At 47.4% G+C, this 63924-nt stretch overlaps 1 protein-coding gene and 1 long non-coding RNA gene across 3 annotated transcripts; one reads left to right on the top strand and one right to left on the bottom strand.

Annotated features, from left to right (window-relative positions):
• Positions 1–4946: 4946 nt before the first annotated feature.
• Positions 4947–34351, bottom strand: LOC134988306 (FYVE, RhoGEF and PH domain-containing protein 1-like). 2 transcript variants are annotated; one of them, XM_063950534.1, is made up of 14 exons: positions 34269–34351; positions 32985–33133; positions 32028–32184; positions 27648–27786; positions 25301–25359; positions 24895–25041; positions 23279–23371; positions 23112–23191; positions 12332–12362; positions 11011–11112; positions 10724–10849; positions 9800–9958; positions 9432–9575; positions 4947–9310 (listed from the first exon to the last, which is right to left on the bottom strand). In XM_063950534.1, exons 2-14 carry the CDS (start codon positions 33113–33115, stop codon positions 9044–9046), a joined length of 1635 nt encoding a protein of 544 aa, XP_063806604.1. In that variant the 5' UTR covers positions 33116–33133; positions 34269–34351; the 3' UTR covers positions 4947–9043. The 2 variants fall into 2 exon arrangements, with proteins under 2 accessions (XP_063806604.1, XP_063806605.1); XM_063950535.1 differs by lacking the exons at positions 32028–32184; positions 32985–33133; positions 34269–34351 and adding an exon at positions 31879–31974.
• LOC134988307 (uncharacterized) lies at positions 32175–34378 on the top strand. The gene is made up of 3 exons (XR_010193798.1): positions 32175–32336; positions 33008–33146; positions 34259–34378. It is a non-coding gene; the product is annotated as an uncharacterized LOC134988307 (long non-coding RNA).
• Positions 34379–63924: the final 29546 nt, after the last annotated feature.

Raw genomic sequence — 63924 nt, 5'->3', positions numbered from 1 at the left:
TGCTGCACAGGGATCACCCAACCTCTAATCATATGGCTAAATTCAATCAGGGTAGATGTTCTCACCCGCGAGTAAGTGCAAGTATATACCGCAGTTACCATACCGTTGAATTTGCAGATATTTTCTTGCAATACACCATATACATAGAATTTTACAGTAGATAAGAACCACATGGCACATCGAGTCTGCCCTTTAGGGTCAGGGCCAGCAAAAGAAATATTGGGGCCCGGTATACTGATATCTCTAGGGCTTCCTTAAATCCCCATACCTTGGCAGAGGGTGTGTATACTGTGTGAAAAGGAGCTCACCGCAGCCAGGGTGACTCAGACTGTCAGTGAGCCCAGCAGGCAGTTTTCCTGCTGGGCTGCCTGGTTTTGCGGTGGCAGTGACATGCGTAATGACAGCAATACAGCATGGACCACAGGGACTGGACAGAGTGATGGGGTAAAAGGAGGGGGAGGGGTTTGGGAACCTGTTAATTGTTTTCTTACTTAAACTGAGCAGTTGTAGCTTACACTTTAAAAAGCAATATGGGCATTGAGGCGCCATTTTTTGTGTCCCAGATCTTTGGGGCCCCCATGAACCTCAGGCCCTGTTTAGGTGTCTCCTTTGTCTCCCCCTGTCGCAGGGCCTGCTCCCATCATAAGCCTCACCTCTACAGAAGAGACAAACTGTGAAAGACAGCTGCAGCACACAATCCAAAAACAAGAATTGGCCTGCAAGACATACACTGAACCAAAGCACTACCCTACAATCTAATACTGAAGATGGTAAGTATAGAGAGAGGGACAGCTCTAGAGTCCTCTAAGCCAGTTTGTGCTGGCAGTATACCCTGTGTAAGGAAGCTTTAAAAAAAAAAAAAAAAAAGTTTTGTGTTTTATTGGAAGTAACCTCCTCCAGGGCAAATTAATCAAACCTGGAGAAGACAAGTGGAAGTGTTGTCCATAGCAACCAGATGAAGCTATCACTTAACTCATAGGTTCTTAACCCTCCGTCTGGCGCACCTCTGGGACTCCCAGGTTCAGGCACAGTGCGCCTGACAGGCACCTGTTAGAAAATCGTCATTAGCACCTAATTAACTCAATTCTAACGCTCTTAAGGTGATCAGTGACCTTCGTCAGGACATACAAAGAAAGAAATCGTAGGTTTTATGGGCCATTTCAGCAGAAAATCTGCAGCAAAAAAGAGAAAACACGAACATGAGTACAAGTTTGGGCCCAGTGTGCCTGAGAGGCCACCCTGGACAAACCTACATATTTCCGCAAAATATCCACAACCTTTGTAATTTTCATTCATAAAATGGGCAAAATAAACAATAGATGAAATAAAAGGAAAAATTAACCTTCAAAAGTTGGAGGAGTTTGGGCGCAGTGTGCCTGAGAGGCCAGGAGGGTCACTACTGCACTACACGCAGGCGGCGGGAAAACTGACTAGGGGGTTTCAAACAGCACCTAGAAATAGGAAGGCACTAGGAGGGACAGGCCCCTGCGCCCCCTTGGGGCGGAGAGGGGAGCGAGAACAGCTTTGCGGTACCTGTCAGGCCAGCTGCGCCTGACTGAGGGTTAAACTCAGTCTTCAGGATCCCAAACAGGTCATGTGTTCCAAGTCTCCTCCCAGAATAACAAGTGAAATAATTAGCTCCACCTGTGGATCTTTGAAAACGTGTCAGTGAGTAATGACTACACCTGTGCTCCTGCTGACTGACCTGGACAACCTGAGCTGTTTGGAGTCCTGGGGACCACTTTTCAGAACCACTGATTTTTTTTTAGTACATTCTAGAAAATAATTGTTAGACTCTTATTTGTTTCTATGGGCTGCACCTCCACTTGTTCTCAATAGAAGGTTTGCTACATCTCCCCAGAAATAATTGCCTACGGAAACATTCACCAGTGCATTGTTGGGAGATGTGCACCTTCTGAACTGGAGATGTTACAGAACCACTTAACAGTAGGGTATGAGAAAAACCTTGGTCCCCTCCCTCTTCTGGCATGTGATCCAATGATGCAGCACCCAAAGGTGTAAAGCAGAGCAGGGGTCTCAGTCACTACCAGAAGTGATCGGTTTCCCCCTGGAGTCCTCACTTGGTCTACTGACTAGTCCCACCACTGATCCCACATGTAATCCTAGAAGCCTGCCTATTCTGGTGGGATTTCCTGATCCAGGAAGCCTGTTAAGAAGGATGTACTGTTGGAGCCAAGCAATGTCAGCCCCCTGTGGTGGCACAGCACAAAAGATACAAATGTCAACAAAGGCAGATTCCCACCAGTCACCAATGCTTAGCAGGGTCTGTACCTGAAGTTCCCAGCCAGTAGGGGACATAGGGGGACATTTACCAAGCAGTGATAAAAGCGGAGAAGTGAGCCAATGGAGAAGTTGCCCATGGCAACCAATCAGCACTGAAGTAACATCTATAATTTGCATACTGTAAAATGATACAGAGCTGCTGATTGGTTGATGGGGCAATTTCTCCACCGGCTCACTTCTCCGCTCTTATCACTGCTTAGTAAATGTTCCCCATAGAGTAGGAGTTAAACATCTTGGACATTCATGCCAAAATCCTGGTCTGAGCCACGGTGTACAGCTTGAGTTATCCGGCATGACTGAGCCGTTCCAAGAAGTGTAGCATACATATTTTCTTTCTTAAAATATGGAGTCTGATTTGCCTCACAGACGCAGCGAGACATCACTCACAGTGTGCCAGAGACACCGGCTTGCGACTTTAACCGCACAAGAATCTGTTGTAAACACGTACAAAAGTGCAGATGAAGCACAACGGAACCTGGCAAGAAAAAGCTGCGGCCGCTGCATTGCAGCACTTCATATACAGATCCAGGCTCAGTCACGCACAGATGTACAAATGTCGCACATAACATTGATCAGTAGCGTCATCTAGCAAAGTAGTTGTATCGCTTTTATTTATGCAAATAAGATGCACATTTTGAGTAAGAAAGTTGCTCGCGTGGCCACATCTCCCAGGACCTGGCAAGGTGAATGATGACACATCTGTACATACATTTCTATAGGCTAAGCTTTTCATTACCCATCCGCCAAATCAGCACTAGGTCCATCCTGTACCTGACTGTAAGCTCAGCGTTGTCTGCAGTCCCGTGGCGAGGTCGGCTCCTTGGAAACTCCTCTCCGCATTCTGTGTGTAATTCATCACAGAGGAGAGCTAACTCTGTCTGACAGAAGGTCTCTGCTGTGTTCAGCAAGAGGATAAAAGCAGCTCAATCTTATGGCACCACGGATGCTGATACAGCACATTGTGTACCTACCAAGCCTACTGTTTACACTGTCAGTACAGTGTGTTTAAGCTTGTACAACAGATAGTCTATGACTGAATGGTGATGCCTTCTCCGCTGGGAACCAGCCTGACCAGACGATCATCAATAATGGATTTACCCGTTGTCTGGACTGTGCGCCATGTAACGTCAGTGGTTCCATTTAAAGACACAGCGCATATTATTAGCAGAACACTAGTATAACGCAGTGACGGCAGCAGACATGGTTGGTGGGGATATGCTGCTTGCAATGTAAGCCAATCTTGTGCACTAAAAAATGATACATACATCCAAAGTTGAGCCCCACCTAAAATGTATACAATCCATGTCCTAAATGTCATTTTCTGCCAATCCTTTCAGGAAAAAGTCATGCATCCTTCCTTCAGATTACTCATAGGCATGTAAACCTCAATCTGCTTACCAAGTTTCTGTGTTGCATCCATATCCGCCTTATCCATTAATGGAGCTTTCACCTAACACTTTACAAATTGAGTCATGCCCGACCGATGACATCCAGTGTGTTTCCCCTGCCTATAACCTAGATATCCGGACTATGGAGGATGCCAATACAAGGGCCCTGCTTTCCTGGCTAGCATAAACACAAGCCGTGCCTCTTGCTGTCAGACCATCTTACCACCTCATCTGTACATATTTAAAAAATAAAACTATGAGTTATTTTTACAGTGATGCCTCATTTTCCTATTCACTGTCTGAAGATTAGGCTTCGGTGGGTAAATTTTTGCTCAGTTTTCTCTGTGCAGTACTTTTTGGCATTCCAAAATGTTGAATGAAGAAGGCCATCCAATACTGAAAATACTGCCAGTTGGAAGCAGTCGAGGGGGTCAGAGGTGGCTTTCCAAAGCCTTTTGTGGCCTTACCTGATGTCTCAAATGGTCTGAAATTCTAGATACAGTAAGTGCTGGCCTTCTTCAGACAGGCTGAAGTGTTGTCAATGGCCCTTCCCCTTTAAACTTGACATTCACAGAGGAGGGGCATAAACCAGCTGCCAGACTGAATAATGAAGTCATTGGTAGACTGCGTGCATAGCCTAGCCATCCCCGCCACCTATGTGGACTGAGAAGGGAGAATCCAACATACATTTTTCTCTAGGCTTTTAATAGCCTATAATAAATCAATGCATCAGCCACGTTGCACATATAGGGCCCGATTCATATTTGTATGCGAACCCAATAGTTTGCGTACAAATACGATGTTTGGGGGTCTTGCGATGTCGCTCGCAGTCCCGTCAGCTGCAGCATTTGGGGGGACGACGGGACACCTGGCACCCATCTTCAAAATGGGGTAGTGTCGCCCTCGTTTTGAAGGTGTGACATGGCCAGGGTCTCCGACGTTGGACGCAGACTTCCTGGACACCGGTGGATGGATACTACGACCAGCCTGAGTAAGCTTCTGATGCCTATAACCATCACGACCATCCGAGGCTGCGTCATCAGACTATCTCCTAAAGTCACCTCCTGCTGCATTAGAATTTTAATTAGAATTGTAGAGTCGTTTCCTTGCGGCTGTACAATTCCGTACAAACATGAATCGGGCCCTCACTACACAATTCTGCTTATCAGTTGCCTGTCTACCCATCCTATGCTGCTAATCCATCAGTAACTAGGTGATGTGGCGGCGTACATACAAAGCACTCAAGTAGACTGGTTGCAATAAACAGACTGTATTGAACAAACAGAACATACCTCTAGCACCTAGTGGGGTGAGGCGTTTAATACGTTTAAAACATCCCTAGTGGCCTGCCACCAATGCTATTCCTCCACCCAACAAGTCACAGAGATTGGAAGCAGAGAAGTGTGCAGGGCTGTTGATACTGGCAGCACATCTGTGCCCAAAACACAGTACAAAGGGTATAATCACAGGACAGCAAAGGCATATAAAATACATACAGACTTACTGTATAGTAAAGACATACTGGAGAGAACATGCTAACTCAGTGGCTTTCATCTCCTCCAAGCCTCACCTACCCCCAACGGGTCATGTTTTAAGGATTTCTGTCTATAGAAACAGTTGGCACAACAGCAAAATAGATGAACTCGTCCGTGCATAATTAAAGAACTCTAGAAAACATGACCTGTTGAGGAAACGAGTCGAGAACCACTGCCCTAAATTTGCTGCACAATATTCACCTGTGGATTATGCGGATACGCTTGACGTCTTATATCCGGCAATTATTACAAAAGTATTAATAGAATGTATTCTTCCAAAATTATTTAATTATTAAAACTTGTAGGATTTGGTACAATTTACAAGTGAAAATGTTGTTACTTGGCACTAGTCACTCTGCAAATCTAGGTCTACTAGCACAATCGTCATTGAGTTTAGGCGTTTACGGGTCAGTATTCCAAATTCGGGAATGAGCTTTGATAAATACAGAAATGTTGGTTCCATCTTGCGATTTAGGTTGATTGTGGCATCTACTTCTCCAGACTTACACATTTATCATTGGAAGGAACACTGAACCTAAAACATGTCACACACTAGTAACAGTCACATGCAGATTGAGGCTATGTATACTATATTCCAACTCTTTCTATAGTATTCCTTGTAACAGAATTTTTTGTGAATTTTTTATTTTTTTTAATGGTGGTTGTCAAAATGGGCAGTATAGCCCCATTTGGGGTAGGTGAGTTCTACGGTTCCGGTATGAATGGTCGACCATGTTATGGTCGACAGTCATTAGGTCGACCACTATTGGTCGACATTGACACATGGTCGACACATGAAAGGTCGACACATGAAAAGGTCGACATGAGTTTTTTTTCTCCTTTTTTTGGTGTCGTTTTTTGCGTAAAGTAACTGGGAACCCCAATTAGTGCACCGTGTCCCCTCGCATGGCTCGCTTCGCTCGCCATGCTTCGGGCATGGTGCCTTCGCTCCGCTACCGCTTCACTCGGCACAGATTACCGTTCCAATCGTAGTCCACTTGGATCGTAAAGTATGGAAAAGTTCCCCAAAAGAAAAAAAAGTTAAAAAACTCATGTCGACCTTTTCATGTGTCGACCTTTCATTTGTCGACCATTTTCACGTGTCGACCATGTGTCCATGTCGACCATGTCAATGTCGACCAATAGTGGTCGACCTAATGACTGTCGACCATAACATGGTCGACCATGTAAACGGATACAGAGTTCTACCAGGGGTCAGATTGGATTTAAATAATGTTTAAAATGTAAATACAGTTTTGTATTATTATCTTCCTCAATAGGTCGGGGGGGGGGGGGGGGGGGGGGGAATGAGTTTATGGAACCATGGGGGTAGCGGCCCAAAAAGTGCAGCAACCCCTCTGCCCTAATGGCTTGAGCTACAGCTATACATACTATATTACTTTAATAGTCTTTGGGGTCAAGCCAATTATCTGCGATGGGTGCAAAGTGCCGCTGCCATGGCATTTAAATGCCGGCAACAGTACCCAATCTTGCACCCTTCACATCCTGGATTCTGCCTGAATTCGCACAAAATTGCTCGCTACCCTAAGGGGCAGCGAGCACTTTTGGGCAAGTTTGGGCTGCCGCAAAGTGCGGCCGCTGCCGAGATGATTCGCTCCCGCGATATCATCGCGGCTAATTGGATTGACCCCTTAGTGATATTTCAAGTTAATTGCGTACTTTGTCATCTGACTTTTTTTTTTTTTAATTCCTTCAGATTTTTTCATTGTAAATACTAAGTGATGACTATTTTCAAATATTCCTGTTCTAGAATGACCTGGTTTCTATGGCGCTGCTGTGGTCTTCCATTAAATATTTGTTCCCCTGACTGCAGTTCCTTTATATGCTCCAGAAGCCGGCGCGGCTGGCTGACAATGGAAATAAAACCTAGTAAGGGGCGAATAATCACTGAACGCATGACAAAGCGGACAAGGACTCAGCAGACACATAGGGCGATATTCAATTCTTTTCACCCCCTTCCACACCTTTTCTGTTTCTGCCCTCGGGGGCGTCGTATCATCATTTCAGCTCACTACCCCCCGGGGTAACTAGGCACCCAACCCTTTACACAGCTAAACCTGATTACTATGGGCGCAATATGCGAGATAACGGGGATCATTTTAGAAAGGAGATTGGGCATGATATATCATTTGAATACCACCCATAATGTCCTTGTAACCTGTACGGGGTGATACAATAAAGCTATGTAAGTATATTTATAGCCCGGTGCATAACATAACCAAGCAAATCATTATTTGGAGTTACAGTCCCCCTAGCGTGACCAGTGCGAATCCTATTGGCTCAGGTCATTTGAACTGCCCCATTCAACTAATTTACTAGTTTAAAGGCCACATTCTCCGGAGTGACGAAAGATTAAAGCAGACATTGTCCACTTGAGCCTGTTACAGTTACATATAGTCAGAGCTTAGGAAACAGGTGGAAAAAAGTTTTTTGGCCACGTCTGCTATTGTTGTTATGCGGAATACTATGAAACAGGGGAAAGTGATCATTGAGGAAACATCTGCACCCAACACACTAACAGCTGGAATATATAGTCATTGCCAACGGAAAGGAATACAGGACAATACTTTTTCTCCGTCTTATTGGCTCGCTGAGAGCAGTGTCAAATCTTCTATACACTCAATATTGAAACCTTGGCGTGTCATTGACATCCCTTTGGATTCTGTTTTAGGTTTAAGTGTCCCTTCACATTGCGAAGGTTGATCTCTGCTTCATCCTACCTGATCTGCTTTTACAGAATAGTAATACTACTGGTGTGTGTGTGTGTATTGTATACTTTATCGGTCCAGTGCACTTATTCACTGATTTTGGGAAAAAAATGCTCTAAGCCCTATAAACCTCTAGATTAGGGGTATTGAACATATGTCCCCCAGCTGCTGTTGAACTACACATCCCAGCATGCCCTGCCACAGTTTTAGCATGCACCAATAGCAAAACTGTGGCAAGGCATCCTGCAATTTGTAGTTCCACAGCAGCTGGAAGGCCGACCGCATGTTGAATACTCCTGTCATAGATTCATTAGGTGCCACGGATGACTGATTTGTCATTGTCAATTTGGCCCTGCATTAAGGTGTGTGTATAAAGTAACCTGGGATAGTGACAGGCGGTGCAGAGCTAGTTGCTGTTATTTCCCTGGTTCTGTACATGTCTTCCTATGGTTTATGGTCCTTTACTTCCCGTCCAGTAACTGGATTACTTCACTCTGCTCCTGGTTCTCTCACGTCCCTGTTACAAAGGACCTCACGTACGAACAGGCTACTTTGGGACGCATGAGCATTGAATTTTGGAATGATGGTAAAAACTTTAAAAGGGAACACAGGGTTCCGCAACAAGCAAAATAACAACTTAAAAAAGTGTTGCTAAATATTATTAAAATAATTATAATACATAACATATAAAAAAAAAAAAAAAGAGAAAGTGCCGGTGATGGGTTTGAGTGAAGAATGAGAGCATGGAAGCATATGTTGACCAGGGAAGGAAGTGTTAATGGGTCAATCCAGCCATCCGACTTCTTCCTGTATGAGTGATGATGGGTCAGTCCAGCCCCATCCCATTCAGCTTTCCCAGAAGCGATTCAATTCTACACAAGTCCTCTGGGTTTGAAGTTCAGCTCAATTCTTTCAGGTCTTTCGTAGATCATGGAAGTACTATGGGTGAGTCCAGCCCTCCCCATGTGGTGCTGCAACAAGTCCAGCTCCACACCAACAATAGTCCCCTGTTTGAAGATGAAATGAATTAGTTCAAGCTCTACCCCTTTTTAGGTATCTCCAAGAGGGTAGTGTAGCGTACGAGTCCTCAAGTGTCCCCTAGGGTTTCCCCAGTCCCCTCAGTCTCTTCCTCAGTCTCCGGGATTAAGTGTTTGGAGTTGTAGTCTTCCCCCCGGCCAGCTCGGGACAGTGCTTTCACCCAGCGGCGTTGCAGTTCCTCTGTTTCGGGGCTGAAGTAAAAGCTGAGCTGGCTCTGGCTGATTTTGAAGACATGCTTGCGATCCGAACGCTCACACTGTTCTGTTGGGGTCACCTCAAAACCAATCAGGGGGATGCTCCGCTGAGCTTTCACATCCTGGGACAGAAAAGGGAGAGAGAGCAGTTATGTACGCCCTAAACCAGATCCTCCACCCACTCTAAAGCTTCGCTTCCTGCCCCTTTCCACTAATACTCTGTAACGCCCATGATGAACATACCTGAGGAGCTCCATATATGTACAGAACCAGGGGCTCATTCTGAGGGATGACAAACCAGCCTTTGTGCCAGCTCTTGGCTCCTTTCTCCATATAATGCATGTAACTGCACAATACGCTGTGCTCAGCCACCACCGAAGCCTGTTTCTGTAGGAGAAGGAAGATAATAAGTGAGGGATGGGACATTCCCTTTAAAATAAGAAGTTAACAAGAAATGCAAATACCAAGCTACTCAAATGAATGCCAATCATGAAAGATACACTAGAAAAATAATGATCTCACATAAATAACGAACTATAATGTCAGAAATGCAGTGCAAAGATCAGATCACCTGGTGTCAACATGAGACAGACTGTATAGAGGGACAATACCTCTAGGATAGATTTCCTACGCTGAGGTGTGTGGGAATTGTAACCTGGGCTGGACACAGAACCATGCAGAGCACCGTAGCAGTCCACACACACCCGATTTGTTCGGTTATTGTCATAAACAAGCCTGGCACGAAACTCTGAGCATTTTCCACAAACCACCTGTAGTAATGAGAAACGCAGCTGGTAAGTGATACAGGTTGAGAAAGTAGTACTGGAAAATTAGGAAATCTGGAAAATGTACACAGAGGCAAAGATAAAGCACTGGAATAATAGGATAGAAGCAATCCACAAAATAATGAAGACAATTAAAAATGATGAAAGTAATAGATAAACTTTAACTAGACAAAGAGCATCACAACAACATAACATCAGTATGAGTCAATCAGGCGCAAATGCCATAGAAAAGAGGCGAGTGACAGTTGGAGTGGAAAGGAGAAGCAGGTGAAGAAGCAAGTTGAAAAGAAAAATTTAGAAGAGCAAGCAATTGGAAAAGAGGAGTGGCAGAGATAGTAAGCGATAGAGGGAAGCATGGTGTGAGACAGTGGAAAGAAGGGAAGACAAAACTATTGAGCAACTGGAAAAGTAGTGTGGCAAAGGCAATAACTGTAGAGGGAAAGAGCGAGCAGATAGGAGTGGTAGAGGGAACAGAAAGGAAGACTGGTGAAAGGAATATATGACAAGAAAATAAGAATTGCTCAGGGAATAAGGTGTGCATGCAGAGGAGGAATAGCAGCAATGGAAGTAAGCAGGAAAGAGAAAGTGTTGAATGGAGAGTAGTGTCAGAGGGAACTAGTGAGTGGAATGAGAAGGAGAAAAGGGGATATAATATTAGGGTAACAATGCATAAGTAAATGCTTAGAGAAATTAACAAAATAATTAATATTAATGTACAGAAAGGAAAACAATAATAAATAGGAAACTCACATGTCCACAAGCCTTGCAGTGGTGCCTCCGTTTGGTTATAGAGTTAAAAGCTTCTTGGCATTTCATGCACATGGTCACCTCCTTCTCCCTTATTGGGGTTGGTGCTCGCTTGCCCAGGTCTGTGTTCTGTGTAACAAGTTGTGCCATTAGAAAAGGAATACTGTTTAACAACCTAATTGCACGTTTAACAAACACTCTTTTCTTTCCCCTATAACCTTACTCTTCAAGACCAAGATGGTCACTATTTTTTAATATTGTTTTCCTCAAACCCCTCCCTCATTAATTACCGGTGAGTTTGGGGGAGTCTCTTCATCTTCCCGATGGGAGGAATTAAGCAGCTTGCAGGTCTCCACTGTCTGCTCATGTCGGATCATCATAGCTTCAATCGCCTGAAGGTGACAGACAATATAGAATGATCAATCACTGCTCACACCAATAACATTTTTGCTTCCAACATATCAGTGTTTTTGTTATTTCCTTAAATAAAGGTGGATGATGAGGAATGTCTCGAGAGGGTTGTTCAGTCAGTTGATAAAGTGATTGGCTTACACTTGCCTAGTATTCAGGAGGTATATGAAAAAAGGCTTTGTAATAAAGTACAAAGTATAGTAGGAGACTTGTCCCATCTGCTATGTTGCCATCAAATAAACGACACAGATCTGAATATGTTAAATTGTACTTGGAGGTTTTTAGGTGTTGATGTTCTTATGAATTTCATGACTCTGTTGAGTGCAATGTAATGTTTTCATTGACTGCTTATGTATGTGAATTGTTGATGACAATAAAGTTGGATTGGAGACGTTGGGACAACAGTAGAACACTCTACCTATTAACGTCCCTGTTCCATCATCCACCTAGTGAAGAGGACCTGTGCAATGCACTGGCATCTCTTCATACTAAGGTCCAGATTTATCAAGCCTTGGAGAGTGATAAGGTACAAACTAATCAGCTCCTGTCATTTTTCAAACACAGCCTGCAACATGGCAGTTGGGAGCCGATTGTTTGTTACTTTATCACCATGCTATTTATCACTCTCCAAGGCTTGATAAATCTGGGCCCTAATGGATAATCTTAGCTTCTGTCTCTCCTACATTCACATATCAAATAGGGAGCGGAGGAGAGACAGATTGGAATGACAACTGCACAAAAGCCCTAAAGGTCCCTGAGAAACACCATAACACTAGTGTAAATGATCTGATAGCATTAAGCCGGTCCCCTCCCCACACCTACTTTTCTTATTCATAGACTCATCTTTGAGACTGACACAACGTTGGAGCATTAAGCGATATATCTCTATGGTTAAACTGTACTCCAAAGGGCATATATAATAGGGTCCGAGTTTGCCGGCCAATCTCTGACCATTTTTTTTAAAGCGGCCATCATTTTCAGGGCATGGTTTTGCCTTGTAAATCATTGGCCCTTTAAAAAAAACAAAAAAAGTCCAAGATCAGCCGACATCCCGGACCACCGTCAAACTCGTACCCTATTACATATGTCCCCAAATCTTTCATTAAGTCATTCTATCAAAGAGAATGTATACAAAGCTATTAACTAAGGAGGATTACAAATACTCTACTGGGAACCCACTACAGTTGCAGATATAGTCACCTGAATCCAGTCTTTTTTGTCTTCTTCAGTTCTATATAAAACAAAAAAAAAAATCAGTTTATAGTAATCTCTCATATATCAGAAGACGAATACCTACAAATGCAGTAGTGCAGCAGCTGAGTCTGACCAGAATATGACACATGCTGCAGATGACAGGCAGGAATATAATTAACAAAAATATATATTTTGTGTGCTCACAGGTACCAGGGGAAACACCAGAGTTTTTCTGATGTTCCCACGTGTACCAGTGAGTGAACAAAAATCCAGGCGCAACAGTTAGTGGTTAGATCACCAATTCATCAATAAATGGCTAAGAATTATACTAATCACCAGGCAATTATACAAGCTGCTCCCACTTAATAGCCTAGGGTTAAACTATAGTCAATATACAAACATAAGGTACTTAATAGAGAGCGCTTAAATTCCAATCACATTTATTAGATATATTAAAAAGTAAATATAGATAAAAATAATCACATTTATATACATAAATTATGCATGTATGGCACTTTAAAAAAGCTGAAAGACACCTCGATTGATACTGATAAACTGTATGGCTCCAAATTATTCTTAAAGTTCATAAATGTATACGCAGTCCATAGCCATATATTATGTATCTTAATAGGCTAGTTTGGCCAGAATTACTTGATATCCAGTTATTTTTATATCCTAGGAATTCTTTGTGTATAAGGATATATACACTGACTATAGCAAATTTGCTATAATTGAGAGTCCAGATGTTTAAATGGATACAAAAGCTGCAGTCATTAGATACAAAATATCCTGATGTGTGCACTCACCAGGACCCGGTATTAACCATTTGCCGCTCTAGTTCACTTTTATACTGCTGGCGTGGTATGGGGTTTATACAAATTACAGTGACCGGTAAGGTCAGTGCAATGTTTTCACCTCACCTCACCGCAGGCTGGAACGTGATGCTTCTTATTGAATGGAGCGGCCGACGACTGTGGCTATACACCGCAAGCTGTATCTTTAGCCGGAACAAAGCTGGATATGTGGTCTCAGTCTGCTCGAGCCAGAACAAACCAAATGAGGTAGGACAGCCCCCGGCTGAGATCACCTGTCATACGGCTGTGATGCGCCTGTGTGTAGCTGGATATCTGAAGCAAGTGGAGGCCAACAGTCCAAAACAATCAGTTTACTCTCAGCACCAGTGCCAATTTCCTTAACATGTTTCTCCGTTATAGCATTAGAACGGTTTCATCAGAAGGTATTTGTATCCATTTAAACATCTGGACTCTCAATTATAGCAAACTTAGGAATATAATTAGTCTAGGTCATAGGTCAGCCCTGCCCATCCCTCCTTTCACTCTGGGAATATCGATAAAGTGTCGGAGCTCTGGATTATCCCAGTATCCAAACTATACAGGCCCCACGGCCCTGAAACTGCCGCTCAACCCAAATCATGGGCTCAGTCCGCAAATTTGGCCAAACCGGACATTATCTAATGCATCGATCGGTTCACAGGCCAAACAGCTGGATCTTTTCCGGTTGCATTAAGAGCTGTTCGTGTGGCTGGAAAGTGATGCAAACACACGCTGATGGTCACTGTATTCTGTTCGTTATAGCCACACGAACTGTGCTGTTGGGCTAACTGCCCATATTGCAGTGTGTGGACAAGTTGGGAAATGCAGCTATAGGTGTACTACTGTACTGATAATGGGGTTACTTCTAAAGAGACGGCAGGATAGCGGTAACAGCACATTGACTGCACGGCCGCGGTAGCACCCGACCATGTGGCAACTACACCGCCACTGGCCTGACAGATCATGACATTAACTCAAATCATGAAACAACTCGTGACAGGAATCAGTTTGTCAAGGTGCACTCTATCCATTCACATATATTATGTGTGTCTTAAAGAATTTGATTTTATTATATTTATTTATTACTTAGTACATGTTTCAAAATTGAAATACCAATACCCACGTGGAATATATTCTTTTATCCGTAATCCCACATGTGATATTATTATGAACCAAATATGAGGTCATACAAAGCAAAATGTTAAAAACAATAAAGAAATAGAAAATAAGAATTTACTTACCGATAATTCTATTTCTCGGAGTCCGTAGTGGATGCTGGGGTTCCTGAAAGGACCATGGGGAATAGCGGCTCCGCAGGAGACAGGGCACAAAAGTAAAGCTTTCCGATCAGGTGGTGTGCACTGGCTCCTCCCCCTATGACCCTCCTCCAAGCCAGTTAGGTACTGTGCCCGGACGAGCGTACACAATAAGGGAGGAATTTTGAATCCCGGGTAAGACTCATACCAGCCACACCAATCACACCGTACAACTTGTGATCTAAACCCAGTTAACAGTATGATAACAGCGGAGCCTCTGAAAAGATGGCTCACAACAATAATAACCCGATTTTTGTAACTATGTACAAGTAATGCAGATAATCCGCACTTGGGATGGGCGCCCAGCATCCACTACGGACTCCGAGAAATAGAATTATCGGTAAGTAAATTCTTATTTTCTCTATCGTCCTAGTGGATGCTGGGGTTCCTGAAAGGACCATGGGGATTATACCAAAGCTCCCAAACGGGCGGGAGAGTGCGGATGACTCTGCAGCACCGAATGAGAGAACTCCAGGTCCTCCTTAGCCAGGGTATCAAATTTGTAGAATTTAGCAAACGTGTTTGCCCCTGACCAAGTAGCTGCTCGGCAAAGTTGTAAAGCCGAGACCCCTCGGGCAGCCGCCCAAGATGAGCCCACCTTCCTTGTGGAATGGGCATTTACATATTTTGGCTGTGGCAGGCCTGCCACAGAATGTGCAAGCTGAATTGTATTACACATCCAACTAGCAATAGTCTGCTTAGAAGCAAGAGCACCCAGTTTGTTGGGTGCATACAGGATAACAGCAAGTCAGTTTTCCTGACTCCAGCCGTCCTGGAACATATTTTCAGGGCCCTGACAACATCTAGCAACTTGGAGTCCTCCAAGTCCCTAGTAGGTGCAAGGCACCACAATAAGCTGGTTCAGGTGAAACACTGACACCACCTTAGGGAGAGAACTGGGGACGAGTCCGCAGCTCTGCCCTGTCCGAATGGACAAACAGATATGGGCTTTTTTGAGAAAAAACCACCAATTTGACACTTGCCTGGTCCAGGCCAGGGCCAAGAGCATGGTCACTTTTCATGTGAGATGCTTCAAATCCACAGATTTGACTGGTTTTAAACCAATGTGATTTGAGGAATCCCAGAACTACGTTGAGATCCCACAGTGCCACTGGAGGCACAAAAGGGGGTTGTATATGCAATACTCCCTTGACAAACTTCTGGACTTCAGGAACTGAAGCCAATTCTTTCTGGAAGGAAATCGACAGGGCCGAAATTTGAACCTTAATGGACCCCAATTTGAGGCCCATAGACACTCCTGTTTGCAGGAAATGCAGGAAACGACCGAGTTGAAATTTCTTTGTGGGGCCTTCCTGGCCTCACACCACGCAACATATTTTCGCCACATGTGGTGATAATGTTGTGCGGTCACCTCCTTTCTGGCTTTGACCAGGGTAGGAATGACCTCTTCCGGAATGCCTTTTTCCCTTAGGATCCGGCTTTCCACCGCCATGCCGACAAACGCAGCTGCGGTAAGTCTTGGAACAGACATGGTACTTGCTGAAGCAAGTCCCTTCTTAGCGGCAGAGGCCATAAGACCTCTGTAAGCATCTCTTGAAGTTCCGGGTACCAAGTCCTTCTTGGCCAATCCGGAGCCATGAGTATAGTTCTTACTCCTCTACGTCTTATAATTCTCAGCACCTTAGGTATGAGAAGCAGAGGAGGGAACACATACACCGACTGGTACACCCACGGTGTTACCAGAACGTCCACAGCTATTGCCTGAGGGTCTCTTGACCTGGCGCAATACCTGTCCCGTTTTTTGTTCAGACGGGACGCCATCATGTCCACCTTTGGTATTTCCCAACGGTTTACAATCATGTGGAAAAAACTTCCCGATGAAGTTTCCACTCTCCCGGGTGGAGGTCGTGCCTGCTGAGGAAGTCTGCTTCCCAGTTTCCATTCCCGGGATGAAACACTGCTGACAGTGCTATCACATGATTTTCCACCCAGCGAAAAAGTCCTTGCAGTTTTTGCCATTGCCCTCCTGCTTCTTGTGTCGCCCTGTCTGTTTACGTGAGCGACTGCCGTGATGTTTTTCCCACTGGATCAATACCGGCTGACCTTGAAGCAGAGGTCTTGCTAAGCTTAGAGCATTATAAATTTACCCTTAGCTCCAGTATATTTATGTGGAGAAAAGTCTCCAGACTTGATCACACTCCCTGGAAATTTTTTCCTTGTGTGACTGCTCCCCAGCCTCTCGGGCTGGGCTCCGTGGTCACCAGCATCCAATCCTGAATGCCGAATCTGCGGCCCTCTAGAAGATGAGCACTCTATAACCACCACAGGAGAGACACCCTTGTCCTTGGATATAGGGTTATCCGCTGATGCATCTGAAGATGCGATCCGGACCATTTGTCCAGCAGATCCCACTGAAAAGTTCTTGCGTGAAATCTGCCGAATGGAATTGCTTCGTAGAAAGCCACCATTTTTACCAGGACCCTTGTGCAATGATGCACTGTTTTTAGGAGGTTCCTGACTAGCTCGGATAACTCCCTGGCTTTCTCTTCCGGGAGAAACACCTTTTTCTGGACTGTGTCCAGAATCATCCCTAGGCACAGCAGACGTGTCGTCGGGATCAGCTGCGATTTTGGAATATTTAGAATCCACCCGTGCTGTTGTAGCAGTATCCGAGATAGTGCTACTCCGACCTCCAACTGTTCCCTGGACTATGCCCTTATCAGGAGATCGTCCAAGTAAGGGATAATTAAGACGCCTTTTCTTCGAAGAAGAATCATCATTTCGGCCATTACCTTGGTAAAGACCCGGGGTGCCGTGGACAATCCAAACGGCAGCGTCTGAAACTGATAGTGACAGTTCTGCACCACGAACCTGAGGTACCCTTAGTGAGAAGGGCAAATTTGGGACATAGAGGTAAGCATCCCTGATGTCCCGGGACACTATATAGTCCCCTTCTTCCTGGTTCGTTATCACTGCTCTGAGTGACTCCATCTTGATTTGAACCTTTGTAAGTGTTCAAAAAATTTTTTAGAATAAGTCTCACCTAGCCTTCTGGCTTCAGTACCACAATATAGTGTGGAATAATACCCCTTTTCTTGTAGTAGGAGGGGTAATTTAATTATCACCTGCTGGGAATACAGCTTGTGAATTTTTTCCCATACTGCCTCCTTGTCGGAGGGAGACCTTGGTAAAGCAGACTTCAGGAGCCTGCGAAGGGGAAACGTCTCGACATTCCAATCTGTACCCCTGGGATACTACTTGTAGGATCCAGGGGTCCTGTACGGTCTCAGCGCCATGCTGAGAACTTGTCAGAAGCGGTGGAACGCTTCTGTTCCTGGGAATGGGCTGCCTGCTGCAGTCTTCTTCCCTTTCCTCTATCCCTGGGCAGATATGATCTTATAGGGACGAAAGGACTGAGGCTGAAAAGACGGTGTCTTTTTCTGCAGAGATGTGACTTAGGGTAAAAACGGTGGATTTTCCAGCAGTTGCCGTGGCCACCAGGTCCGATGGACCGACCCCAAATAACTCCTCTTCCTTTATACGGCAATACACCTTTGTGCCGTTTGGAATCTGCATCACCTGACCACTGTCGTGTCCATAACATCTTCTGGCAGTTATGGACATCGCATTTACTCTTGATGCCAGAGTGCAAATATCCCTCTGTGCATCTCGCATATATAGAAATGCATCCTTTAAATGCTCTATAGTCAATAAAATACTGTCCCTGTCAAGGGTATCAATATTTTTAGTCAGGGAATCCGACCAAGCCACCCCAGCTCTGCACATCCAGGCTGAGGCGATCGCTGGTCGCAGTATAACACCAGTATGTGTGTATATACTTTTTATGATATTTTCCAGCCTCCTGTCAGCTGGTCCTTGAGGACGGCCCTATCTATAGACGGTACCGCCACTTGTTTTGATAAGCGTGTGAGCGCCTTATCCACCCTAAGGGGTGTTTCCCAACGCGCCCTAACTTCTGGCGGGAAAGGGTATACCGCCCATAATTTTCTATCGGGGGGAACCCACGCATCATCACACACTTTATTTAATTTATCTGATTCAGGAAAAACTATGGTAGTTTTTTCACATCCCACATAATACCCTCTTTTGTGGTACTTGTAGTATCAGAAATATGTAACACCTCCTTCATTGCCTTTAACGTGTGGCCCTAATAAGGAATACGTTTGTTTATTCACCGTCGACACTGGATTCAGTGTCCCTGTCTGTGTCGACCGACTAAAGTAAACGGGCGTTTTAAAACCCCTGACGGTGTTTTTGAGACGTCTGGACCGGTACTAATTGTTTGTCGGCCGTCTCATGTCGTCAACCGACCTTGCAGCGTGTTGACATTATCACGTAATTCCCTAAATAAGCCATCCATTCCGGTGTCGACTCCCTAGAGAGTGACATCACCATTACAGGCAATTGCTCCGCCTCCTCACCAACATCGTCCTCCTACATGTCGACACACACGTACCGACACACAGCACACACACAGGGAATGCTCTGATAGAGGACAGGACCCACTAGCCCTTTGGAGAGACAGAGGGAGAGTTTGCCAGCACACACCAAAAACGCTATAATTATATAGGGACAACCTTATATAAGTGTTTTCCCTTATAGCATCTTTTTTATATATTTCTAACGCCAAATTAGTGCCCCCCCTCTCTGTTTTAACCCTGTTTCTGTAGTGCAGTGCAGGGGAGAGCCTGGGAGCCTTCCCTCCAGCCTTTCTGTGAGGGAAAATGGCGCTGTGTGCTGAGGAGATAGGCCCCGCCCCTTTTTCGGCGGCCTCGTCTCCCGCTCTTAACGGATTCTGGCAGGGGTTAAATATCTCCATATAGCCTCCGGAGGCTATATGTGAGGTATTTTTAGCCAAAATAGGTATTCATTTGCCTCCCAGGGCGCCCCCCTCCCAGCGCCCTGCACCCTCAGTGACTGCCGTGTGAAGTGTGCTGAGAGGAAAATGGCGCACAGCTGCAGTGCTGTGCGCTACCTTTAGAAGACTGAGGAGTCTTCTGCCGCCGATTCTGGACCTCTTCTTACTTCAGCATCTGCAAGGGGGCCGGCGGCAAGGCTCCGGTGACCATCCAGGCTGTACCTGTGATCGTCCCTCTGGAGCTGATGTCCAGTAGCCAAGAAGCCAATCCATCCTGCACGCAGGTGAGTTCACTTCTTCTCCCCTAAGTCCCTCGTTGCAGTGATCCTGTTGCCAGCAGGACTCACTGTAAAATAAAAAACCTAAGCTAAACTTTTTCTAAGCAGCTCTTTAGGAGAGCCACCTAGATTGCACCCTTCTCGGCCGGGCACAAAAATCTAACTGAGGCTTGGAGGAGGGTCATAGGGGGAGGAGCCAGTGCACACCACCTGATCGGAAAGCTTTACTTTTGTGCCCTGTCTCCTGCGGAGCCGCTATTCCCCATGGTCCTTTCAGGAACCCCAGCATCCACTAGGACGATAGAGAAAAACGTGATGAAAAAAGTTTTTTAGACCAATTTTTGAAAAAATAATACATTTAAAACCAAATCGTGCGCCGTCTCTTTTTCTTATATATGAATATAATACTCCTTTGTTGAGTTCTAGCGTTCTTATGCTCCAATGTTTGTGTATATTTTCAGAAGTGCCAGCATTATGTTCTATTACTTAATTCTCCTCACTTATGAAGTATCTTTTGCATGCCAATAAATATATATGAGTACTAATGATGATGACTGTGCACGTGCTAGAGTGTTTTATTCTCTAGACTTGTCAATGCACTATGTTGCCCTTTGAATGGAAACATTAGCTAGTTATTTCTAGCCATGTATCCATTTATCAATCAAACACATATGTATCCTACTCTCCCAGTCAGACACTAACACAAAACAGTTTAGAAATTATCTATCTATATTTGGTTATAAGTGTATCTATTGTTATGACACACTATAAATAGGAAGGTGTCCTTGTAAATTATATTGTGTTCCTGTGAACAGGGTACAGGTTGAGTATCCCATATCCAAATATTCCGAAATACGAAATTTTTTGAGTGAGAGTGAGATAGTGAAACCTTTGTTTTTTGAAGACTCAATGTACACAAACTTTGTTTAATACACAAAGTTATTAAAAATATTGTATTAAATGACCTTCAGGCTGTGAGTATAAGGTTTATATGAAACATAAATGAATTGTGTGAATGTATTCACACTTTGTTTAATGTACAAAGTTATAAAAAATATTGGCTAAAATGACCTTCAGGCTGTGTGTATAAGGTGTATATGAAACATAAATTCTGTGCTTAGCTCTAGGTCCAATCACCATGATATCTCATTATGGTATGCAATTATTCCAAAATACGGAAAAATCCGATATCCAAAATACTTCTAGTCTCAAGCATTTTGGATAAGGGATACTCAACCTGCATAGACACGCTTCAAAACATTTAATTAAATCAGTGCTGTGCAGGGTGGTAATCAGATATATTTCTGTACATTTGCACGCATATTTAATCAGTGTGTTCCTCGGGGGAAGCTCTAATATAGAGCGAAATGCGTATTGGTGTAGCTGTGTGCCGCCAACACTACTGTACCATGTTCAATAGCTCCTAAAGTGTTTACCAATGTACTGTATATTATGTAAGTCACACATGCATTTGTAAATGCATAACAATATAGTGGGCTGCTGGTGGATCAGTGTTAGATGCAGGGTGGTCCCGCTGTTGCTTATTAGACACGGGGTAGCAGCGGGCCACTAACTATCAAATATGTACCAGCAAATTACATCAGCAGTCAGTAATCATTACGACTGCACTATATATAGTACATGCTGCACAGATTAATATTAATGTGGAATTAACATAATGGATGGCTAGTAGATTGTTGTTACAAGCAGGGTGGTCCTGCCATCACCTATCAGATAGGGAGTGACAGAAAAATATATAGTAATTAATGCACTCTGGCTTGATATACTGGTGGTCAATAGCCGAGTTTCACATATAATTGATTTTCTTATCAGTCTCTTGATATAATGTGATAGAGCAATCACTGAATGTAAACCAGCATTTCATGGCTTATAGCTTGACTGAATAGCCCAAAGGGAAATAACATATGCTGGAGAGAAATATACCGGTACTGTTTGTTTCAAGGCATCTGACAATGTGCATATGCCAATAATTTATATTAGCCATGAAATAATTTTGACAGTACAGACATGGAACACACTGATTAAATATGTGTGCAAATGTACAGAAATATATCTGGATTACCACCCTGCACAGCACTGATTTAATTAAATGTTTTGAAGCGTGTCTATACCCTGTTCACGGGAACACAATATCATTTAAAAGAACACCTTCCTATTTCTAGTGTGTCATAACAATAGATACACTTATAACCAAATATAGATAGATCATTTCTAAACTGTTCTGTGTTACAGGCCTTACACATTGGCCGATCCGCCGCCGAGCTGCCCGACGGGGGGGGGGGGGGGCAGTGACGGGGGGAGTGAAGTTTCTTCACTCCCCCCGTCACCCGGCTCCATAGACGTGCAGGCAAATATGGACAATCTCGTCCATATTGGCCTGCATGCACAGCCGACCTGTCACCAGCGATGAACGAGCGCGGGGCCGCGCATCGTTTATCGCTGGTGACTCCACACTGCACGATATGAACGTTATCTCGTTCGTTAATGAACGAGATCGTTCATATCGTGCAGTGAAGTCGGCCAGTGTGTAGGGCCCATTAGTGTCTGACTGGGAGAATAAGATACATATGTGTTTGATTGATAAATGGATACATGGCTAGAAATAACTAGCTAATGTTTCCATTCAAAGGGCAACATAGTGCATTGACAAGTCTAGAGAATAAAACACTCTAGCACATGCACAGTCATCATCATCATTTGTACTCATATATTTATTGGCATGCAAAATATACTTCATAAGTGAGGAGAATTAAGTAATAGAACATAATGCTGGCACTTCTGAAAATATACAAAAACATTGGAGCATAAGAACGCTAGAACTCAACAAAGGAGTATTATATTCATATATAAAAATAAGAGACGGCGCACGATTTGGTTTTAAATTTATTCTTTTTTCACACAGACAAAAATTTGTCTAAAAAACTTTTCTCATCACGTTTTTCTATTTCTTTATTGTTTTTAATATTTCGCTTTGTATGACCTCATATTTGCGTCATAATAATATCATATGTGGGATTACGAATAAAAGAATATATTCCATGTGGGTATTGGTATTTCAGTTTTGAAATAAATACAATAAAATCAAATTCTTTAAGACACACATAATATATGTGAATGGATAGAGTGCACCTTGACAAACTGATTCCTGTCACGAGTTGTTTCATGTCTATTTTTTGAATCAGTGGGTAGCACCAATGTTCTAATATATGTGGAATTATGCACAATAGAAATCAAAACATATAATCCCTTGTATTTCATTAATTATAATTAGTTCTGGTGTGGGATATTCTTCTCCAAATTAACTCCGATCACCCATGTCTGGATAATATAATCTAAGAGTTATTGATCTGTAGCAAGGGTTGCTCCAGTGTCCAGTTCCTGTCCGAGTGCAATCACACAGACCATGAGTATTCTACTGTATACAGTAATTAGGCTTCACCATTAACACAATACATTCTGGTTGGCATTACGGTCTCCATCTTGGTGGTCTGCTAGTACCTGGCTTGGAGCTCCAGGGATCGCTGTTTCCCAGACACTAGGAATGTCCTGATCAGATTGGGGCTGCTGCTGTGCTTCAGCTAAGGAAAGGAGAAAGAGGACAGTTGAGCAGAACTGCGTATAATAACGTGTCCCGCATCCAGAGGAAGGTTACTGTGTACTCTCACCTCCATCCCCTCCACATCAATCCTGGCTCTCACGCTGTATTTCTGACCAATCAGACGCAGCTTCGGGACGCAGTACAGTAAGCGGTCATTGAACTGTGAACAGAGGAACATCATTACTACAGGACACGTAGACTGGGTATCTGTTACATCGCAACTACTATTCTGTACTGACGGAGGAGACGCTAATCTAAAATGTATTTTATTTCTGGCATAAAGATGAATAAAAAGCTGATGTAACACTAAGGGGGATATTCAATTACCCGCAGCGACTGCGGATGTAAAAGTATCGCTGAGAGGGCTATCTAATTTTCCCCGATAAACCGGCACGTTATCGATCCCCGATAGCAGCCCCATTTTCACCCGAAACCGGGGCTGTTTCTACCGAAAACACACAGGTTTTGCTGAACCTGTGTGTTTTCGGGTGAAAAAGATGTTTTTTCCAGGTGAAAAAAACAATGATGAAGCATCAAGAAATATCACCCGAAGCTTCATCGGCGGGAATTGAATATCCCCCAGGTATAAAAGGTACAACAATCCTTCTTAGGTGAATATAAGAGTACAGATATGCAGCACAGGACATCTGGCGACGGTCTTGGTCTGCCAAAGGCTTCCATATTTGCCTTGAAGAAGCTATGGCAATATTGTAGACTCAATTAAGGAGTTAATTGGCCTGATTCAGAGATGTACACAGTCGTATTTGTGGCAGTACACCAATGCCGCTACGAAACCCTTACCCTGTGTAACAGCGTGCAAGGACTGAGACACTATGCATGTTGCATTGTTGCCAGTGGGGGAGCTTCCGTCCTATGTGAGGCGGCTGAGAGTCTCTACGCTTTCCGTGACATGTCCCATGGCACTCCCATGTAACGCCTGTGAGATGGGCCACTATTGCAGGCATTATTAGCCACCTCCCAGAAATGCCGCATACATGCCCTAAACAGTTCTTAGTGTCTGTGCCTGATTCGGTATTGGGTATTTGGAGGCACACCATCGCGATGCATACGCATTGCACAATGTAGAGGTTTTCATGTCTGCGCAGTTACCGGCATTGCCTGTGGCTCTGAATCATACCAAACGTCATATAAACAGTTTAGCTGCCCAGTTGTGTTATCCTGATTTCCAAGCAGTCAGTGATATTTCTCTCCTAGTTAATCACTAGTCCCATTGCAGTCTCTCACCAGGAATCTCTCACCCATTTTACTGGTCTTGTCAGTGCACCCGCCATACAAGCGCCCACATCTACTCTAGGATAGGGGTCACTCTATAGGTTAAGAAACTCATTCACTCCTTCAAGTTCTGATAATCTAATTTCAGGTATTCCCTTAACTTCACAGATTCCCTCTTGTACATTGTATTGTCAAGGTCATACCATGGACCTCATCATGCCTTACTGGTTCATCACTGTAGGCCATGCTATCATTAATCATTCATTAGAATAGGCAGGGCCCACACTCAATGAGCTATTTTCCATAAAACTATTTGGATTTCAGCTTTGACTTAAATGTGACAAAAACGAGAGAGAGAGAGAGAGAGAGATGTGACATATCCCAGACAAAAGTTTCAAGGTCCATGGTGTTCCTTCAGTGATTATGCAGTGGTGGTGGTGGGCTGCTCACCAGTATGAGGTATCTGTCCTGGGTGGTCCCATTCTTTGCCGACAGTTTCAGAATGTGTCCCTCTTTTATCAGCTCGTTAGTAGGGCTCACGATATCTTCCTCACCGCCTAAGAGTTCATACACTTTCAGAAGCTTGTGCATCCGCTCCTGGGGAATGGGAAGAGGAGATGTGAGAGCTGGAGCTTCAGGGCAGATGAGAGAAAGGGAACAAGTGCACAATAAGTAACAGAGATTTACCAAATCTTTGTAAGTGGACAAGTGGAGATGTTGCCTCAGCTTCTAGCGATCATTTATCGTACATTCTACGCTAGAATCTGATTGGTTGCTGTAGGCAACACCTCCACTACTTCTAAAGAAGGGTTGATAAACCTGCCCCTAGCAGAGGAAGAGCCTAGGGAGCACTCACCATTTTCCTTATAGCTGCATTAGAGTGCTCAGCCGCTGTCGCAATCAAATCCAAAGACTCTGCAAGCAGAAAGATTGTTTAGGGTCCTATAAAACGTGTTCTGGGTTCCTGACAGCCCTGACAATAAGTTACGCACATCCAAATGTGATATATCCCACAGTCAGCATGGCCTATGTTTGATGTGTTGCTTTTACAGAAGCTTCACGGTATGGTCGGTGTATATATATATATCTCTGATTTATGGAAATTTCCTGCCCCCTGCGATACGCGGCACCATAAGTGCCATAAGCCGCCTGATGATGTGCAAGTGATCCGATGCTGGATCCTAGGACGCAGGTCGGACCACTACTGCAGCAGGAGGCATCTGCATGTAATAGATCCCTCCTGCTGCATCACCATACAGCTTCCAAGGAAGTGACAGCAACTCCACCCACATCTGAATCAGGCCCATTACAGAAGTATTGGGCAGATTTGGCAATCATTGGGTGATTGGGCAGTTCTTTGGGTGGTGTGTAAGCATGATCATTTTGGCCAAATGCCAATGAAACAGTCCAGAAGCGCTCGGTTTCCACTATCGAATCGGCCAGACTTGGCAGAAGATATTGGCAAAAGGTCCTGAGTGTCCATTCTCAATAATCTGCCATATCTCCTACGATTTATCCTGATTACCTCATCCTACTTGTTGGTGCTAATTCAGTGTGATGTGGCAAAACCACCGTAGCTTAAAAAAAAAATCCCTTAGTATGTGCTGCCGATATTAGGACCCTCCGCTGACATAAGAATTGCGCCATTTGTTAGTTTGATAAATCGCTTAGTGTGTAGCTGCCCATCGTCATACCAGAGACAATCATGGCTGTCAGGCATTTCCAAGATCCAGTATTGAATCCTGGACCTCCTGAGGGCAGGACATATAAGGCCTTTTCATTAAGCAATATTGTGTTGTGAATTCAGATAAACATATACTGCGTTCTAAATGTATACAGCTGAGAAATCACAGATCTGTAAAATGGTAAATCTGTGTTTTTTTCTGGACACTAAAGTCATTATGACTTTTCCTACAACTTGGAATATCAAACTTTCAATCCTTAAGGGGGGTACACAGACTAGATTGCTTAGATTTTAAGCACGGATCTCTCGTGTGTATGCCCCCCAGAGATAGCGATGCGCAGCCCCGCACATCGCTATCGCCGGTGCTAGATTGAGCCTGCATGCAGGCTCAATCTAGCGGGTCGCTCACTTGAGTGCTGTGTGAAGTGAGTGGCCCCCCGTCATCCCTCCCCCACCCACCCACCACCACCTCGCACAGCACATCGCGCCGTGCTGAGCGGGGGGAAGAGATGTGTGCTGAGCGGTCTGTACTGGCCTTAAGTTTTCACTAAGAATGGATATTAGGCTTTTGATGGTACAGATCAATCTGGGGTAACTGCTCTGCAGCCACCAGGGGGCAGTGTGGTTATACATAAATGAATATAAAACCAGATTGCAAACGAGTCTGGGACTCAGGGTCGACACCAATTAGGTTGACACCACTTATGTCGACACCGCTTAGGTCGACAAGGAAAATAGGTCGACATGAGTTTTTTATGTTTTTTTGGTGTTGTTTTCTCCGTAATGTGACCGGGAACCCCAATTAGTGCACCGTGTCCCCTCACATGGTGAGCGAACTTCAGGCAAGGTGCCTCGCTGTGCTCAGCACAGGTTACCGTTCCCAATTGTAGTCCACGTGGATCGCAAAGTATGAAAAAGTTCAAACAAATGAAGTAAAAAAAGTGAAAACTCATATTGACCTTTTTCCATGTCGACATTGTCCATGTCGATCTAATGTCTGTGTCGACCTATTTCAGGTGTCGACCAATTGGTGTCGACCTGGAGTCCGGAGACGGAGTTGCGAACACATGCCTGGTATGCAGAGGAGCATTATACTGACTACAATCATCCTATAGATCTTTCTTGAGGTAAACTTCCAAAATAACTCAGGCCTACACAAAGCCATAAGCTTTCAGTGTCTGACAAAAGATTGTACATAATATTTAGATAGAGGACACTTCCCGCTTAACTGAAGTAAATCATGGATAGGATTTAATTGGCGAATCAGTTCCTGTGCCAACAGCCATAAAGTAAACGAGAACTCAGATGAAGAGTAGGAGGAAGTGACAAAGGTCTTTATGCCATTAGCCTTTATCAGAGGCAGGTAAATTGTGCTAGTTTTTCAACGGTGGAATTCTATGTCCTAGCATGACCTGCCTCCATTGACAAGCAAAGCATGCTGGGATAGGAGTACCATATGAAGTGATATTCAGTAAAGTGATGCACACCGCTTATTTCCCCCCCCAATAGTGTAACTTACTCTCTGCATCCCTTCGGTCTCCCGACTCCTCGGATAATTTCAGCAGATAGTCTTTCAGGAGCAACTCATAACGTGGGATCCTCTGGACAGGCTCCAGCATGTGATGTTGCAATGTCAGGTTACCGCACGCCTCCTCCCTCTGGTACACAAAGGAAAACAATGTATGAACACCTGCACTATATAATCTGTACGTACTGCTTCATCTAGGTGTATAGACAAACCTAAAAAGCAAGTTGCTTTATAGGAATATAAGCTACTGTAGCAATATTGTTTGCATAGAACACATGCAAAAACTGGCACATTGCCATTGTGCATGCATAAAACGGGGTATTTAGACAAGGGATGAGAGTGTAATCCTGCCACTGTATAAATCATTGGTACGGCCACACCTTGAATATTGTGTACAGTTCTGGGCACCACACTATAATAAATATATCTTGGAACTGGAAAGGGTTCAGAGGCGAGCCACAACATTGATTAAGGGGTTAGAGGCACTGGACTGTGAGGAAAGGGTTACTAGGTTAGATATGTTTACACTAGAAAAGAGGCATCTAATGGGCCCTGCACACCCAGCGATGTGCCGCCGAGGTGCCCAACAGCCAATACGGCCGGCAGGCAACCCGGCGGAGGGGGAAGGGGGGGGAAGGTTGACGGGGGCCGTGTAGTTTCTTCACTCACCCTGTCACCTGGCTCCATAGCAGTGCATGCTAATCCTTATGGACAAGATTGTCCATATTGGCCTGCATGTATAAGCGACCCGGGACCAACGATATGAACGAGAACGTTCATATCATTCAGTTAGATCTTTAAGTGTGTAGGGCCTATAAGTGGAGGCAATATTAATATTTACAAATATATAAAAGGGACAATACATGGCGCTATAAGGCGAATTGTTTACTGTAAAATCTCTACACCGGACACGCGGACATCCACTGAGGTTAGAGGAGAGATTATTTCATGCCCAACGTAGGAAAGGTTTCTTCACAGTAAGGGCAGTAAGGATTTGGAACTCTCTGCCAGTGAAGGTAGTAATGGTGGTCTCAGTCAGTAAGTGTAAAAATGGATTAGATAAATTTCTAAGCAAAAAAGATATCCAATGATACAGCATCTAAGATACATTTAGAATTTTAGATACAGCGCGACTTATAGTTGATAGACTTAAAAAAAAAAAAATATATATATATATATATATATATATATATAAAATAATAACTTCATCTGGGTCATTATAGTTAAACTATAGTTACATGCAGAATTGTGTAATTATAATACAGATTGAACTTGATGGACAATTTGTCTTTTTCAACCTCATTACTATGTATGCCATAGGTCTGCAAACTCGGTCCTCATTATCCCACACAGTGCATGTTTTGCAGGTTTCCTCACAGAATAACAAGTGAAATAATGAACTCCACCTGCGGAGCTTTTAAAATGTGTCTGTGAGTAATTAATACACCTGTGCACCTGCTGGGTTACCTGCAAAACATGCACTGTGTAGGGTAATGAGGACCGAGTTTGCAGACCTATGATGTATGCCAGTCATTCCCAACCACGGTCCTCAAGGCACACTAACAGTGCAGGTTTTAGTGATATCCAGGCTGCAGCACAGATGGTTAAATCAAAATAACTGAGGTGCTAATTAAGTCACCTGTGCTCAAGCCTGGATAGCACTAAAACCTGCACTGTTAAGGGCCCTACTCACTGGCCGACCCGCCGCCGAGCTGCCCGACGGCGGATACGGCCGACGAGCGACCCAGCGGCGGGGGGGCAGTGACGGGGGGAGTGAAGTTTCTTCACTCCCCCCGTCACCCGGCTGCATTGAAGTGCAGGCAAATATGGACGAGATCGTCCATATTGGCCTGCATGCACAGCCGACGGGAGATCAGCGATGAACGAGCGTGGGGCCGCACATCGTTCATCGCTGGAGTCTCCACACTGAAAGATATGAACGAGTTCTCGTTCATTTATGAACGAGATCGTTCATATCTTTCAGAATATCGGCATGTGTGTAGGGCCTATAAGTGTGCCTTGAGGACTGTGGTTGGGAATGCCTGATGTATGCAAATTATGATTTTTCGGGATAAGACTGTAACTGAAATGACAGTTTTTTTCCACAATAAAAATCAGACTTTCTGGGGGATATTCAATTGTTTAAAAAGTCAGTTGAGTGTCTGTTTTTTCTAATAGACAGGAAAAAAAAGACACCCAACCGACTTTTCAAACATTTGAATTCCCCCCTCTGTGTGCAAAGTAACAATAGCACACTGTAAGGCAGGGGTCAGCAACCACTACTACCAACATTGTTGTGTCGACCAATTTACCTATAAGCTAGGACTGTATAGGTATTACCGACTTTCATGCTCTCACTATTTCCCCCACTTTATAGTTGCATTGTTTGAATTGTATTTCATATTTTTCTGTACATTAAAATTTGCAGTTTATTTTGTCCCATTATTCATTCATTAATCATCTAAGTTATATATTGACTTAATATAGATTAGCATAGTAAAATGAATTTGATTTTAGCCGGCACGCCGATTGCAAATGATTGCTGACCCTTGTTGCAGTGAGACACTTGTGAACCAAACGGTCTATTGCAGTGGTTCTCAACCGCGGTCCTCAAGTACCCCCAACAGTTCATGTTTTCCAGGTCTCCTTACAGGATTGCAAGTTAAAAAATTTGCTCCACCTGTGGGTCTTTTAAAATGTGTCAGTGAGTAATGAATACACCTGTGCACCAGCTAGGTGACCTGGAAAACATGAACTGTTGGGGGTACTTGAGGACCGTGGTTGAGAACCACTGGTTCTATTGCATAAAGCAGATGTTCCCAAACGCAGTCCTCAAGGCAACCCAAGGCTCCAGGTTTGAAGATTAGCCATGCTTGGCCACAGGTGACTTAATTAGCACCTCAGTCAATTTGATTCAACCATCTGTGGTGAGCCATGGATCATACTTGCCTACCTGACCCTCTCCATGAGGGAGAAAATGCTCTGTTCCTGGACTCTCCTGGTAATGTATGATTGCCATCACCTGTGGTGAGCTAGTTAATTGATAAGAAAGGGGTTTCACCACAGGTGATGGCAATCATACATTACCAGGAGAGTCCAGGAACAGAGCATTTTCTCCCTCATGGAGAGGGTCAGGTAGGCAAGTATGCCATGGACATACCTAAAACCTGGACCGCTGGGGTGCCTGGTTATGACTTGAAGACTAGATATATCTTTTTTATAGATAAGAGAAAATGTCGGTGAGACCAACGCAGGTGAAAGCCAGGAACACACCCTCCATGACAATGACAGAACAGTAAATAAATGTTGGTCCCGAGGAATTCCACCCCACCCACCTCTACAAAACAAGTCACTCTGAGAATTGTTCCTGAGTTTCTTCATTAAGCTAATTACAGGTGACATTTAATTCATTAGCATCTAAAATGTCAATAGGGATTTGCACAGTGTGAGGCTGATTGATTGAGGAGCCTGTCCTGCGGCTGTGCGGTTATATGGGTTAAAAGGAAGCTCGGAAAACTCTAAATTGCTTTACTGCAGAGCCAAACATTCCTTCTCCCCGCTCCAATCTCAGCATCTGCTAATTACTGGGTGCAAAATGAAATAGGAAAATAAAAAGAGAAATCTCGGTATAAGCCAGCTTGATTAGTACAGTGCTTCTCATTGCTGGCTATGATGCACAGTATATCACCATGATGGCATTATAATGATAATAAAAGTCACGTCTGTCTGTCTACCGCTAACTGCTTGTTTCAGTATTTATAAATACTTCGGCACGCATGGACATCTGGGAACTGTTTGATACGGTCCCATGAAGCCGACTCATCAGTAGATGGGAACTATTATTAAGAATACTGATATTTGTGTGGTGATGCCCTGCATCTTCCTTTCCTTTTACTGCCCTTCGTTCTTCAGTTTGTTTTCTGAACTAGATGGTAAAATGAAACCGGCCACCCTTAATGTGCACACACATAATGGAATATATCTCCTGCATTACTGCATATAGGGGCAGATTGGGAACTGAAAGTGGCGTTGGAAAAAAATCGTGTAGAAGTGGCCTAACATGGGCTGCACCAGAGGTATACAGTGTAACCATGGCGGCGGTACCACCCCTCATATGTCAACAAACAAAACTTGCCCCCAAATGCACTTCAGCCCAGCAGGTATTTTCCCTGTGGGCCCTTTGGCCAATCCACCCCTGACTGCATATACCGTACAGCATTACCTTAAGCTGCAATGGTGATTAATGATCACAGAGAACCAAACAGACTAGATACACACAATGGATAGCCATGGATCTTGTGGAGTGGGCTTTGCTGCATTGCTACCTGCACAGACAGAAAAGGATTCTGGGAAATAATTTTGAGCCCTCACCTGCACTTCCTGGATGATGATCTTGAACTGGGATGAGCGCTCGGTCCATGTGTTCAGCAGCTCCATGGCTCGGTCAAAGTTCTTAACATACTCCCCGTACATTTTAAGGAATGGAGCCAACTTCTGGAGGATGTCCCCGATCCGAGGGTTACTGTCCCTAAATGTAAAACATGCAAGCTTTTACACACCGTGGAGAAAAGCACGAAAATATTTTCAAACGGCAAAAAAATTATGAATTTCTTGTTATCGGAACGGGTTGTTTTTATTCTGGGGAAAAAAGAACCTTGCTGCACGCTGCCATATTTGTGTGTAAGTCCATCCCAGTTTAATTATTTTATATGTTTTCTAGATCAACTTTCTACAAAGCAGGGAAACAAAGGCTAGATACATTCTAATAGGTATACGAATAAGTCTCAGCGCTGCAGTCATGGGTTCAATTCCCATAAGACCACTGTATGTGTGGAGTTTGTATGTTCTCTCTGTGTTCGTGTGGCGTCCTCTAGTTTCCTGATGATTTTATAATGCTCTGTAAAGAGCTGGCCCGCCGGTAACCCATACCCAACCCCTGTGGACACTGCAGAATTATCCATAAGCTGCATTAAAAGGAGAGGACTAGAATGCAGTCTTCAATAACGAATTCCCAGGACTCTGTGGCCAAAATAAGAAAAACACATGAACTGATAACAGCCACATGTGTTCGGCCACATCGGATGAGATCCAGGTATTTAACCCTACTCAGAGCAGACGAATCCCGTTAGGTTGCATTGTACCCTGCTAGTGCTGTTGGAAGAGAGCTGCACACAGTGGTGAATGCAGTTATCGGTGGTCTTCTAGATGTTGAGGGTGGGATCAGTGAGGGTTGTGGTCACTACTATGCATTCATGCTACAATATCAGGCACATTGCCTGAAGGATCCATAAAGAAGCCTATACACAATCGACAATGCTGGCAACTCACCACTCTTGCATTCGTTTCTCCAGCTCAGGCAGCAGGAACTGCTGATGGAAGCAATATATGGAGCAGATGTTGGAGAAAATTCCCATAACTACTTCAATAGGAAACGAGCCCTTGGTGCCAGCTTCCTCCATGAGCCGAGCACAGAACACCTGTGATTGAAAGGTCAGTGGATGAGACAATGCCCCTTCGTTCACATACAGGTACGTTTAATGCCTCAATGTTCCCAGAATCTCAAATCAGTTGGACAGTAGCCTGACGTCACTACTTGGAGCTCCACTTATCACTTAGGGGCAGATGTACTAAGCCTTGGAGAGAGATAAGGTACCAGCCAATCAGCTCCTGACTATTTTTTTTTAACAAAAATGCCCTTATTTATCAATGAGTGATAAATTTCACTGTGAGTGATACATTTCACCAGCCAATCACCTCCTGTCATTTTTCAAACACAGCCTGTGACATGGAAGTTAGGAGCCGATTGGCTGGTGCAATATATCACTCATCGTGAAATTTATCACTCATTGATAAATAAGGGCAACAGTCTGTAACATGACAATTAGGTGCGGATTGGCGGGTACTTTATCTCTCTTCAAGGGGTAGTACATCTCCCCCACAGTCACAGCCATGGACAGTGTGCTGCTTCCCACAAGACCGATAAACGTCTCCGGACATATTCTGTGCTCCTGTGATCATTCAAATGATCTGATTGGCTACAGGACGTTCTACTCCTTTCCTGACCACTTTAAAAGAGATTACATATGGAAGAACAGGAAGCACTATATATTATTTATTATCAGTTATTTATATAGCGCACACATATTCCGCAGCGCTTTACAGAGAATACTTGCCCATTCATATCAGTCCCTGCCCCAGTGGAGCTTACAATCTATATTCCCTATCACATGTACACAAAGACACATTCACTAGGGTTAATTTTGTTGGGAGCCAATTCACCTACGAGTATATTTTTGGATTGCGGGAGGAAACCGGAGAACCCGGAGAAAACCCACGCAAGTACGGGGAGAATATACAAACTCCACACAGTTAGGGCCATGGTGGGGATGGAACCCATGACCTCAGTGCTGTGAGGCAGTAATGCTAACCATTACACCATCCGTACTGCCCACTATTATTTTATAACAAAAAAAAGGTATGTAGCCCCTAGATAAACATACTATAAGAATATTTAAGATAAAAGGTATGAGGAAGGAGGAATATAATTCTGTATAAAAGGTAAATAAAGCTAACACTACGATATATTGAATGTGTTTTAACAGAAGACCTCACCTGGTCCAGGAGATGTAATCGGGACACGTAAGCTTTCTCTGTCTGCAGCAGCTCATTGGCTATATTATACACTTTCTGGCGAGCTGTGAACTGGAAGAAAGAATGGGAAAGGCCGAGAATAAAGCTCTGAATAATTCAAAATAACGAAAATAAGACTCTCTTCTTCAGGACACCAGGCTCACTTACCATGTATATACGCTGAACAAAAATAAGAATTTACTTACCGATAATTCTATTTCTCGGAGTCCGTAGTGGATGCTGGGGTTCCTGAAAGGACCATGGGGAATAGCGGCTCCGCAGGAGACAGGGCACAAAAAAGTAAAGCTTTACTAGGTCAGGTGGTGTGCACTGGCTCCTCCCCCTATGACCCTCCTCCAGACTCCAGTTAGGTACTGTGCCCGGACGAGCATACACAATAAGGGAGGCATTTTGAATCCCGGGTAAGACTCATACCAGCCACACCAATCACACCGTACAACTTGTGATCTAAACCCAGTTAACAGTATGACAACAGAAAGGGCCTCTTAGAGATGGCTCCTTAACAATAACCCGAATTAGTTAACAATAACTATGTACAAGTATTGCAGATAATCCGCACTTGGGATGGGCGCCCAGCATCCACTACGGACTCCGAGAAATAGAATTATCGGTAAGTAAATTCTTATTTTCTCTATCGTCCTAAGTGGATGCTGGGGTTCCTGAAAGGACCATGGGGATTATACCAAAGCTCCCAAACGGGCGGGAGAGTGCGGATGACTCTGCAGCACCGAATGAGAGAACTCCAGGTCCTCCTTTGCCAGGGTATCAAATTTGTAAAATTTTACAAACGTGTTCTCCCCCGACCACGTAGCTGCTCGGCAGAGTTGTAATGCCGAGACCCCTCGGGCAGCCGCCCAAGATGAGCCCACCTTCCTTGTGGAGTGGGCTTTTACAGTTTTAGGCTGTGGCAGGCCTGCCACAGAATGTGCAAGTTGAATTGTGTTACAAATCCAACGAGCAATCGACTGCTTAGAAGCAGGTGCGCCCAACTTGTTGGGTGCATACAATATAAACAGCGAGTCAGATTTTCTGACTCCAGCCGTCCTTGCAATGTATATTTTTAAGGCTCTGACAACGTCCAACAACTTGGAGTCCTCCAAGTCGCTAGTGGCCGCAGGCACCACAATAGGTTGGTTCAGATGAAATGCTGATACCACTTTAGGGAGAAAATGCGGACGAGTCCGCAGTTCTGCCCTATCCGAATGGAAGATTAGATAAGGACTTTTATAAGATAAAGCCGCCAATTCAGATACTCTCCTGGCAGAGGCCAGGGCTAGTAACATAGTCACTTTCAATGTGAGATATTTCAAATCCACCATTTTCAATGGTTCAAACCAATGGGATTTGAGGAAATCTAAAACTACATTTAGATCCCACGGTGCCACCGGAGGCACCACAGGAGGCTGTATATGCAGTACTCCCTTGACAAAAGTCTGGACCTCAGGGACAGAGGCCAATTCTTTTTGGAAGAATATTGACAGGGCCGAAATTTGAACCTTAATGGATCCCAATTTGAGACCCATAGATAATCCTGATTGCAGGAAATGTAGGAAACGACCCAGTTGGAATTCCTCCGTCGGAACCCTCCGATCCTCGCACCACGCTACATATTTTCGCCAAATGCGGTGATAATGTTTCACGGTGACTTCCTTCCGTGCCTTAATCAAGGTAGGAATGACTTCTTCTGGAATGCCTTTCCCTTTTAGGATCTGGCGTTCAACCGCCATGCCGTCAAACGCAGCCGCGGTAAGTCTTGAAAAAGACAGGGACCCTGCTGTAGCAGGTCCCTTCTCAGAGGTAGAGGCCACGGTTCGTCCGTGAGCATCTCTTGAAGTTCCGGATACCAAGTCCTTCTCGGCCAATCCGGAACCACTAGTATTGTTCTTACTCTTCTTTGCCGTATGATCTTCAATACCTTTGGTATGAGCGGCAGAGGCGGAAACACATACACTGACTGGTACACCCAAGGAGTTACCAGTGCGTCCACAGCTATTGCCTGTGGATCTCTTGACCTGGCGCAATATTTGTCCAGTTTCTTGTTGAGGCGAGACGCCATCATGTCTACAATTGGTCTTTCCCAACGGTCTATTAACATGTTGAAGACTTCTGGATGTAGACCCCACTCTCCCGGATGAAGATCGTGTCTGCTGAGGAAGTCTGCTTCCCAGTTGTCCACGCCCGGGATGAACACTGCTGACAGTGCTATCACGTGATTCTCCGCCCAGCGAAGAATCTTGGCAGCTTCTGCCATTGCACTCCTGCTTCTTGTGCCGCCCTGCCTGTTTACATGGGCGACCGCCGTGATGTTGTCCGACTGAATCAACACCGGCTTTCCTTGCAGGAGAAGTTCCGCCTGGCTTAGAGCATTGTAGATTGCTCTTAGTTCCAGAATGTTTATGTGAAGAGACTTTTCCAGACTCGTCCATACTCCCTGGAAGTTTCTTCCTTGTGTGACTGCTCCCCAGCCTCTCAGGCTGGCGTCCGTGGTCACCAGGATCCAATCCTGAATGCCGAATCTGCGGCCTTCTAATAGGTGAGCCTTCTGCAACCACCACAGAAGTGACACCCTTGTCTTTGGTGACAGGGTTATTCGCAGGTGCATCTGCAGATGCGACCCTGACCATTTGTCCAACAGATCCCTTTGGAATATTCTTGCATGGAATCTGCCGAATGGAATTGCTTCGTAAGAAGCCACCATTTTTCCCAGGACTCTTGTGCATTGATGTACTGACACTTTTCCTGGTTTTAGGAGGTTCCTGACCAGATCGGATAACTCCTTGGCTTTTTCCTCTGGAAGGAAAACCTTTTTCTGAACCGTGTCCAGAATCATTCCTAGGAACAGCAGACGAGTTGTCGGGATTAAATGGGATTTTGGAATATTCAGAATCCACCCGTGTTGTCTTAGCACCTCTTGAGATAGTGCTAAAGCTGTCTCCAGCTGTTCTCTGGACCTTGCCCTTATTAGGAGATCGTCCAAGTATGGGATAACTAATACGCCTTTTCTTCGAAGAAGAATCATCATCTCGGCCATTACCTTGGTAAAGACCCGAGGCGCCGTGGACAATCCGAACGGCAGCGTCTGAAACTGATAGTGACAGTTTTGAACAATGAACCTGAGGTACCCCTGGTGTGCGGGGTAAATCGGAACGTGTAGATACGCATCCTTGATGTCCAAGGATACCATAAAGTCCCCTTCTTCCAGGTTCGCTATCACTGCTCTGAGTGACTCCATCTTGAACTTGAACTTTTTTATGTAGAGGTTCAAGGACTTCAGATTTAGAATAGGCCTTACCGAGCCATCCGGCTTCGGTACCACAAATAGAGTGGAATAATACCCCTTTCCTTGTTGTAATAGGGGTACTTTGACTATCACCTGCTGAGCGTACAGCTTGTGAATGGCTTCCAACACCCTCTCCCTTTCGGAAGAGACGGTTGGTAAGGCAGACTTCAGGAAACGATGAGGAGGATCCGTCTCTAATTCCAACCTGTACCCCTGAGATATTATCTGCAGGATCCAGGGGTCTACCTGCGAGTGAGCCCACTGCGCGCTGTAATTTTTGAGACGGCCCCCCACTGTCCCCGAGTCCGCTTGAGAGGCCCCAGCGTCATGCTGAGGTTTTTGCAGGAGCCGGGGAGGGCTTCTGTTCCTGGGAAGGAGCTGCCTGTTGGTGTCTCTTCCCTCTTCCTCTGCCTCGTGGCAGGTACGACAAGCCCTTTGCTCTCTTATTTTTGTAGGAGCGAAAAGGCTGCGGTTGAAAGGTCGGTGCCTTTCTCTGTTGGGGAGTGACTTGAGGTAAAAAAGTGGATTTCCCGGCAGTAGCCGTGGCCACCAAGTCTGATAGACCAACTCCAAATAACTCCTCCCCTTTATACGGCAAAACCTCCATGTGACGTTTTGAATCCGCATCGCCTGTCCACTGTCGTGTCCATAAGGCTCTTCTGGCTGAAATGGACATAGCACTCACCCGAGATGCCAGTGTGCAAATATCCCTCTGTGCATCACGCATATAGATAAATGCATCCTTTATTTGTTCTAACGACAGTAAAACATTGTCCCTATCTAGGGTATCAATATTTTCAATCAGGGATTCTGACCAAACTACTCCAGCACTGCACATCCAGGCAGTTGCTATAGCTGGTCGTAGTATAACACCTGCATGTGTGTATATATTCTTTTGAATAACTTCCATCTTTCTATCTGATGGATCCTTAAGTGCGGCCGTCTCAGGAGAGGGTAACGCCACTTGTTTGGATAAGCGTGTGAGCGCCTTGTCCACCTTAGGGGGTGTTTCCCAGCGCGCCCTAACCTCTGGCGGGAAAGGGTATAATGCCAATAACTTTTTTGAAATTATCAACTTTTTATCAGGAGCAACCCACGCTTCATCACACACGTCATTTAATTCTTCTGATTCAGGAAAAACTGTTTGTAGTTTTTTCACACCATACATAATACCCTGTTTTACGGTATCTGTAGTATCAGCTAAATGTAACGTCTCCTTCATTGCCAAAATCATATAACGTGTGGCCCTACTGGAAAATACGTTTGAATTTCTACCGTCGTCACTGGAATCAGTGCCCGTGTCTGGGTCTGTGTCGACCGACTGAGGCAAAGGGCGTTTTACAGCCCCTGACGGTGTTTGAGGCGCCTGGACAGGCATTAATTGATTGTCCGGCCGCCTCATGTCCTCAACTGACTGTTTAAGGGAAGATAAACCATCACGTAATTCCACAAATAAAGGCATCCATTCTGGTGTCGACCCCCTGGGGGGTGACATCTGCATATTTGGCAATTGCTCCGCCTCCACACCAATATCGTCCTCATACATGTCGACACCACGTACCGACACACACCGCAAACTCACAGGGAATGCTCTAATGAAGACAGGACCCACTAGCCCTTTTGGGGAGACAGAGGGAGAGTCTGCCAGCACACACCACAAAGCGCTATATATACAAGGGATATCCTTATATTAAGTGCTCCCTTATAGCTGCTTTAATATATATATATATAGCCATTAATGTGCCCCCCCTCTCTGTTTTACCCTGTTTCTGTAGTGCAGTGCAGGGGAGAGACCTGGGAGCCGTTCTGACCAGCGGAGCTGTGACAGAAAATGGCGCCGTGTGCTGAGGAGATAGGCCCCGCCCCTTTTTCGGCGGGTTCTTCTCCCGCTATTTTTCCAGTCAGGCAGGGGTTAAAATAAGAATTTACTTACCGATAATTCTATTTCTCGGAGTCCGTAGTGGATGCTGGGGTTCCTGAAAGGACCATGGGGAATAGCGGCTCCGCAGGAGACAGGGCACAAAAAAGTAAAGCTTTACTAGGTCAGGTGGTGTGCACTGGCTCCTCCCCCTATGACCCTCCTCCAGACTCCAGTTAGGTACTGTGCCCGGACGAGCATACACAATAAGGGAGGCATTTTGAATCCCGGGTAAGACTCATACCAGCCACACCAATCACACCGTACAACTTGTGATCTAAACCCAGTTAACAGTATGACAACAGAAAGGGCCTCTTAAAGATGGCTCCTTAACAATAACCCGAATTAGTTAACAATAACTATGTACAAGTATTGCAGATAATCCGCACTTGGGATGGGCGCCCAGCATCCACTACGGACTCCGAGAAATAGAATTATCGGTAAGTAAATTCTTATTTTCTCTATCGTCCTAAGTGGATGCTGGGGTTCCTGAAAGGACCATGGGGATTATACCAAAGCTCCCAAACGGGCGGGAGAGTGCGGATGACTCTGCAGCACCGAATGAGAGAACTCCAGGTCCTCCTTTGCCAGGGTATCAAATTTGTAAAATTTTACAAACGTGTTCTCCCCCGACCACGTAGTTGCTCGGCAGAGTTGTAATGCCGAGACCCCTCGGGCAGCCGCCCAAGATGAGCCCACCTTCCTTGTGGAGTGGGCTTTTACAGTTTTAGGCTGTGGCAGGCCTGCCACAGAATGTGCAAGTTGAATTGTGTTACAAATCCAACGAGCAATCGACTGCTTAGAAGCAGGTGCGCCCAACTTGTTGGGTGCATACAATATAAACAGCGAGTCAGATTTTCTGACTCCAGCCGTCCTTGCAATGTATATTTTTAAGGCTCTGACAACGTCCAACAACTTGGAGTCCTCCAAGTCGCTAGTGGCCGCAGGCACCACAATAGGTTGGTTCAGATGAAATGCTGATACCACTTTAGGGAGAAAATGCGGACGAGTCCGCAGTTCTGCCCTATCCGAATGGAAGATTAGATAAGGACTTTTATAAGATAAAGCCGCCAATTCAGATACTCTCCTGGCAGAGGCCAGGGCTAGTAACATAGTCACTTTCAATGTGAGATATTTCAAATCCACCTTTTTCAATGGTTCAAACCAATGGGATTTGAGGAAATCTAAAACTACATTTAGATCCCACGGTGCCACCGGAGGCACCACAGGAGGCTGTATATGCAGTACTCCCTTGACAAAAGTCTGGACCTCAGGGACAGAGGCCAATTCTTTTTGGAAGAATATTGACAGGGCCGAAATTTGAACCTTAATGGATCCCAATTTGAGACCCATAGATAATCCTGATTGCAGGAAATGTAGGAAACGACCCAGTTGGAATTCCTCCGTCGGAACCCTCCGATCCTCGCACCACGCTACATATTTTCGCCAAATGCGGTGATAATGTTTCACGGTGACTTCCTTCCGTGCCTTAATCAAGGTAGGAATGACTTCTTCTGGAATGCCTTTCCCTTTTAGGATCTGGCGTTCAACCGCCATGCCGTCAAACGCAGCCGCGGTAAGTCTTGAAAAAGACAGGGACCCTGCTGTAGCAGGTCCCTTCTCAGAGGTAGAGGCCACGGTTCGTCCGTGAGCATCTCTTGAAGTTCCGGATACCAAGTCCTTCTCGGCCAATCCGGAACCACTAGTATTGTTCTTACTCTTCTTTGCCGTATGATCTTCAATACCTTTGGTATGAGCGGCAGAGGAGGAAACACATACACTGACTGGTACACCCAAGGAGTTACCAGTGCGTCCACAGCTATTGCCTGTGGATCTCTTGACCTGGCGCAATATTTGTCCAGTTTCTTGTTGAGGCGAGACGCCATCATGTCTACAATTGGTCTTTCCCAACGGTCTATTAACATGTTGAAGACTTCTGGATGTAGACCCCACTCTCCCGGATGAAGATCGTGTCTGCTGAGGAAGTCTGCTTCCCAGTTGTCCACGCCCGGGATGAACACTGCTGACAGTGCTATCACGTGATTCTCCGCCCAGCGAAGAATCTTGGCAGCTTCTGCCATTGCACTCCTGCTTCTTGTGCCGCCCTGCCTGTTTACATGGGCGACCGCCGTGATGTTGTCCGACTGAATCAACACCGGCTTTCCTTGCAGGAGAAGTTCCGCCTGGCTTAGAGCATTGTAGATTGCTCTTAGTTCCAGAATGTTTATGTGAAGAGACTTTTCCAGACTCGTCCATACTCCCTGGAAGTTTCTTCCTTGTGTGACTGCTCCCCAGCCTCTCAGGCTGGCGTCCGTGGTCACCAGGATCCAATCCTGAATGCCGAATCTGCGGCCTTCTAATAGGTGAGCCTTCTGCAACCACCACAGAAGTGACACCCTTGTCTTTGGTGACAGGGTTATTCGCAGGTGCATCTGCAGATGCGACCCTGACCATTTGTCCAACAGATCCCTTTGGAATATTCTTGCATGGAATCTGCCGAATGGAATTGCTTCGTAAGAAGCCACCATTTTTCCCAGGACTCTTGTGCATTGATGTACTGACACTTTTCCTGGTTTTAGGAGGTTCCTGACCAGATCGGATAACTCCTTGGCTTTTTCCTCTGGAAGGAAAACCTTTTTCTGAACCGTGTCCAGAATCATTCCTAGGAACAGCAGACGAGTTGTCGGGATTAAATGGGATTTTGGAATATTCAGAATCCACCCGTGTTGTCTTAGCACCTCTTGAGATAGTGCTAAAACTGTCTCCAGCTGTTCTCTGGACCTTGCCCTTATTAGGAGATCGTCCAAGTATGGGATAACTAATACGCCTTTTCTTCGAAGAAGAATCATCATCTCGGCCATTACCTTGGTAAAGACCCGAGGCGCCGTGGACAATCCGAACGGCAGCGTCTGAAACTGATAGTGACAGTTTTGAACAATGAACCTGAGGTACCCCTGGTGTGCGGGGTAAATCGGAACGTGTAGATACGCATCCTTGATGTCCAAGGATACCATAAAGTCCCCTTCTTCCAGGTTCGCTATCACTGCTCTGAGTGACTCCATCTTGAACTTGAACTTTTTTATGTAGAGGTTCAAGGACTTCAGATTTAGAATAGGCCTTACCGAGCCATCCGGCTTCGGTACCACAAATAGAGTGGAATAATACCCCTTTCCTTGTTGTAATAGGGGTACTTTGACTATCACCTGCTGAGCGTACAGCTTGTGAATGGCTTCCAACACCCTCTCCCTTTCGGAAGAGACGGTTGGTAAGGCAGACTTCAGGAAACGATGAGGAGGATCCGTCTCTAATTCCAACCTGTACCCCTGAGATATTATCTGCAGGATCCAGGGGTCTACCTGCGAGTGAGCCCACTGCGCGCTGTAATTTTTGAGACGGCCCCCCACTGTCCCCGAGTCCGCTTGAGAGGCCCCAGCGTCATGCTGAGGTTTTTGCAGGAGCCGGGGAGGGCTTCTGTTCCTGGGAAGGAGCTGCCTGTTGGTGTCTCTTCCCTCTTCCTCTGCCTCGTGGCAGGTACGACAAGCCCTTTGCTCTCTTATTTTTGTAGGAGCGAAAAGGCTGCGGTTGAAAGGTCGGTGCCTTTCTCTGTTGGGGAGTGACTTGAGGTAAAAAAGTGGATTTCCCGGCAGTAGCCGTGGCCACCAAGTCTGATAGACCAACTCCAAATAACTCCTCCCCTTTATACGGCAAAACCTCCATGTGACGTTTTGAATCCGCATCGCCTGTCCACTGTCGTGTCCATAAGGCTCTTCTGGCTGAAATGGACATAGCACTCACCCGAGATGCCAGTGTGCAAATATCCCTCTGTGCATCACGCATATAGATAAATGCATCCTTTATTTGTTCTAACGACAGTAAAACATTGTCCCTATCTAGGGTATCAATATTTTCAATCAGGGATTCTGACCAAACTACTCCAGCACTGCACATCCAGGCAGTTGCTATAGCTGGTCGTAGTATAACACCTGCATGTGTGTATATATTCTTTTGAATAACTTCCATCTTTCTATCTGATGGATCCTTAAGTGCGGCCGTCTCAGGAGAGGGTAACGCCACTTGTTTGGATAAGCGTGTGAGCGCCTTGTCCACCTTAGGGGGTGTTTCCCAGCGCGCCCTAACCTCTGGCGGGAAAGGGTATAATGCCAATAACTTTTTTGAAATTATCAACTTTTTATCAGGAGCAACCCACGCTTCATCACACACGTCATTTAATTCTTCTGATTCAGGAAAAACTGTTTGTAGTTTTTTCACACCATACATAATACCCTGTTTTACGGTATCTGTATATCAGCTAAATGTAACGTCTCCTTCATTGCCAAAATCATATAACGTGTGGCCCTACTGGAAAATACGTTTGAATTTCTACCGTCGTCACTGGAATCAGTGCCCGTGTCTGGGTCTGTGTCGACCGACTGAGGCAAAGGGCGTTTTACAGCCCCTGACGGTGTTTGAGGCGCCTGGACAGGCATTAATTGATTGTCCGGCCGCCTCATGTCCTCAACTGACTGTTTAAGGGAAGATAAACCATCACGTAATTCCACAAATAAAGGCATCCATTCTGGTGTCGACCCCCTGGGGGGTGACATCTGCATATTTGGCAATTGCTCCGCCTCCACACCAATATCGTCCTCATACATGTCGACACCACGTACCGACACACACCGCAAACTCACAGGGAATGCTCTAATGAAGACAGGACCCACTAGCCCTTTTGGGGAGACAGAGGGAGAGTCTGCCAGCACACACCACAAAGCGCTATATATACAAGGGATATCCTTATATTAAGTGCTCCCTTATAGCTGCTTTAATATATATATATATAGCCATTAATGTGCCCCCCCTCTCTGTTTTACCCTGTTTCTGTAGTGCAGTGCAGGGGAGAGACCTGGGAGCCGTTCTGACCAGCGGAGCTGTGACAGAAAATGGCGCCGTGTGCTGAGGAGATAGGCCCCGCCCCTTTTTCGGCGGGTTCTTCTCCCGCTATTTTTCCAGTCAGGCAGGGGTTAAATATCTCCATATAGCCCCTATGGGCTATATGTGAGGTATTTTTAGCCTTGTATAAGGTTTATATTTGCCTCTCAGAGCGCCCCCCCCCCAGCGCTCTGCACCCTCAGTGACTGCCCAGTGAAGTGTGCTGAGAGGAAAATGGCGCACAGCTGCAGTGCTGTGCGCTACCTTATGAAGACTGAGGAGTCTTCAGCCGCCGGTTTCCGGACCTCTTCACGCTTCAGCATCTGCAAGGGGGTCGGCGGCGCGGCTCCGGGACCGGACTCCACGGCTGGGCCTGTGTTCGATCCCTCTGGAGCTAATGGTGTCCAGTAGCCAAGCAGCAAATCCACTCTGCATGCAGGTGAGTTTACTACTTTCCCCCTAAGTCCCACGTTGCAGTGATCCTGTTGCCAGCAGGACTCACTGTAAAGAAAAAAACCTAAACTAAACTTTCTCTAAGCAGCTCTTTAGGAGAGCCACCTAGATTGCACCCTTCTCGTTCGGGCACAAAATCTAACTGGAGTCTGGAGGAGGGTCATAGGGGGAGGAGCCAGTGCACACCACCTGACCTAGTAAAGCTTTACTTTTTTGTGCCCTGTCTCCTGCGGAGCCGCTATTCCCCATGGTCCTTTCAGGAACCCCAGCATCCACTTAGGACGATAGAGAAATGTAGGAGACTGTCCAGGGGTGGTGCCGATGCGGTCCCTTAGCGCATCCATGGAGAGATGTAGTGTAAATGTAGTAGATTGTCCAGGGGTAGTGTGGTGCAGGCCCTTAGCGCATGCTTGGAGAGATGTAGTGTAAATGTAGGAAACTGTCCAGGGGTGGTGCCGGTGCGGACCCATAGCGCATGCTTGGAGAGATGTAGTGTAAATGTAGGAGACTGTCCAGGGTTGGTGCCGGTGCGGTCCATTAGCGCATGCTGGGAGAGATGTAGTGTAAATGTAGGAGACTGTCCAGGGGTGGTGCCGGTGCGGTCCCTTAGTGCACACTGGGAGAGATGTAGTGTAAATGTAGAAGACTGTCCAGGGGTGGTGCCCATGCGGTCCCTTAGTGCATGCTGGGAGAGATGAAGTGTAAATGTAGAAGACTGTCCAGGGGTGATGCCGGTGCGGTCCCTTAGCGCATCCATGAAGAGATGTAGTGTAAATGTAGGAGACTGTCCAGGGGTGATGCCGGTGCAGTCCCTTAGCGAATGCTGGGAGAGATGTAGTGTAAATGTAGGAGACTGTCATGGGGTGGTGCCGGTGCGGTCCCTTAGCGCATGCTTGGAGAGATGTACTGTAAATGTAGGAGACTGTCCAGGGGTGGTGCCAGTGCAGTCCCTTAGCGAATGGTGGGAGAGATGTAGTGTAAATGTAGGATACTGTCCAGGGGTGGTGCCGGTGCGGTCCCTTAGCGCATGCTGGGAGAGGTGTAGTGTAAATGTAGGAGACTGTCCAGGGGTGGTGCCGGTCCTGTCCATTAGCGCACACTGGGAGAGATGTGTAAATGTAGGAGACTGTCCAGGGGTGGTGCCGGTGCAGTCCCTTAGCGCACACTGGGAGAGATGTAGAGTAAATGTAGAGACTGTCCAAGGGTGGTGCCAGTGCGGTCCCTTAGCGCACACTAGGAGAGATGTAGTGTGAATGTAGGAGACTGTCCAGGGGTGGTGCTGGTGCGGTCCATGAGCGCATGCTGGGAGAGATGTAGTGTAAATGTAGGAGAATGTCCAGGGGTGGTGGCAGTGCGGTCCCTGAGCGCGTACTGGGAGAGATGTAGTGTAAATGAAGGAGACAGTCCTGGGGTGGTGCTGGTGCGGTCCATTAACGAATGCTGGGAGAGATATAATGTAAATGTAGGAGACTGTCCAGGGGTGGTGCCAGAGCGGTCCCTTAGCGCATCCATGGAGAGATGTAGTGTAAATGTAGGAGACTATCCAGGGGAGGTTCTGGTGCGGTCCCTTAGCGCATGCTGGGAGAGATGTAGTGTAAATGTAGGAGACTGTCCAGGGGTGGTGCCGGTGCGGTCCCTTAGCGCATCCATGGAGAGATGTAGTGTAAATGTAGGAGACTATCCAGGGGAGATGCCGGTGCGGTCCCTTAGCGCATGCTGGGAGAGATGTAGTGTAAATGTAGGAGACTGTCCAGGGGTGGTGCCGGTGCGGACCCTTAGCGCATGCTTGGAGAGATGTGGTGTAAATGTAGGAGACTATCCAGGGGTGGTGCCGGTGCGGTCCCTTAGCAGACACTGGGAGAGATGTCGTGTAAATGTAGAAGACTGTCCAGGGGTGGTGCCGGTGCGGTCCCTTAGTGCATGCTGGGAGAGATGTAGTGTAAATGTAGAAGACATTCCAGGGGTGATGCCGGTGCGGTCCCTTAGCGCATCCATGAAGAGATGTAGTGTAAATGTAGGAGACTGTCCAGGGGTGATGCCGGTGCAGTCCCTTAGCGAATGCTGGGAGAGATGTAGTGTAAATGTAGGAGACTGTCCAGGGGTGGTGCCGGTGCGTTCCCTTAGCGCATGCTTGGAGAGATGTAGTGTAAATGTAGGAGACTGTCCAGGGGTGCTGCCGGTACAGTCCCTTAGCGTATGCTTGGAGAGATGTAGTGTAAATGTAGGAGACTGTCCAGGGGTGGTGCCAGTGCAGTGTTTTAGCGAATGCTGGGAGAGATGTAGTGTAAATGTAGGAGACTGTCCAGGGGTGGTGCCGGTGCGGTCCCTTAGTGCATGCTGGGAGAGGTTTAGTATAAATGTAGGAGACTGTCCAGGGTTGGTGCCGGTGCGGTCCCTTAGCACACACTGGGAGAGATGTGTAAATGTAGGAGACTGTCCAGGGGTGGTGCCGGTGCGGTCCCTTAGCGCACACTGGGAGAGATGTAGTGTAAATGTAGAAGACTGTCCAGGGGTGGTGCCGGTGCGGTCCCTTAGCGCACACTGGGAGAGATGTAGTGTAAATGTAGAAGACTGTCCAGGGGTGGTGCCGGTGCGGTCCCTTAGTGCATGCTGGGAGAGATGTAGTGTAAATGTAGAAGACTGTCCAGGGGTGATGCCGGTGCGGTCCCTTAACGCATCCATGAAGAGATGTAGTGTAAATGTAGGAGACTATCCAGGGGTGATGCCGGTGCAGTCCCTTAGCGAATGCTGGGAGAGATGTAGTGTAAATGTAGTAGACTGTCCAGGGTTGGTGGCGGTGCGGTCCCTAAGCGCATGCTGGGAGAGGTGTAGTGTAAATGTAGGAGACTGTCCAGGGGTGGTGCCGGTTATGTCCCTTAGCGCACACTGGGAGAGATGTGTAAATGTAGGAGACTGTCCAGGGGTGGTGCTGGTGCGGTCCCTTAGCGCACACTGGGAGAGATGTAGCGTGAATGTAGGAGACTGTCCAGGGGTGGTGCCAGTGCGGTCCCTTAGCGCACACTGGGAGAGATGTAGTGTAAATGAAGGAGACTTAACAGGGGTGGTGCCGGTGCGCCCCCTTAGCGCATGCTGGGAGAGATGTAGTGTAAATGTAGGAGACTGTCCAGGGGTGGTGTCGGTGCGGTCCCTTTGTGCATCCATGGAGAGATGTAGTGTAAATGTAGAAGACTGTCCAGGGGTGGTGCCGGTGTGGTCACTTAGTGCATGCTGGGAAAGATGTAGTGTAAATGTGGGAGACTGTCCAGGGGTGGTGCCGGTGCGGTCCATTTGTGCATGCTGGGAGTGATGTAGTGTAAATGTAGGACACTGTCCAGGGGTGGTGCCGGTGCGGTCCCTTAGCGAATGCTGGGAGAGATGTAGTGTAAATGTAGGAGACTGTCCAGGGGTGGTGCCGGTGCAGTCTCTTAGCACATCCATGGAGAGATGTAGTGTAAATGCAGTAGACTTTCCAGGAGTGATGCCGCTATGGTCCCTTAGCGGATGCTAGGAGAGATGTATTGTAAATGTAGAAGACTGTCCAGGGGTGGTGCCGGTGCGGTCCCTGAGCGCATGCTGGGAGAGATGTAGTGTAAATGTAGGAGACTGTCCAGGGGTGGTGCCGGTGTGGTCCCTTAGCGCATCCATGGAGAGTTGTAGTGTAAATGTAGGAGACTATCCAGGGGAGGTGCCGGTGCAGTCTCTTAGCGCATGCTGGGAGAGATGTAGCGTAAATGTAGGAGACTGTCCAGGGGTGGTGCCGGTGCGGTCCCTGAGCGCATGCTGGGAGAGATGTAGTGTAAATGTAGGAGACTGTCCAGGGGTGGTGCCGGTGTGGTCCCTTAGCGCATCCATGGAGAGTTGTAGTGTAAATGTAGGAGACTGTCCAGGGGTGGTGCTGGTGCGGTTCCTAAGTGCATGCTGGGAGAGATGTAGTGTAAATGTAGGAGACTGTCCAGGGGTGGTGCCGGTGTGGTCCCTTAGCGCATCCATGGAGAGTTGTAGTGTAAATGTAGGAGACTGTCCAGGGGTGGTGCCGGTGCGGTCCATTAGCGAATGCCAGGAGAGATGTAGTGTAAATGTAGGAGACTGTCCAGGGGTGGTGCCGGTGCGGTCCCTTAGCGCATCCATGGAGAGATGTAGTGTAAATGTAGAAGACTGTCCAGGGGTGGTGCCGGTGTGATCCCTTAGCGCATGCTGGGAGAGATGTAGCGTAAATGTGGGAGACTATCCAGGGGTGGTGCCGGTGCGGTCCATTAGTGCATGATGGGAGCGATGTAGTGTAAATGTAGGAGACTGTCCAGGTGTGGTTCCGGTGCGGTCCCTTAGCGAATGCTGGGAGAGATGTAGTGTAAATGTAGGAGACTGTCCAGGGGTGGTGCCGGTGCAGTCTCTTAGCACATTCATGGAGAGATGTAGTGTAAATGTAGTAGACTCTCCAGGGGTGATGCCGCTATGGTCCCTTAGCGGATGCTAGGAGAGATGTAGTGTAAATTTAGAAGACTGTCCAGGGGTGGTGCCGGTGCGGTCCCTGAGCGCATGCTGGGAGAGATGTAGTGTAAATGTAGGAGACTGTCCAGGGGTGGTGCCGATGCGGTCCCTTAGCGCATCCATGGAGAGATGTACTGTAAATGTAGGAGACTGTCCAGGGGTAGTGTGGTGCAGTCCCTTAGCGCATGCTTGGAGAGATGTAGTGTAAATGTAGGAAACTGTCCAGGGGTGGTGCCGGTGCGGACCCTTAGCGCATGCTTGGAGAGATGTAGTGTAAATGTAGGAGACTGTCCAGGGGTGGTGCCGGTGCGGTCCATTAGCGCATGCTGGGAGAGATGTAGTGTAAATGTAGGAGACTGTCCAGGGGTGGTGCCGGTGCGGACCCTTAGTGCACACTGGGAGAGATGTAGTGTAAATGTAGAAGACTGTCCAGGGGTGGTGCCGATGCGGTCCCTTAGTGCATGCTGGGAGAGATGTAGTGTAAATGTAGAAGACTGTCCAGGGGTGATGCCGGTGCGGTCCCTTAGCGCATCCATGAAGAGATGTAGTGTAAATGTAGGAGACTGTCCAGGGGTGGTGCAAGTGCAGTCCCTTAGTGAATGGTGGGAGAGATGTAGTGTAAATGTAGGAGACTGTCCAGGTGTGGTTCCGGTGCGGTCCCTTAGCGAATGCTGGGAGAGATGTAGTGTAAATGTAGGAGACTGTCCAGGGGTGGTGCCGGTGCAGTCTCTTAGCACATTCATGGAGAGATGTAGTGTAAATGTAGTAGACTCTCCAGGGGTGATGCCGCTATGGTCCCTTAGCGGATGCTAGGAGAGATGTAGTGTAAATTTAGAAGACTGTCCAGGGGTGGTGCCGATGCGGTACCTTAGCGCATCCATGGAGAGATGTAGTGTAAATGTAGTAGACTGTCCAGGGGTAGTGTGGTGCAGTCCCTTAGCGCATGCTTGGAGAGATGTAGTGTAAATGTAGGAAACTGTCCAGGGGTGGTGCCGGTGCGGACCCTTAGCGCATGCTTGGAGACATGTAGTGTAAATGTAGGAGACTGTCCAGGGGTGGTGCCGGTGCGGTCCATTAGCGCATGCTGGGAGAGATGTAGTGTAAATGTAGGAGACTGTCCAGGGGTGGTGCCGGTGCGGACCCTTAGTGCACACTGGGAGAGATGTAGTGTAAATGTAGAAGACTGTCCAGGGGTGGTGCCGATGCGGTCCCTTAGTGCATGCTGGGAGAGATGTAGTGTAAATGTAGAAGACTGTCCAGGGGTGATGCCGGTGCGGTCCCTTAGCGCATCCATGAAGAGATGTAGTGTAAATGTAGGAGACTGTCCAGGGGTGATGCCGGTGCAGTCCCTTAGCGAATGCTGGGAGAGATGTAGTGTAAATGTAGGAGACTGTCATGGGGTGGTGCCGGTGCGGTACCTTAGCACATGCTTGGAGAGATGTAGTGTAAATGTAGGAGACTGTCCAGGGGTGGTGCAAGTGCAGTCCCTTAGTGAATGGTGGGAGAGATGTAGTGTAAATGTAGGAGACTGTCCAGGGGTGGTGCCGGTGCGGTCCCTAAGCGCATGCTGGGAGAGGTGTAGTGTAAATGTAGGAGACTGTCCAGGGGTGGTGCCGGTCCTGTCCCTTAGCGCACTCTGGGAGAGATGTGTAAATGTAGGAGACTGTCCAGGGGTGGTGCCGGTGCGGTCCCTTAGCGCACACTGGGAGAGATGTAGAGTAAATGGAGAGACTGTCCACGGGTGGTGCCAGTGCGGTCCCTTAGCGCATGCTGGGAGAGATGAAGAGTAAATGTAGAAGACTGTCCAGGTGTGGTGCCAGTGCGGTCCCTTAGCGCACACTGGGAGAGATGTAGTGTGAATGTAGGAGACTGTCCAGGGGTGGTGCTGGTGCGGTCCATTAGCGCTTGCTGGGAGAGATGTAGTGTAAATGTAGGAGACTGTCCAGGGGTGGTGGCAGTGCGGTCCCTGAGCGCGTGCTGGGAGAGATGTAATGTAAATGTAGGAGACAGTCCAGAGGTGGTGCTGGTGCGGTCCACTAGCGAATGCTGGGAGAGATGTAGTGTAAATGTAGGAGACTGTCCAGGGGTGGTGCCGGAGCGGTCCCTTAGCGCATCCATGGAGAGATGTAGTATAAATGTAGGAGACTATCCAGGGGAGGTGCCGGTGCGGTCCCTTAGCGCATGCTGGGAGAGATGTAGTGTAAATGTAGGAGACTGTCCAGGGGTGGTGCCGGTGCGGTTCATTAGCGCATCCATGGAGAGATGTAGTGTAAATGTAGGAGACTATCCAGGGGAGGTGCCGGTGAGGTCCCTTAGCGCATGCTGGGAGAGATGTAGTGTAAATGTAGGAGACTGTCCAGGGGTGGTGCCGGTGCGGTCCCTTAGCGCATCCATTGGGAGATGTAGTGTAAATGTAGGAGACTATCCAGGGGAGGTGCCGGTGCAGTCTCTTAGCGCATGCTGGGAGAGATGTAGTGTAAATGTAGGAGACTGTCCAGGGGTGGTGCCGGTGCGGTTCATTAGTACACGCTTGGAGATGTAGTGTAAATGTAGGAGACTGTCCAGGTGTGGTGCCGGTGCAGTCCTTTTTAGCGCATGCTGGGAGAGATGTAGTGTAAATATAGGAGACTGTCCACAGGTGGTGTCGGTGCGGTCCCTTAGCGCATGCTGGGAGAGATGTAGTATAAATGTAGGATACTGTCCAGGGGTGGTGCCGGTGCGGTCCTTTAGCTCATGCTGGGAGAGATGTCGTGTAAATGTAGGAGACTGTCCAGGGGTGGTGCCGGTGTGGTCCCTTAGCGCATCCATGGAGAGATGTAGTGTAAATGTAGGAGACTGTCCAGGGTTGGTGCCGGTGCGGTCCTTTAGCTCATGCTGGGAGAGGTGTAGCGTAAATGTAGGAGACTGTCCAGGGGTGGTGCCGGTGCGGTCCATTAGCGAATGCCGGGAGAGATGTAGTGTTACTGTAGGAGACTGTCCAGGGGTGGTGTCGGTGCGGTCCCTTAGCGCATCCATGGAGAGATGTAGTGTAAATGTAGAAGACTGTCTAGGGGTGGTGCCGGTGTGATCCCTTAGCGCATGCTGGGAGAGATGTAGTGTAAATGTGGGAGACTGTCCAGGGGTGGTGCCAGTGCGGTCCATTAGTGCATGATGGGAGCGATGTAGTGTAAATGTAGGAGACTGTCCAGGTGTGGTTCCGGTGCGGTCCCTTAGCGATTGCTGGGAGAGATGTAGTGTAAATGTAGGAGACTGTCCAGGGGTGGTGCCGGTGCAGTCTCTTAGCACATTCATGGAGAGATGTAGTGTAAATGTAGTAGACTCTCCAGGGGTGATGCCGCTATGGTCCCTTAGCGGATGCTAGGAGAGATGTAGTGTAAATGTAGAAGACTGTCCAGGGGTGGTGCCGGTGCGGTCCCTGAGCGCATGCTGGGAGAGATGTAGTGTAAATGTAGGAGACTGTCCAGGGGTGGTGCCGATGCGGTCCCTTAGCGCATCCATGGAGAGATGTAGTGTAAATGTAGTAGACTGTCCAGGGGTAGTGTGGTGCAGTCCCTTAGCGCATGCTTGGAGAGATGTAGTGTAAATGTAGGAAACTGTCCAGGGGTGGTGCCGGTGCGGACCCTTAGCGCATGCTTGGAGAGATGTAGTGTAAATGTAGGAGACTGTCCAGGGGTGGTGCCGGTGCGGTCCATTAGGGCATGCTGGGAGAGATGTAGTGTAAATGTAGGAGACTGTCCAGGGGTGGTGCCGATGCAGACCCTTAGTGCACACTGGGAGAGATGTAGTGTAAATGTAGAAGACTGTCCAGGGGTGGTGCCGATGCGGTCCCTTAGTGCATGCTGGGAGAGATGTAGTGTAAATGTAGAAGACTGTCCAGGGGTGATGCCGGTGCGGTCCCTTAGCGCATCCATGAAGAGATGTAGTGTAAATGTAGGAGACTGTCCAGGGGTGGTGCCGGTGCGGACCCTTAGCGCATGCTTGGAGAGATGTAGTGTAAATGTAGGAGACTGTCCAGGGGTGGTGCCGGTGCGGTCCATTAGGGCATGCTGGGAGAGATGTAGTGTAAATGTAGAAGACTGTCCAGGGGTGGTGCCGATGCGGTCCCTTAGTGCATGCTGGGAGAGATGTAGTGTAAATGTAGAAGACTGTCCAGGGGTGATGCCGGTGCGGTCCCTTAGCGCATCCATGAAGAGATGTAGTGTAAATGTAGGAGACTGTCCAGGGGTGATGCTGGTGCAGACCCTTAGCGATTGCTGGGAGAGATGTAGTGTAAATGTAGGAGACTATCCAGGGGTGGTGTCGGTGCGGTCCCTTAGCGCATGCTTGGAGAGATGTAGTGTAAAAGTAGGAGACTGTCCAGGGGTGGTGCCAGTGCAGTCCCTTAGCGAATGGTGGGAGAGATGCAGTGTAAATGTAGGAGACTGTCCAGGGGTGGTGCCGGTGCGGTCCCTTAGCGATTGCTGGGAGAGATGTAGTGTAAATGTAGGAGACTGTCCAGGGGTGGTGCCGGTGCAGTCTCTTAGCACATTCATGGAGAGATGTAGTGTAAATGTAGTAGACTCTCCAGGGGTGATGCCGCTATGGTCCCTTAGCGGATGCTAGGAGAGATGTAGTGTAAATGTAGAAGACTGTCCAGGGGTGGTGCCGGTGCGGTCCCTGAGCGCATGCTGGGAGAGATGTAGTGTAAATGTAGTGTCAGGAATCGACTTACCAGGCTGACATCCGTCCGCCGCTGCGGACTCCGTCCTGGCTCCCTGCGGTCACCTGTCACCTATGCCCCTGCCATGGGACATCATCAAGGGCCTGGGAACACTCCTGGAACAGCGGGCATGTAGCGCGCCGCGTCCCTGCTAGGCCGCAGCGTGGGCGCGGCCATGACAGTCTGTAAACAGCCAGTATACTGCGGCCAATCCGGTGCTTGGCCGCACCCACTTTCCTTCACTCATCCAATCCCTGTGCACCATGGGGTACATAAGAGACTGCAGGATCAGTCTGCAGGCATCCTGGACTTTGTGTCTCTCCAGCGACCCATGTGAAAGGATCTGTTCCTGTTCCTCCTGTGTTCCTGGTTCTCTGCTTACGAACTTGTACTCCTGGTTACTCTGCACAGCTCCGTGGAACTTCAAGGCCCAGCAATACCTGCAACCTGCAAATAAGGCTTCACACTCATCACCACCTTGTGTGCTTCAGCCTGCAGTTGAAGACTGACTCCAGGTGTGTTTCATTCCTCCACCTGTGATACAGCTTGCTGCTGCCAGTGCTTCATCACCTGCACTGTGAAGTCAGACTCCTGCCTCTGCTCAGGTTTGCCATTCTACATCTTGCTGCCTAAGTTTCCTGTTTTAAAACCTGCACTGGTTTCCAAACCAGAACCATTTCACAAACACTTGTTCTTCTGTTTATATATTACCGGATATTATTTTCTCAAGTCATCTGTCATCCATTGCCATAGACTTTCAGTTATCATACTGAGTGATTGACTTTATTCATCTGTTATTATTGTTTCTGCTACCATTCTGTGTTATATCATCTGCTAAATAAAATACCATTGCGCTCATGCGCAGGAACGTTATCCAGCCTCCTCGTTTTCTCCCATCTACCTCCACTGACCCACTAGCGCCCCCTCCGGGGACACAGCCCAAACACAATCTGACAGTAAGTCCAGGATCGATGGACTCGGATGGTGGACGGAGTGTGGGGTCAGAGGCCTTGCAAAATCTGGTCTCCCGTCTGGATGGTCAAGAGGTTGCGCAGCAGCAGATGCTTCAATTCCTGCAAGGGATGTCCTCCCGATTAGATACACTACAGCAATCTCTGCCTAGTGTACTCTCTCCTACTGTTCCTGTTACTCCAGCACCTGCCAGTGCTGTGAGTTCTTCTATGCCGGCTGCATCAGCTCCAGTGTCACGTCTGCATCTGCCCGTGCCGAGCAAGTATGATGGCAGTCCTAAGTTATGTCGCGGGTTTCTCAATCAATGTGAAATACAGTTTGAGTTATTGCCACATAATTTCCCCACGCCAAGATCCAAGGTTGCCTACATCATCTCCTTACTCTCTGGATCTGCTCTGAGTTGGGTGTCTCCTCTGTGGGAACGTGCTGACCCTCTGATTAACAACTACACAGACTTCGTGTCAACCTTCAGACGGATCTTTGACGAGCCTGGTCGTGCGACATCAGCTTCGGCAGACCTGATCCAACTTCGTCAAGGTACCCGAAGCATGGGACAATATGTCATCCAGTTCCAGACCTTGGCTGCAGAGGTTCAGTGGAACAACCAAGCTCTGGTAGCAGCTTTCTGGCACGGACTCTCGGATCGGATCAAGGATGAACTGGCGACCCGTGACATTCCTGTTCAACTGTCTGATTTGACCTCCCTGTGCATTAAGTTGGACTCTCGCATCCGCGAACGCAATAATGAACGCGCTCGGAGTGAGCCACGCAGATCAAGGTTCATACCTTCTGTACAGTTCCAGTCTCCCTCTTCTGACGAGCCTATGCAGATAAATAGGTCCCGCCTAACTCCTGAAGAGCGGGCAAGAAGAATACGTGAGAGACTCTGCCTATACTGTGCTGCTGCGGGCCATCAGATTAACTCCTGCACGATGCGTTCGGGAAACGCCAGATCCTGACTTGTAAGGGAGGAGTCAAGTTAGGATCTTTCAGTCAAGCTCCTTCTCAACAAGACCTCATCCTTCCAGTGATGCTAGAGACTCCAGTTGGGCTCCAGTCTGCGTCAGCATTAGTGGACTGCGGTGCTGCAGGAAACTTTATCACCCAAGCTGCGGTAAATAAATTTTGCCTATCTACCTGTGAACTTTCTTGTCCAGTTTACATTACTGCTGTGGATGGTAGTCGAATCTCCAAGGGGAACATTTCTCATCAAACTGTTCCAGTGGTTCTGGGAGTTGGATTTCTCCATTCTGAACTGATCAAGTTCCTGGTCATCCCTCAAGCCACCCAGGAGATTGTCTTGGGCATGCCCTGGCTCCAGCTACATAATCCACAGTTTGACTGGTCAACGTTGCAGCTTACCTCATGGGGTTCACATTGTCATCAATCCTGCTTAGCCCAAGTGTGTCCCATTAAGTCCACCGAAGTAAAGACACAGTCAAGTCTCCCAGCAGCTTATCAAGACTTCTCAGACGTCTTCTGTGAAAAGGCTGCTGATATCCTGCCGCCCCATAGGGAATGGGATTGTCCCATCGATCTCCTTCCTGGCAAGAAGCCACCTAGGGGGCGCACCTACCCGTTGTCTGTTCCTGAAACTGAGGCGATGAGTAATTACATCAGAGAGAATCTTCAGAAGGGATTCATCCGTCCGTCATCATCTCCCGCTGGTGCAGGGTTCTTCTTTGTTAAAAAGAAGGATGGAGGACTGCGTCCATGCATTGACTATCGGGGTCTCAATGACATTACTATCAAGAATAGTTATCCATTACCACTCATTACCGAATTATTCGACAGAGTTAAAGGAGCCCGCATCTTCACCAAGTTAGATCTCCGCGGTGCCTATAATCTCATCAGAATTCGGAGTGGTGATGAGTGGAAGACAGCTTTCAACACTCGAGATGGCCATTATGAATACCTGGTAATGCCATTTGGGTTGAGTAATGCTCCAGCAGTGTTCCAACACTTTGTGAACGAAATCTTTCGTGATGTCCTGTATAAGTACCTCGTTGTTTACTTAGATGATATCCTTATCTTCTCCCAAGACCTTCCATCTCATCGTCTACAAGTTTGTGAAGTTCTCCGACGTCTTCGTGAGAACCGGCTCTACGGGAAACTATCTAAATGCACCTTTGAAGTTCCCTCTATACCCTTCCTGGGTTATATAATTTCCGGATCGGATCTTCAGATGGACCCGACAAAATTGGAAGCTATCGCCAATTGGTCCATTCCAAACTCTCTCAAGTCTATCCAGCGATTCCTGGGTTTCGCCAACTACTATAGAAAATTTATTCGAGGATTCTCCACTCTCATCGCTCCTATTACCAACCTGACTCGGAAAGGGGCAGACCATTCCAACTGGTCAGAAGAAGCCTTGGCAGCCTTCCAGAAGATCAAGCTAGCCTTTATGTCTGCTCCAGTGCTGTCTCAGCCAGATGTCAACAGACCATTCGACTTGGAGGTAGATGCCTCTACAGTTGGGGTTGGAGCTGTCCTCTCCCAGAAGGGATCCGATGGGAAAGTCCACCCTTGTGGGTTTTATTCTCGAAAGTTTCTTCCTGCAGAAGCTAACTACTCCGTGGGGGATCAAGAACTACTGGCGATCAAGCTGGCTCTCGAGGAATGGAGATATCTCCTAGAAGGGGCCAAACATCCGTTTAATATCTACACGGATCATAAAAACCTGCTATACTTAAAGGCAGCTCAGTGCCTTAACCCTCGCCAGTCCAGGTGGGCTATGTTTTTCTCACGTTTTAATTTCAAGCTTCATTTCCGCCCAGGTTCGCAGAATGTGAAAGCCGACGCGTTATCCCGATCCATGGAATCTGAAGAAGGAACATCTGACTCAGTGCCACATTCCATCCTGAGTCCCGTGGTTTTCGCTGCATCTCAAGTCTCCCCAGCTCCTCCTCCTGGTAAGACTTTTGTTTCCCCAGATCTCCGTCCCAAGTTGCTATCTTGGGCCCATCAATCCAAGTTCACTGGTCATCCTGGGGTCCTGAAGACCTTCAAGTTCCTTTCTGCTACATATTGGTGGCCAAAGATGAAAATGGACATCCAGGATTTCGTGGCATCCTGTCCTAAATGTGTGCAGCACAAGACTCCTCGTCAGTCTCCAGCAGGTCAGTTACAACCACTGTCTATCCCTAGTCGTCCCTGGTCACACCTGTCCATGGATTTTATCACCGACCTTCCTCCTTCTCAAGGACATAATACCATTTGGGTTGTAGTGGACAGATTCACCAAGATGGCTCATTTTGTTCCTCTCCAGGGTCTCCCTTCTGCCCCAAAACTTGCCCAAATCTTCCTACGGGAGATTTTCCGCTTACATGGTTTACCCTCTGAAATAATATCTGACCGGGGGGTACAGTTTGTAGCGAGGTTTTGGAGGGCCCTCTGTTCTGCCATGCAGGTCAAACTGAAGTTTTCATCTTCATACCATCCTCAGACGAATGGGCAGACAGAGAGGGTCAATCAAGAACTTGAGACTTTTTTAAGATTATATGTTTCATCTTCCCAGGATGACTGGTTCGATCTGCTCCCATGGGCCGAGTTTGCCCACAACTTTCGATACCATACTGCCACTGAAACGACACCTTTCTTTGCAGTATATGGGCAACATCCCCGTGTACCTGATTTCCAAGAACTCCCTCATATGGATGTTCCTGCTGCCACTACTGCTCTGACTCAGTTTTCATCTATTTGGAGAAAAATTCACGTTTCCCTCAAAAAGGCCTCCAGTCGGTACAAGGTCTTTGCCGACCGCAAGAGACGTGCGGTTCCCCATTTGAAACCTGGGGACAAGGTTTGGCTATCAACCCGTAACCTCCGTCTCAGGGTTCCATCCATGAAGTTTGCACCACGCTTCATTGGTCCTTATCCTGTCGAAAGAGTCATCAACCCAGTGGCCTATAAATTAAAGTTACCATCCTCCCTTCGTATACCTAACGCTTTTCATATTTCTCTCCTCAGACCTCTAGTCCTAAACCGCTTTCAGAATACTCTTCCAGTAGGTCCCAAGGTTCGAACTCAGCGGGGCGTGGAATTCGAGATCAACAAAATTCTGGACTCCCGTTGTCGGTATGGACGTCTCCAGTACCTGGTCGATTGGTCCGGTTATGGCCCAGAGGAGAGAAGTTGGGTGAATTCGTCCGATGTCCATGCTCCTAGGTTGGTCCGTGTCTTCCACAGCACTCATCCCTCCAAACCACGTGGGTGTTCGGTGTCCACCCCTAAAGGAGGGGGTACTGTCAGGAATCGACTTACCAGGCTGACATCCGTCCGCCGCTGCGGACTCCGTCCTGGCTCCCTGCGGTCACCTGTCACCTATGCCCCTGCCATGGGACATCATCAAGGGCCTGGGAACACTCCTGGAACAGCGGGCATGTAGCGCGCCGCGTCCCTGCTAGGCCGCAGCGTGGGCGCGGCCATGACAGTCTGTAAACAGCCAGTATACTGCGGCCAATCCGGTGCTTGGCCGCACCCACTTTCCTTCACTCATCCAATCCCTGTGCACCATGGGGTACATAAGAGACTGCAGGATCAGTCTGCAGGCATCCTGGACTTTGTGTCTCTCCAGCGACCCATGTGAAAGGATCTGTTCCTGTTCCTCCTGTGTTCCTGGTTCTCTGCTTACGAACTTGTACTCCTGGTTACTCTGCACAGCTCCGTGGAACTTCAAGGCCCAGCAATACCTGCAACCTGCAAATAAGGCTTCACACTCATCACCACCTTGTGTGCTTCAGCCTGCAGTTGAAGACTGACTCCAGGTGTGTTTCATTCCTCCACCTGTGATACAGCTTGCTGCTGCCAGTGCCTCATCACCTGCACTGTGAAGTCAGACTCCTGCCTCTGCTCAGGTTTGCCATTCTACATCTTGCTGCCTAAGTTTCCTGTTTTAAAACCTGCACTGGTTTCCAAACCAGAACCATTTCACAAACACTTGTTCTTCTGTTTATATATTACCGGATATTATTTTCTCAAGTCATCTGTCATCCATTGCCATAGACTTTCAGTTATCATACTGAGTGATTGACTTTATTCATCTGTTATTATTGTTTCTGCTACCATTCTGTGTTATATCATCTGCTAAATAAAATACCATTGCGCTCATGCGCAGGAACGTTATCCAGCCTCCTCGTTTTCTCCCATCTACCTCCACTGACCCACTAGCGCCCCCTCCGGGGACACAGCCCAAACACAATCTGACATGTAGGAGACTGTCCAGGGGTGGTGCCGATGCGGTCCCTTAGCGCATCCATGGAGAGATGTAGTGTAAATGTAGTAGACTGTCCAGGGGTAGTGTGGTGCAGTCCCTTAGCGCATGCTTGGAGAGATGTAGTGTAAATGTAGGAAACTGACCAGGGGTGGTGCCGGTGCGGACCCTTAGCGCATGCTTGGAGAGATGTAGTGTAAATGTAGGAGACAGTCCAGGGGTGGTGCCGGTGCGGTCCATTAGGGCATGCTGGGAGAGATGTAGTGTAAATGTAGGAGACTGTCCAGGGGTGGTGCCGGTGCAGACCCTTAGTGCACACTGGGAGAGATGTAGTGTAAATGTAGAAGACTGTCCAGGGGTGGTGCCGATGCGGTCCCTTAGTGCATGCTGGGAGAGATGTAGTGTAAATGTAGAAGACTGTCCAGGGGTGATGCCGGTGCGGTCCCTTAGCGCATCCATGAAGAGATGTAGTGTAAATGTAGGAGACTGTCCAGGGGTGATGCTGGTGCAGACCCTTAGCGATTGCTGGGAGAGATGTAGTGTAAATGTAGGAGACTATCCAGGGGTGGTGTCGGTGCGGTCCCTTAGCGCATGCTTGGAGAGATGTAGTGTAAATGTAGGAGACTGTCCAGGGGTCGTGCCAGTGCAGTCCCTTAGCGAATGGTGGGAGAGATGTAGTGTAAATGTAGGAGACTGTCCAGGGGTGGTGCCGGTGCGGTCCCTTAGCGCATGCTGGGAGAGGTGTAGTGTAAATGTAGGAGACTGTCCAGGGGTGGTGCCGGTCCTGTCCCTTAGCGCACACTGGGAGAGATGTGTAAATGTAGGAGACTGTCCAGGGGTGGTGCCGGTGCGGTCCCTTAGCGCACACTGGGAGATATGTAGAGTAAATGTAGAGACTGTCCAGGGGTGGTGCCAATGCGGTCCCTTAGCGCACACTGGGAGAGATGTAGTGTAAATGTAGGAGACTGTCCAGGGGTGGTGCCGGTGCGCCCCCTTAGCGCATGCTGGGAGAGATGTAGTGTAAATGTAGAAGACTGTCCAGGTGTGGTGCCAGTGCGGTCCCTTAGCGCACACTGGGAGAGATGTAGTGTGAATGTAGGAGACTGTCCAGGGGTGGTGCTGGTGCGGTCCATTAGCGCATGCTGGGAGAGATGTAGTGTAAATGTAGGAGACTGTCCAGGGGTGGTGGCAGTGCGGTCCCTGAGCGCGTGCTGGGAGAGATGTAGTGTAAATGTAGGAGACAGTCCAGGGGTGGTGCTGGTGCGGTCCATTAGCGAATGCTGGGAGAGATGTAGTGTAAATGTAGGAGACTGTCCAGGGGTGGTGCCGGAGCGGTCCCTTAGCGCATCCATGGAGAGATGTAGTGTAAATGTAGGAAACTATCCAGGGGAGGTGCCGGTGCGGTCCCTTAGCGCATGCTGGGAGAGATGTAGTGTAAATGTAGGAGACTGTCCAGGGGTGTTGCCGGTGCGGTTCATTAGCGCATCCATGGAGAGATGTAGTGTAAATGTAGGAGGCTATCAAGGGGAGGTGCCGGTGCGGTCCCTTAGCGCATGCTGGGAGAGATGTAGTGTAAATGTAGGAGACTATCCAGGGGTGGTGCCGGTGCGGTCCCTTAGCGCATCCATGGAGAGATGTAGTGTAAATGTAGGAGACTATCCAGGGGAGGTGCCGGTGCTGTCCCTTAGCGCATGCTGGGAGAGATGTAGTGTAAATGTCGGAGAATGTCCAGGGGTGGTGCCGGTGCGGTTCATTAGTACACGCTTGGAGATGTAGTGTAAATGTAGGAGACTGTCCAGGTGTGGTGCCGGTGCGGTCCTTTAGCGCATGCTGGGAGAGATGTTGTGTAAATGTAGGAGACTGTCCAGGGGTGGTGCCGGTGCGGTCCTTTAGCTCATGCTGAGAGAGGTGTAGTGTAAATGTGGGAGACTGTCCAGGGGTGGTGCCGGTGTGGTCCCTTAGCGCACACTGGGAGAGATGTAGCATAAATGTAGGAGACTGTCCAGGGGTGGTGCCGGTGCGGTCCCTTAGCGCACACTGGGAGAGATGTAGTGTTAATGTAGGAGACTTTCCAGGGGTGGTGCCGGTGCGCCCCCTTAGTGCATCCATGGAGAGATGTAGTGTAAATGTAGAAGACTGTCCAGGGGTGGTGCCGGTGCGGTCCCTGAGCGCATGCTGGGAGAGATGTAGTGTAAATGTAGGAGACTGTCCAGGGGTGGTGCCGGTGCGGTCCCTTAGCGCATCCATGGAGAGTTGTAGTGTAAATGTAGGAGACTGTCCAGGGGTGGTGCTGGTGCGGTCCCTAAGTGCATGCTGGGAGAGATGTAGTGTAAATGTAGGAGACTATCCAGGGGTGGTGCCGGTGCGGTCCATTAGCGAATGCTGGGAGAGATGTAGTGTAAATGTAAGAGACTGTCCAGGGGTGGTGCCAGTGCGGTCCCTTAGCGCATCCATGGAGAGATGTAGTGTAAATGTAGAAGACTATCCAGGGGTGGTGCCGGTGTGATCCCTTAGCGCATGCTGGGAGAGATGTAGTGTAAATGTAGTAGACTGTCCAGGGGTAGTGTGGTGCAGTCCCTTAGCGCATGCTTGGAGAGATGTAGTGTAAATGTAGGAGACTGTCCAGGGGTGGTGCCAGTGCAGTCCCTTAGCGAATGGTGGGAGAGATGTAGTGTAAATGTAGGAGACTGTCCAGGGGTGGTGCCGGTGCGGTCCCTTAGCGCATGCTGGGAGAGGTGTAGTGTAAATGTAGGAGACTGTCCAGGGGTGGTGCCGGTCCTGTCCCTTAGCGCACACTGGGAGAGATGTGTAAATGTAGGAGACTGTCCAGGGGTGGTGCCGGTGCGGTCCCTTAGCGCACACTGGGAGATATGTAGAGTAAATGTAGAGACTGTCCAGGGGTGGTGCCAATGCGGTCCCTTAGCGCACACTGGGAGAGATGTAGTGTAAATGTAGGAGACTGTCCAGGGGTGGTGCCGGTGCGCCCCCTTAGCGCATGCTGGGAGAGATGTAGTGTAAATGTAGAAGACTGTCCAGGTGTGGTGCCAGTGCGGTCCCTTAGCGCACACTGGGAGAGATGTAGTGTGAATGTAGGAGACTGTCCAGGGGTGGTGCTGGTGCGGTCCTTTAGCGCATGCTGGGAGAGATGTAGTGTAAATGTAGGAGACTGTCCAGGGGTGGTGGCAGTGCGGTCCCTGAGCGCGTGCTGGGAGAGATGTAGTGTAAATGTAGGAGACAGTCCAGGGGTGGTGCTGGTGCGGTCCATTAGCGAATGCTGGGAGAGATGTAGTGTAAATGTAGGAGACTGTCCAGGGGTGGTGCCGGAGCGGTCCCTTAGCGCATCCATGGAGAGATGTAGTGTAAATGTAGGAAACTATCCAGGGGAGGTGCCGGTGCGGTCCCTTAGCGCATGCTGGGAGAGATGTAGTGTAAATGTAGGAGACTGTCCAGGGGTGTTGCCGGTGCGGTTCATTAGCGCATCCATGGAGAGATGTAGTGTAAATGTAGGAGGCTATCAAGGGGAGGTGCCGGTGCGGTCCCTTAGCGCATGCTGGGAGAGATGTAGTGTAAATGTAGGAGACTATCCAGGGGTGGTGCCGGTGCGGTCCCTTAGCGCATCCATGGAGAGATGTAGTGTAAATGTAGGAGACTATCCAGGGGAGGTGC

This window comes from Pseudophryne corroboree, unplaced genomic scaffold, assembly GCF_028390025.1.
Source record: "Pseudophryne corroboree isolate aPseCor3 unplaced genomic scaffold, aPseCor3.hap2 scaffold_1036, whole genome shotgun sequence".
Lineage (NCBI taxonomy): Eukaryota > Metazoa > Chordata > Amphibia > Anura > Myobatrachidae > Pseudophryne > Pseudophryne corroboree.
Note: the sequence above shows the minus strand (reverse complement) of the source record. Positions and strands in the feature narration are given on the sequence as shown.

Bases quoted from the DNA above. Each gene is read 5' to 3' on its own strand.
- LOC134988306 (XM_063950534.1), bottom strand. From the start codon at position 33,115: ATGGAGGAAGCTGGCACCAAGGGCTCGTTTCCTATTGAAGTAGTTATG. The intron at 32,185-32,984 runs GTGAGTTGCCAG...TTTTACATTTAG, and splicing joins GAGAAACGAATGCAAGAGTG to GGACAGTAACCCTCGGATCG. The intron at 23,192-23,278 runs GTGAGAGTACAC...TCCTTTCCTTAG, and splicing joins TTGATGTGGAGGGGATGGAG to CTGAAGCACAGCAGCAGCCC.